Consider the following 72,089-nt stretch of genomic DNA (forward strand, 5'->3'; position numbering starts at 1 on the left):
TTCAATGGTTCACGATATGCCCTTCCAAATGTTTTTGACTGCATTTCTCCAGCTCATGGTTCAACCAGGATATCACTGCCCCACTTTATGTAACTTTAGAATAGCCAGGTTTTGCCTGAGCTATGATGTCATCATAACTTTTGCAGCGCTTGAGGTTGGACTTAAACAACAGGTGATTGGCTGTGGTCACTAATCCATAATGAAAATGGCAGAAGCAGACCAAACAGAAAAATAATTGTAGGCAGAATAGTGCGGAGTATCTGAAATATGGATTTATACCAGCATGAAGCAGCCAATGTGTCTGTTGTGTGAAAGGTTGTTTTTCAAAGCAAGCAATGAAACTGTCTGGGCTCCTTGAACATTTGAAGAGAATACACACGGATAAAGCAAACAACAGCTTGGTTTATTTTCAGCCACTTTACTGAAACTTTCAAAAATGCAAAACACTTCAAAACATGTTTGCCAACACTTCACAACAGTGATGGCTTGCACACTTCATACAAAATTTCATCGTTTATTGCTAATTCTAGACTGCCCCAATAGAATTGGAGAAGAACTGATTCTGCCAGCAGCAAAGGAGGTTCCGAGTACAGTTTTTGATAACTCACCAGATAAAATAATTAAAGCAGTTCCTCTCAGCGGCAACTCTGTTCAAAGACAAACAGATGAAATGTCTGTGAATGTGGAAGACACATTGTGCAACAAACTCAGGACAACAGAATTTGCTCTGCAGTTGGATGAGTCAACTTTGGCAGGCAATGAATCTTTGCATCTTGATTATGTTTGCTTCAGAGAAGATAAAAGCATGCCTCAAGAATTGTTATTTGCAAGATGAGAAACAACAGGGAAGATGCATCAATATTTCAAAGGGAAGGACATTCCACTCACTAACATTCCTGTTTATGCAACAGGTGGGGCAACATCAATGACAGGACACCACTGTGGGGTTATTACTTCCTTGTAAAGAGCTGTACCTAAAATATTCAACATTCACTGTTTAATTCACAGACAACATCTTGTTGCAAAAAAAAACCTAAGTGACTGGCTTCACAAATCATTGAATACTGTTATCATAGTGGCGAATAAAATCAATTCTCATGCTTTCAATTCTTGACTACTTTGAGAGGTTTGCATTGAGAAGGATGAACAGTTTGAATGCTTGCTGTTGCACACAGAAGTCAGATGGCTCTCAAAAGGAAATTGCCCGACATGCTTTTTTCACTTTTTGAAACTGTGAAAAAATTACTTGAATGCTTCATTGACTAATCAACTGAAGCATATTGGGGAAGATATTGCATATTTGTCAGAATTATTCTCAAAGTTTAATGAAATCAATCTTTAGTTGCAAGGAAATGATGTGAATCTTATCAAAATCTAATTAGTCATCTCCACATTTCTGTCCAGAATAACCTTATTCAAGTGCGAGATTGGCGGTGGGACCTTTTCCAATTTCCAAGCCTCGGTAAGGTGGAAGAGAAAGTAGTTTACTGTGCCCACCTGGGTGACTGTATCAAGACATGTTAGAGAGATTTCTCTTGATCCAAATTCAAAATTGGGTGATATATCTACTCCTGAACATTTATAATGAGAAAATAACAGGAAGGTAGAGAAAAAAAAACTGATATCACTACAAAATTTCTTTGAGCTAAAGATGAGGCTCAAAAACTCATATCAAGACTTTTGGCTGCAGAAAGAAATCACTGAATGCTACCCTGCAACAAAGCAAGATGTGCTTTGTTGCCTTTACAGCATCGTATATGGTGGAGTGCAGTTTTAGTGCAATCACACAACTTCTTTCAAAGTAACAAAGATTGCAAATTACTGAACGTGGGAATCCTAGACTCCTACTGACTGACACTCAGTCTGATGTTGAGGAACTGATATCATTGCACCAAGCCCACCCATCTCATTGAAAGGTCAAAAAGCAAGGAAGGAATGAATAATTGGACTACAAATGTATGCTCTAAAATCGCTGATGAAAATTGTAAATAAAGAAATAATTTTATTTGCAGCTTTACATAGATTTGAATAACTTTTTGCAAATATTTGTCACTGCCTTAAATTTGCACTTTCTGTTTTCTTCCCAGTTAATAAACTTTGTAAATAATTCTGACAAAAAATAGAAATGTCATACATAATATTCTTGAATTGATTACTGCATGAAGCACTTGAATTTTCAAAGAATTTTAACACAGTTTCTAAAAGTGTATAGTATCTCAGGCATTCTCCTTTTGAGAGCCATCTGACTTCTGTGGGCCACAGCAAGCAATCAAACTGTTCATCATTCTCAATACAAAGCCCTCAAAGTAATTGAGAATTGAGAGCATAAGTCTGTGCATTATAAATCAAATTTCTTTGTAGTTTTTATGTAATGGCCAGAAAGAGAGAGGGGATACTTAAGATGTGGATGGGGGGGGGGGGGGGTCAAGGTGGTGGTAACCCAGAAAAGCTTGGGAACCACTGCTCTGAAGGCTCAAAGACAGTATCCTTATCTTATTCTTTTCTATAAGGATGCATGTTATCATTCTAATACATATATATATCAGAAATAGGTATTGTTAGTACTATTTACATAATTATATCAAAATATTATCCAGCTCTTTCATTGGCCGATTGACACGTATTTGTTTCCTGTCCTCTACAGCTACTTCACTATGTCAGTCTATTAAGAACGAACAAGTCAGTCAGCTGAATCTATTACAGAAACTGCACATTCATCAACTGCGATTTGGTCCGAGACAAATCAGATTGAAAGCCAGTCAACAGCTGCAGGCCATTTAAGGCTCCTCTGAATGCACACATTATCAAGAGCCCCATTTCATCAATCTGTCTGCTTGCAGGATAGAAGTTAAGTACAGCTTTTGGATGATATTCTTCTATATTAGATGCTTAAATAATGAATCTACAGGTTGCATGCAATGGCAGCGTTTCAGGAATTTGGGCATGGAGTCCATGATATTCTCCCGTTATCAACTCTATGTTTGGAGAACCATGTCCTGCAAATGCTGCGTAGTCCGAGGGTTAATTTAGCAGTACAAGCATCTCCCCCTGCAAATGCAAAGTGAGATTAGCTCTGTAATTTGGATGTAATGATGCAAATACAGTAGTACACTCAAGCCTATTTTACACAGACTGCAGGGGGCCTCTGTAACTGTGAAGCTCCTCGACCAGCGCCTGGACAGATGAGAAAACCTTTAACCCCTTCCTAATGCCACTTAGCACAAGTATGATGCATACTTAAATTTCCAAATTGTCCTGCCAGTGAGTAAAGCTGTAAATCAGCAGAAAACTTTGGAGTATCGACATATACTATTTCTTTCGGAGCTTGATAGATGTACCCCCCGTTTATTCACTGTTCAATATACTCCCATCAACTGAGCACTGAAAAATAAATTAAATTATATTTTGCCACTTTTTGTGGTAATTTTTTGCAAGTTATTCTTTTTTTCAAGCTACTGACATTTTCAACCTGTTGTAGTTTAAAATGATAATAAATTGTTTTAGCTTGCTCCATTTTACAAGTTTGTTTTCTACTGTTCTCATAGTTCTCACATTGAAATAATGCTTGGGACCATGCTCCAGACTCTGTCATTGCAATGGTATAATTGGAAGGGAGACAGGTATAGTTACTATTGAATGCTGACAGCACTTCAAAGCTTGGGAACCTGGTTTGCTCTATGCAGGCAAGCTACAATATGTACACTGCTATCAGTCACATTTCCAAATGATAGTAAATATAAAATACAGGTCGTTCTGCTACAATGCATGTTTCCATAACACATATTAGTTAGAATGTGATGCATGGATTAGGGTACATTATTGCTTTATGCAAACCACATTGGTTATAGTGTGACTATAATCAGGAAAACCCACATAAATCTATGTCTGAAGGCAATTACAGCTTTTACTGCTATAATGTGACTTACGATAACACAAAGTTTCCAAGAGTCATAGAGAGAGCAGCACAGAAACGTGCCCCACAGCCCAAAATGTCAATGCCAACCAAAGAGGCTTCTTGAGTTAAGCCCCATTGCCTGCGTTTGCCCCATATACCTGTAAAGATTTCTTATCCATGTACCTGTCCAAATACCTTTCAAATGTTATAATTGTACCCATTGCTACTGTTTCCTCTGGCAGCTTGTTTCATAAGACTCTCAGTGCAGAATGGCTCCGACTACCATGACACCACATTTAAGGTAACTGCCTCAGTCTGCAACTAGTCTATATCCCTCCGTCCCCTGTTCATATTCCTATCTCATTCTACACTCTTTGTCACTACACATGAGCTTACAGGCAGGGCTGCCAGTGCATCCATATATCTTAAGATTGTAACTATTGGTTATAGCAGAAGATTAAAGATTAATTTTATTTTTCACATGCACTTTGAAGCACAGTGAAATGCTTCATTTTGTGTAAAGTCAAATCATAGAAACATAGAAAACCTACAGCACAATACAGGCCCTTCGGCCCACAAGCTGTGCCGAACACGTCCTTACCTTAGAACTACCGAGGTTTACCTGTAGCCCTGTGTTTTTCTAAGCTCTAGGTATGCATCTAGGAGTTTCTTAAAAGACCCTATTGTTTCTGCCTCCACCACTGCCACTGGCAGCCTATGCCATGCCTTCACCACTCTCTGCGCAAAAAACTTACCGCTGACATCTCCTCTGTACCTGCCTCCAAGCACCTTAAAACTACGCCCTCTCATGCTGGCCATTTCACCCCTGGGAAAAAGTCTCTGACTATCTACAGGATCAAAGCCTCTCATTATCTTGTACACCTCTCATCCTCCGTTGCTCCAAGGAGAAAAGGCCGAGTTCACTCAACCTATTCTCATAAGGCATGCTCCCCAATCCAGGCAACACCCTTGTAAATCTAAACTCTGCACCTTTTCTACAGTTTCCACGTTCTTCCTGCAGTGAGGTGATCAGAACTGAGCACAGTACTCCAAGTGGGGTCTGACCAGGGCCCTATATAGCTGCAACATTACCTCTTGGCTCCTAAACTCAATCCCACAATTGATTAAGGCCAATGAACCGTATGCCTTCTTAACCACAGAGTCAACCTGCGCAGCAGCTTTGAGTGTCTTACAGACTCAGACCCCAAGGTCCCTCTGATCCTCCACACTGCTGAGAAATTTGCCATTAATGCTATATTCTGCCATCATATTTGACCTACCAAAATGAACCACCTCACACTTAACTGGGCTGAACTCCATCTGCCACTTATCAGCCCAGTTTTGTATCCTATCAATGTTCCGGTGTAGCATCTGCCAGCCCTCCACACTATCCACAACACCCCCAACCTTTGTGTCATCAGCAAATCTACTAACCCATCCCTCCACTTCCCCATCCAGGTCATTTATAACAATCACAAAGAGTAGGAGTCCCAGAACAGATCCCTGAGGCATATCACTGGTTACTGGCCTCCATGCAGAATATGATCTGCCTACAACCACTCTTTGGCCTTCTGTGGGCAAGCCTGTTCTGGATCCACAAAGCAACGTTCCCTTGTCTCTCATGCCTCCTTACTTTCTCAATAAGCCTTGCATGGGGTACCTTATCAAATGCCTTGCTGAAATCCATATACACTACATCTACTGCTCTTCCTTCATCAATGTGTTTAGTCACGTCCTCAAAAAATTCAGTCAGGCTCGTAAAGCATGTCCTGCCTTTGACAAAGCCATGCTGTCTATTGCTAATCATATTATGCCTTTCCAAATATTCATAAATCCTGCCTCTCAAGATCTTCTTCATCAACTTAACAACCACTGAAGTAAGACTCACTGGTCTATAATTTCCTGGGCTATCTCTACTCCCTTTCTTGAATAAGCAAACAACATCTGCAACCCTCCAATCCTCCAGAACCTCTCCCATCCTCATTGCTAATGCAAAGATCATTGCCAGAGGCTCAGCAATCTCCTCCCTCGCTTCCCACAGTAGCCTGGGGTACATCCCGTCTGGTCCTGGTGACTTATCCAACTTGATGCTTTCCAAAAGCTCTAACACATCCTCTTCCTTAATAGCTACATGCTCAAGCTTTTCAGTCCACTGCAAGTCATCACCACAGTCACCAAGATCCTTTTCCGTAGTGAATACTGAAGCAAAGTACTCATAAAGTCAGAGGTCCCCAACCTCTGGACCGGGGACCAATACCGGGCTGCGGCCTGGAGGTTGGGGACCACTGCATTAAGTACCTCTGCCATCTCCTCCGGTTCCATACACATTTTTCCACTGTCACACTTGATTGGTCCCATTCTCTCATGTCTTATCCTTTTGCTCTTCACATACTTGTAGAATGCTTTGGGGTTTTCCTTAATCCTGCCCACCAAGGTCTTCTGATGGCTTCTTCTGGCTCTCCTAATTTCATTCTTAAACTCCCTCCTGCTAGCCTCATAATCTTCTAAATCTCTATCACTACCTAGTTTTTTGAACCTTTTGTAAGCTCTTCTTTTCTCTTGACTAGATTTACAACAGCCTTTGTACACCAGGGTTCCTGTACCCTACCGTCCTTTCCTTGTGCAGAACTCCACGCAAAAATCAGCGAGGATTGTGCTGGGGGCAGCCCAAATGTACTGTCACACTTCCAGTACTAACATGGCACACCCACAACTCAAACCCCAAACTCACTAACTACTGTACTGCCCTGTACAGAACCTATACTACCTGACCTTACTACAAAAAAGTCAATACTTGGAACAAAAGGACGTCCTGATGAAGGATCTTGGCCCGAAGCATCAACTGTTTATTCCTGTCCACAGATGTACATCTTTGATCCCCTTCAGCTTGCCGTTTGATTGCATTTGTTACATTAATAGCCAGAAGATACATTTTTATTTAAATGGAAAGATTCTAATCCCCCTACTACACTTCAATGGTTTTCCCAAACTATAACACGTTTAAACTTAGAAAAATTTAGAAGTGGTACCATCGACGTTTTGGTTAAATTTGAAGAAACTTGGAGGCCATTTGTTCAACATTTTCATTGGATGTAAGATGACCTTTTCTGAATCCTTCTCAATAACTTTTTGTCCGTGTAAAGAGGAGCGGAATTAATGACAAATAATGATTTTAACCAATGTAACATGGCAGCCCAGCTTTTGTTTGTTTTGATTTATTTTGTTTTTTTTAGTTCAGGGGGACTTTTTTTTCTGTATAAATTTTTTTTGAATCTTTTTCATGTTCATTTATTAAGAGATTGGGGGGCTTAGATTACACGTTATTCGGAGTCTGTGTCTGTCTACGTTAACTGTTAGTAATGTAATCCCCATCTCTTTGTATCATTATCATTGTTATGTTTATCTGAAATTTAATAAAAAAGGTTGAGAAAGATGTACATCTTTGAAATGTGCAGGAAACCAGGGTACCCAGATGAAACCTACGGGGTCCCGGGGAAACTATACAAACTGCTTACAAATAGCTGCAGGAGTCAATTCCCAATCTTATAGCAGGATGCTGTAAAACATTGCACTAACTGTTACACTACTGTGCTGCCCTGTACATAGCCTGCACGACCTGACCTTACCAAAGAAGTCACCATTTGGAACGAAAGGACGTCTGGTTGAAGGATCTTGGCCTGGAACATCAACTGTTTATTCCTCTCCATAGACGCTACCTGACTTGCTGAGTTCTTCCAGCATTTTGTCTGTGCTACACTGAATTTCCAGCATCTGCAGAACTTCTTGTGTTTTAAATAGGAAAACCTGCAGTATTACAAAGGACTGCTCCACCTGCAAATCTTCAGACAGATTTCACTTCATCCTGACATCACAGTTCTGGAACGAAGGAAAAACTGCAGGGAGAATTTTAAGTCCGACGATTTTAAAAAAAAAAGTATTTTTGTTCTTTGAAGTTACCCTTCAGAAGCTGGCGTACTCTTTTGAGAACGAGGAATTAAAACCAGACTGCATATTTCACAAAATGCAGTTAATGTTACCGGGACTGTCAATTCATACCATTTCAAACGTCAACTGCTGCTTCAGGGATGAGTTTGTTAAAATCAATAAAAATGGATAGTGAATCCCTAGTCCGTTAGTGAAAGGCCTTTGAATGTTCAGTAAATTTACTTAGTCCTTTGTTAAAGACGAAGGTAAATTGAACGACTAAATATGGACAGAGAGGAGACAATGCCGTGTTTTGAGCAGACATTTGGAAATGCTGTCACCAGAGGCTTAGATGGAGAGTGACACACACAAAATGCTGGAGGAACTCAGCAGGTCAAGTAGTATCCAAAGAAATGAATAAAGCCTTGAGATTTCAGTCTGAGACCCTTCTTCAGGACTGGAAAGGAAGGGGGAAGGTTCCAGAACAAAAGGATGGTGGGGGGAGGGGGAGAGGAAGAAGGATGAATGAGAAGGTAAAAGATGAGGCCAGATGGGTGAGAAAGGTAAAGGACTGGAGAGGAAAAAGTCTGATAGGAGAGGGGAGTGGACCATAGGAGAAAGGGAAGAGGGAAGGGAACCAGGGGGAGGTGATAGGTACATGAGGAGAAGTGCCAAGAATCCAGAGTGGGCAATAGAAGAGAGAAGATGGAGGGAAAGTAATTATGAGAAGGAGAAATTTATGCTCACACCGTCAGGTTGGAGGCTACCTAGATGGGATATGAGGTGTTGCTCCTCCACTCTGAGAGTGGCCTCATTGTGGAAAAAGAGGCAGCCATGGACCAACATATCGTAATGGAATTGGTCTGGTAATGGCTTACTGACAATATCATTAGAACATAGAACCATAAGACATAGGAGCACAATTATGCATTTGACCCATCAGGTCTGATCCATCATTTCATCATGACTGATTTATTATCCCCCTCAACCTCATTCTCTTGCCTTCTCCCTGTAACCTTGGATGCTTTTACTAATCAAGAACAGATCAACTTTCACTTTAAATATACTCAATGATTTGGCCTCCACAGCCATCTGTGGCAATGAATTCCACAGATTCATCATCCACTGGCTAAAGAAATTCCTCCTCATCTCTGTTCTAAAAGGGCTAGTGTGATGCTGTCCCCTCTGGTCTTAGACTGAGCTACTTTAGGAAACATTTTCTCCATGTCCACTCTATCAAGGCCTTCCAATATTCTATACATTTCAATGAGAGCCCCGGTCAATCTTCCAAACTCCAGCAAGTACAGGGTCAGAGTCATCAAACAACCCTCATACATTAATCCTTTTATTCCTTGGATCAATCTAATGAACTTCCTCTGGACTCTTTCCAATGTTGGCACATCCTTTCTCAGATAAGGGACTCCCAACTGCTCACAATACTGCAAGTGTAGTCTGACCAGTGCCTTGTAAAGCCTCAGCATTATCTTCTTGCTTTTATATTCTCACCCCCCGTGGTGTTGAGCGGCGGAGCGTAAAGGTGCTCAATTCCCAACATTTGTTAGGCAAATGATTTGAAAAATATGTCCTAAAGATTTTCATGTAAGAGGTTAATTACAAAGGATTAAGTTAGGTGCCAGTGGTCTACATTTTACTAGTAACCATACAGAACAGGCAGAATATCTCAGCATTAGTGTCTGGATGTACAAAGGTTCCTTTGCTAACACAGAGGTACTGAATTTACTGGGTGAGTTCTACCAGTAACTTCCCAATTGTGCTCTACTGTTTAACTTGAGGTAGGGCCATGAACTATGTGATGGAGGAGGTGGATGAAATAGAACAGGTCACACAACCAAAAAGTATTTTCCCAGCTTTGTCAGCTGTTAAGTGTCAAAAACATGAAAGCTGGAGTCATCAACTAAAAGCTTAAAGTAAAATTAATCTGAAACACTTAAAATTAAATAAACTAAATAGTTAAAAGAGTTCATTTTTTTCCCTGTAGCCCAGTAATTCCCATTTAAGCAAATTGACTTGTGGATCCTGTGCCAGCTTCGAACTAGCATAGGATTTGAGAAGTTTCTCCACCATAAATGCATGAGGACTTGAATATGCTTCTGTTCTGCACCCAGGATCTTTTCACTCCGCAGGTATCTGAGCAAGGAACATTGACTTTCTGGATTCAGCAATATCTGAGCAAATAGAGAAGGCAGATGGCCAGCAGTGAGGTCAGCACATCAGCAAATTGAAACAATTTAAACATATAGAAATAATTATTAAAATATGTATTTTGTGTTCCTTATTTCAATTTTCATTGCTAATTTTTCAGATTTTGAGCATAGTTTTCTTATGGTTTTTGAATGAACAGGACATCAGAAATATTCAAAGGTTTCGACAGCCTGCTAAACCAGGTGCCTAAACGGAGTCAACTGTCAGTTCATTTAATCTGTGTTGTTGGCAGACTCTTTCTGCTCAGTTCATTTGCTGGGATTTAGAGGAGGGGGGCACTGACACCACATAAAATCTTCCCACTGAAAATGGAGCCAGCAATTTCCAGGTTTTTTATAGGGGTGCTGAAAAGTGGGATTAATTCTCATAAGCAATATTGAATGTGGATGGCATGCTACTGACCACAAAGCATGGTAAGTGGTACTCTATGTCAGGAAAAGTAACAAAACAATTATTGAAATTTAACAAAGCAGCAACTGACTTGATATTTAATATCTCATTAAAAGGTCATCTTTATTATATCCTGCACCATGATAAAATTTGTTTTACAGTAAAATAGTAATTTCAAAAAGAACATGTAATTACAACAGAACTTTACCTTTAAAGTCTATATTATGAATTTCAATATTGCTGCTCAGTGATAAAAGGGAAATGGCAAGTCCTTGATTCAGTGGCAAGAATTACCTGTTATTTGCCTGGTTACAAACTAGATTCCAGCAGATTTCAATTGACCACCAGGGTTTCTCTGAAGGCTCAAATCATCTCCAGTAATGTTAAATTGATGATTTGCAAAGAAGTTAATAATTTTAAAACTTCTTGATTTGATTACAAGCTGGTATTTGGTGGAACATAATTCTAAAAATAGAAACAAATGTCAGACACTATCTCCACAGGAAAGAAAACTTGGTCTACAATTTCTGGTGATTTTGCTTCTTGTACAGCAAAGAAAATTGTCCACAAAGTATTTGAAATTAGAGAAATTATGATGTTGGAGCAGATTATTCAGCTGGTTAAAATCTGTTGAATGCTTATGGCTTTATCATTATTTTCTGGTAATTTAAAGTTTCTGATCAATTGGTAAATATCTGAGAATATGTGATCCCTGAAATGTAAATTTCATAGTTAAAATTCCTCACATTGATTGTTACAATTGATAAGTTAGGCAGAAATTCATACAGATTTGTAATTCTCACTTCAGTATACAGAAGATTTCTTTATTTACAGTGTCTGCTTTTCCAGGTGAGGCCTTCTCAAGTCATCTGTCTTAATGCGGATTATTTGAAAGATGCCACCCTAGCGACACATTCAGAGATTTGCATTCTTTTTAAGCCACTGTTTAATTAGCTGGTTTGCAATAGTTTGCTGCGGAGGAATACTTATAGAGTGATCCTGTTTGGTCATAATTTCAATTATCTGTAAAATATCAATCAAAAGACAGGATTAGTTATTCACCCTGAATATTACAAAGCTTTATTATCAGTTAATAAAGCTATTTAACAGTCAAAATGTTTAACAATCTTCTGTTTGACTGTTGTGTTTTAATGCATTTCATAATACTATAAGTAAGATTTGTCTACACAATTTAATTTTGGGTATTGTTTTTAAATCAACAAGGCTGTGATATTTATATAAAATAGTTCTACTTTATGTTTAAATGAAGAAAATTTAAAAAAATGTCTCAATTGGTAAAATCCATTTTTTGTGCTTAGCTAATTAGAATCCAAGCACGAAAATGATTCTGACTTTGTATTTAACATCAATTCTGTGCAAGACTGCTGGATTTGAGAAAGTAAACAGATCAGAGATAGCGATTGTGTTTTACATAATGAGTGAGCTGGTTCCAGCACATTCAAAACTCAGCTAAGTTACTCTATCTGGTTACGAGGTAGTTGGGAGCTTTATTTTTACGCATGTTTATCCACTTCCCTCAGGATATTTAATAGAGTCCTACGGGAAGTATCTGTGATAGTGTGACACGATTTGATGATCCATTCTCACTCTAGCTGATACTTTATTATTTCACTGAGAAGCAAAAAGCAGCATCAGATCAACTGTTCTGAGCCCAATTCCAAGCAGTCCAACCTACCTGCTGCCGACTGAACCATCGTGCATCTACAATTTCGGCCTTGTCCACAATAATTTCCGTTGATAGAGCATTAGCCAGGCAACCAATCATGAGTGATGATGGCAGTGGCCAGGGCTGACTGGAAACGTACTGAACACGTCCAACATTGACTGTGGTCTCTTCGGCTACTTCTCTTCGAACAGCATCCTCTATTGTCTCTCCTTTTGAAACAACATAGCAATTAAAAAACTTTGTATAGTGATATTTCCAACTTCTCTTTTTGTTATTACCCAGATGTAAAAAGTGCAAAAGATCCACCAGATGTAGACTTCAACTGAGAGTTCTGAAAGTCAAAGCTTTTCTTCATTATACCTGGAGATAGCTGAGTGAACCGTACATGGTCTAGTGGTTCTCCCAATTAGGGTGATTTTCAAAGAGCACAAAAAGCAAAGCTGTTTTGGTAGCTAAACTCAAACCATTTTCTCTAATGGATTCTGAAATAAATACTGATGAACACTACTCTAAACGGTGACTGAAAGACAGGAGCATAATTAGGCCATTCGGCCCTTTGAGTCTGCTCTGCTATTTCATTGGGGCTGATTTATTATCCCTCTCAACCCTATTCTCCCGCCTTCTCTTGTAACATTTGACACTCTTGCTAATCAAGAACTCATTAACCTCGGTTTTAAAAATACACAATGGCTTAGTCTCTACAGCCATCTGTGGCACTGGTTATAGTTGTGGTAATGGTTGAAAAATTCAAAACTCCTTTCTGTAAGGCCTTGCAGTTAGGGGATCATGCTTTTGATGATTAGGATTGAAGTCACGTGCTGGATATGAAGGCTGGTACAATGGAGGGATCTCAAGGGGATGAAAAATAAGCAAGGGGCTTATTTGCTAAGGATCTCTGACCCTTACACACAAAGACCAGATTGTCTTGTAGGCCATTCAAAAGTAATGCTTGTACAGAGAATAAGAGAAGTTAAGCATCCCCGATACAGAAATATTAAAGGCACAAGCAAGTCTCATGGACAACTTTCCACAGTAAGATGAGACAGTGAGAAAATGGTGGCTGTCATACTTTTCTCCAAGAGAATAAAAGAAGTTTAAAAAATCAGAATGCTGAGAAAATAGCCACATGTAATGAAATTTCTCAACAAGTATCTTGTGGTCTAATCAGTGATAACTTTAATTTTGCAGCTTTGCCACATTAGTAAACCAAAAATTGGTGTCTTCCCCAACACAGGTTTGTCAAGGGGGTGGGGGTAGAAATAGTGGCGACACAGCTTTATCAAACCTTCCTTTCTGCAATCTCTTCCTAAATCTTTTAAAGTTTTGGTTTTCAGTGTGTGATCGCTGCCTTTCTTCATCATTCATAGGAACTTGTTTCACTGAAAGCATTCTCATCCACTATCCATCTGTTTGTCTTTGTTCTTCTAATAGTCTCCTGTTCTGATGCCATGGATTTAATTATATTTCAGCACCTTCCTCCCCCCCACCCCCCCATATGTGTGCACTGGAAAGGACCGGGAGTGTTTTTTTTGTACTTTATTAGAAACGTAGTCTTTAAAGAAGTCTTTTTTTTAAGAAAAAAAAACGCCAGGTTGGTGCTTTATTCATTATAGAAAAGAGCTTGCCTTCTAAATGCTTCAACATGTGTAATAGCTCTTTTGTGGAAAAAAATACTCTATCACACCTGTTTTTGTGGAGGAAAATTAAAGTTAAAGGTTCCATCACTTTTGGACCTTCATGAGAAGAAGTTTTTTTTGCTCTTTTTCTGTTATATCTTTTGAGACAAAATCTTGAGCTGAACTGCATTCTCAGTACTAAGGAGATAGATATAAAGCTCCTCTTCCATATTATCACTAAACCATCCTACATCTCCCTCAAACCACATCTACATTCTTGGTGAATTTCACATGCTCTGCAGATTATCAAATTAATTTTCCTGGCAGCATAATTTTACAGCCCTATTTTGGTGATTGTAGAACACTAGGGGTAAACTGTTTATAGTCTGTGTTCACATTCTGAATAAAAATCTTGATGTGGAATTGAACTCCCTAATTGTGCAGTTTGTGTTTTTTTTAAAATGTTAACATTGCAAATTACTGGTCTGGAATATGAAACACAGCTGGATCTTACCGTGTGAAAATTCCTCTGAGCATAATTTCACTCTTCACTTTTCTAGTGGGAAGGACACTTTGCATTTCATCAATCCATGGAGAAATCATTCCAGGTGTAAATGCTTATTAATGATAATATTTAGTTCAGTTCATGTAAAAAATATTTTGCACGTGTCTCTTTTTAAAGCATACATACCAAAAGGGTGAAGAATACAATGACCTAAACATTTTAATCACATTTCTTTGAAAAACTACCAGAAAACATGATCAGGGAGTCACGTATACCTCTTGCTCTCTGTAATTTTCTTGCTGGTTTCTCCTAAGTGAACTGATCTACTAACACACCGAGGCAGGCAAACATGGACAGTGGCAGCCAGTGTGTGCAACACTTGTCTGGCTGACGTTTGAAGATTTGTACATTCATGGTCCGCTGGCGATGTAGGCTACCGGAGCAGGAGGGGACACTGAGGGTGGGGGCATAGTGAACAGCAAGGAAGGCTAACAAAGCTCGCACAGGCTCCACACTAGCTGGAAAAATGGGCTGAAAAATGGGAGATGTAATTTAATGCAGCCAAGTGTGAGGTGAATTTGGTGAGGCCTAACTTGAAGTATCGTATGCTGTTCTGACCACTTACCAAAAAGAAAGATAATCGATAAGATTGAAAGAGTTACTGGGAAATTTTACAAGATGTTGCCAGGACTTGAAGACCTGAATTATAGGGAAAGGTTGAATAGGTTAGGATTTTATCTGCTGGTGAACGAGGGGAGATTTGACAGAGGTATACAAAATTATGAGGGGTATAGATAAGATAAATGCAAGCAGGCTTTTTCCACTGAGGTTGGCTGAGACTAGAACTAGAGGTTATAGGTTAAGGGTGAAAGGTGAATTATTTAAGGGGAATCTGGGGGGGAAGTCCTTCACTCAAAGGGTGGTGCGTGTGTGGTAGAGGCAGCCAGGGCAAGTGGTGGATGTAGATTCAATTTCAACATTGAAGAGAAATTTGGATAAACACATGGCTGGGAGAGGGAGGGGTATGGAGGGTCAAGGTGCAGGTCAATGGGTCTAAAAAGAATAACAGTTTGGCACAGACTAGACGAAGGGCTTGTTTGAATGACTCTGAGACCTACCTAAGAACTATAATTGGAGTATGCGCCAGATTTTATCATTGACACTCAAAATAAACTTCAGGTAGGTTTACCTTAATTAAAACTTACCACTTGAGAGGCAGTTTAAAGATTAGCTTTACTTGTCATTTGTACAAAGGTTCAGTTTATTGTCAAAGTATGCATTATTTCTGTGTGTACCACGACTATCTGGAGAAGACAAATACCAGAGTTGTATTGTAAATGCATACTTTGACAATAAAAAAGTATTGAAACATACAATGAGATGTGCCATTTGTGTCAATGGCCAACACCGTCCAAGTATGTGCTGGGGGCAGCCCACAAGTGTCGTCATGCTTCCAGCACCAATGTAGCATGTCCACAACTTACTAACCTGAACCTGACGTCTTTGGACTTTGGGAGGAAATTGGAGCACCCAGAGGAAACCCCTGCAGTCACAGGAAGAACATGCAAACTCCTTTCAGGCAGCAGCAGAAACTGAACACCGATCTCACAGCTGGCTCTGTAAAGTGTTGTGCTAAGCACGACGCTACGATAGCCGTCCAACGCACCTCATTGTGACTCTTACTCTGACTCTGGTGTGATTCTCCCAACTGTGTACCTGACCACCTTCCCAAATCTACTGCTGACCCGACATACAAACATCCTGTTGGTTTCCGCCAAAACCTCCCTCCTGTCACATGGCCTCAACTTAATCTGTCTCCCATCTCATGGTCCAGACAGAAGCTATTTTAGAACATTAAGCATGCAAGGATTGTCCTACACAACACCTTGGGCTTCACGCAACCTCTACAAAGAGACTCACCAGTGCCTGGCATATAGCTGACAAGGCAACCAAGTTCCAAGTGTTGACTGTGCTTCAGACTGCTGGCTGTCAAAGGCTTTTTAACAGTTTCTAAATGTCACAAATATCTGAGGACATTTGATACATATTCAATTTGATTTAAGTTATTGAAATAGTGAAGACACAAATTTAAAAATATATGTGTACTTGAAAGCATATCAGACACTAAGAAGTCAACAAAAAGATTAAAATAATATAACATAATTGAGCACCACACCAACACTGGAAGAGCTCAGCAGGACAGGCAGCATCAATGGAAGAAAATAAGAAACGAACAGGTGATGCTTTGGGTTTAGACCCTTCTCCTGATTTGTCCATTTCCCATTTTCTGGCTTCTTTCCCCTTCCTTTTCAGCCCTGATGCCTCGACCCACAACTTCAACTCTTTATCCATTCCCATAGACGCTGCCTGACCCATTGAGTTCCTCCAGCATTTTGGTGTGTTGCTCTATATTCCAACATTTGCAGTCTTTTGTATCAACACGATGAGGGTGGAGGAGCAACACCTTATATTCCATCAGGATGGCCTCCAATCTGATGGCATGAATTAGAGTCCTGACGAAGGGTCTCGGCCCGAAACGTCGACAGCGCTTCTCCCTATAGATGCTGCCTGGCCTGCTGCGTTGCACCAGCATTTTGTGTGAGTTGCATGAATATCAATATCTCCTTCCAGTATTTTTCCTTTCCCTTCCTCTTCTTCTATTCCCAACACTGGTCTCTTACCTCATTTCACCTGTCTATCACCTCCCCCTCCTTCCCTTTCTCCTGTGGTCCCCTCTCCTCTCCTATCAGAATCCTTCTACTCCAGTCCTTTACCTTTCCCACCCACCGGGCTTCACATCACCTTCCAGCTAGTCCTCCTTCCCCTCCCACCACCTTTTTATTCTGGCATCTTCCCCCTACTTTCCAGTCCTGAAGAAGGCCTAAAACCTCAACTGTTTATTCATTTCCGAGGACGCTGCCTGTCCTGCTAAGTTCCTTCAGCACTTGTGTGTGCATTGCTCAGCATCTGCAGAATTCCTTGTGAACATAATGAAGTGCTTCCCGTTTTCTCCCCCACAGCATCAGCAATCCACCCATGGGTGACTGTTGGTATACCAGCCTCACTGGTCATAGTGTTGTGCCGGAAGCGAAGACCCTTTCTTCAGCCTGTTACTTTTCTGCTTCTGACTGCGTCTTCCCCTCTGCCGTCAGATTTCCAAACAGCCCACGAACACTACCTCACTATTCCACTTTTGCACTACTTATTTATTTTAGATTTTTATGTTTTGCTCTGTACTGCTGCCACAGAACAAGACATTTCATAATATTTCAATGTTAATAAACCTGATTTTGGTTCTGCATGCTAAATCCAGTGGTGGAGTTCCAAAAAGATTTGCCAACATCTGATTTACAATGCGTCTTGAGGTTCAGAGTGTTTCACACTTTATGAAGAAGTCCAAGATATCCTGAGATGTGAATGGCTTAAATATGCTTTTCTCTTCAAACCCAGTGGTTACCAATTGGCACGAATATGCTATCCTCTTATTGACCATTTGAATTACAACTGCAGGTGCTAAACTAACGGACCCACTTGCTCGTACTCTATTATCTCTCTTAATCTGGTTGCTTCTGAGAAGCCGGTCATAAAGGAGTACAGCTAAACCACTTTAAGACCCAGTGGTCAAATGCATCACTTGCTCGAGCTTGTAAAATCATATTGGTTTAATAAAGATGTCTCAAAATAAAGCAGTAAAATCGATTTTGTCATGACATGAAACCTTCTCTCACCTGGTTCAATAAATCCTGCCAGACAGGAAAACATTCCTGGAGGGTATCGTCTCTGTCTTCCCAGAAGGCAATTATTACCATCAGGATGAATGACCAGCATTATTACCACTGGATCTACAGGACATAAAAATACTCTTCTGATATTATAAAATGTCTGCACACCTTGAAAGAAAATAATACTTTTAAAAAATGTCCATATTGAAGCTGTACATTAAAAACACTAGTAAACAGGTGTACCGGTCAGCCATTATTTCATTACTTGAAATGAGTAAACATTTAGTCCAAGTAATTGAAATGCATGCAGGAAGGGAGCAGTTATTCTATTAGGGGTATTCTATAGGCCCCCTGGTAGCAGCAGAGATACCAAGGAACAGATTGGGAGGTAGATTTTGGAAAGGTGCAAAAATAACAGGGTTGTTCTCATGGGTGACTTTAACTTCCCTAATATTGATTGGCACCTGATTAGTTCCAATGGCTTAGACGGGGAAGAGTTTGTTAAGTGTGTCCAGGATGGATTCCTGTCACAGTACGTTGACAGGCCGACTAGGGGGAATGCCATACTAGATCTAGTATTAGCTAATGAACCGGGTCAGGTCACAGACCTCTCAGTGGGTGAGCATCTGGGGGACAGTGACCACCGCTCCCTGGCTTTTAACATTATCATGGAAAAGGACAGAATCAGAGAGGACAGGAAATTTTTTAATTTGGGAAGGGCAAATTATGAGGTTATAAGGCTAGAACTTAGAGGTGTGAGTTGGGATGATGTTTTTACAGGGAAATGTACTATGGACACGTGGTCGATGTTTAGGGATCTCTTGCAGGGTGTTAGGAATAAATTTGTCCTGGTGAGGAAGATAAAGAATGGTAGGGTGAAGGAACCATGGGTGACAAGTGAGGTGGAGAATCTAGTCAGGTGGAAGAAGGCAGCATAGGTGAGGTTTACGAACCAAGGATCAGATGAGTCTATTAAGGAATATAGGGTAGCAAGAAAGGAGCTTAAGAAGGGGCTGAGGAGAGCAAGAAGGGGGCATAAGAAGGCCTTGGTAAGTAGGGTAAAGGAAAGCCCCAAGGCATTCTTCAATTATGTGAAGAACAAAAGGTTGACAGGAGTGAAGATAGGACCGATTAGAGATAAAGGTGGGAAGATGTGCCTGGAGGGTGTGGAAGTGAGCGAGGTCCTCAATGAATACTTCTCTTCGGTATTCACCACTGAGAGGGAACTTGATGACGGTGAGGATAACAAGAGTGAGGTTGATGTTCTGGGGCATGTTGATATTAAGGGAGAGGAGGTGTTGGAGTTGTTAAAATACATTAGGACGGATAAGTCCCCGGGGCCTGACGGAATATTCCCCAGGCTGCTCCACGAGGCGAGGGAAGAGATTGCTGAGCCTCTGGCTAGGATCTTCATGTCCTCGTTGTACACGGGAATGGTACTGGTGGATTGGAGGGAGGTGAATGTTGTCCCCTTGTTCAAAAAAGGTAGTAGGGATAGTCCGGGTAATTATAGACCAGTGAGCCTTACGTCTGTGGTGGGAAAGCTGTTGGAAAAGATTCTTAAAGATTGGACCTATGGGCACTTAGAGAATCATGGTCTGATCAGGGACAGTCAGCATGGCTTTGTGAAGGGGGCAGATCGTGTCTAACAACCCTGATAGAGTTCTTTGAGGAGGTGACCAGACATATAGATAAGGGTAGTACAGTGGATGCGATCTACATGGATTTTAGTAAGGCATTTGACAAGGTTCCATGCAGTCAGAAAGTCAGAAGGCATGGGATCCAGGGAAGTTTGGCCAGGTGGATTCAGAATTGGCTTGCCTGCAGAAAGCAGAGGGTCGTGGTGGAGGGAGTACATTCAGATTGGAGGGTTGTGACTAGTGGTGTCCCACAAGGATCGGTTCTGGGACCTCTACTTTTTGTGATTTTTGTTAACGACCTGGAAGTGGGGATAGAAGCGTGGTTTGGCAAGTTTGCAGACGACACAAAGGTTGGTGGTGGTGTAGATAGTGTTGAGGATTGTCGAAGATTGCAGAGAGACATTGATAGGATGCAGAAGTGGTCTGAGAAGTGGCAGATGGAGTTCAACCCGGAGAAGTGGGAGGTTGTATACTTCGGAAGGACAAACTCCAAGGCAGAGTACAAAGTAAATGGCAGGATACTTGGGAGTGTGGAGGAGCAGAGGGATCTGGGGGTACATGTCCACAGATCCCTTAAAGTTGCCTCACAGGTAGATAGGGTAGTTAAGAAAGCTTATGGGGTGTTAGCTTTCATATCGAGGGATAGAGTTTAAGAGTCGTGGGGTAATGATGCAGCTCTATAAAACTCTGGTTAGGCCACACTTGGAGTACTGTGTCCAGTTCTGGTCACCTCACTATAGGAAGGATGCGGAAGCATTGGAAAGGGTACAGAGGAGATTTACCAGGATGCTGCCTGGTTTAGAGAGTATGCATTATGACCAGAGATTAAGGGAGCTAGGGCTTTACTCTCCGGAGAGGAGGAGGATGAGAGGAGACATGATAGAGGTATACAAGATATTAAGAGGAATAGATAGAGTGGATAGCCAGCACCTCTTCCCCAGGGCACCACTGCTCAGTACAAGAGGACATGGCTTTAAGGTAAAGGGTAGAACGTTCAAGGGGGATATTAGAGAAAGGTTTTTCACTCAGAGAGTGGTTGGTGTGTGGAATGCACTGCCTGAGTCAGTGGTGGAGGCAGATACACTAGTGAAATCTAAGAGACTACTAGACAGGTATACGGAGGAATTTAAGGTGGGGAGGGGTTATATGTGAGGCAGGGTTTGAGGGTTGACACAACATTGTGGGCCGAAGGGCCTGTAATGTGCTGTATTGTTCCATGTTCTATGTTCTATGCACTGGTATCTGCATACCAAACTTAGGCGACATCCACACTAGACCGAATAATTTTGAAAACACCGGTTACGCGTAAAAACGATAGGCATCCACACTATGAGTTTTTAAAAATATCTCTATCCACATTGAAATGGAGATTTTGGCAAATCTCCTCCTCCTGCGCATGTGCAGGACACATCTACCAAAAACAAGCCACATGTTTGGTGTTGAATCTTGCCGTAAAAGTGTGCATTTATGTAGTTACAGACTAGAAAAACTTAAAACGACAGATAGTTGTTGGCTCTCGCACAGGAGAACTTAAAACTAAAAAAAACCAAATACTGGCGCGTACGTCGGCAACCGACAGGGAGTCCACGGACAGATTGACCTGGCTGACGACGAACATTGAAAAACTGACCAACTCTGTTGCATTAATAAATGTATGAAACATGTCTGCATCAGTGTTATCTTGTACAATGTTACATTAGGCTGATACACATCTATTGTCAGAGAAGTACTTGCATAAATAGGTAAACCACCTTTATATGAGCAAGGACAGAAAACAGGGCAAAGTGAGTGTACTTATTTATTCAGTAAGTTATGGGTCAAAATATTTGGTGAGTATATTTCTAACTCTTCTGGCTTCAGTCTCGTTGCCGCCTGTTCTGAAGTTGTTAGGTTGCTTTCAAGAAAACAATGAAATAGCGCGCTGCCGTCTGATAGCGTTTTCAGAAGTCTCCGGTTACCCCGTCCACACTGATCTGCCCGAGCAGCGTTTAAAAAAATATCCACCTTGGAAAGCGTTTTTGAAAAGCTCCGGTTTCAGGAGACGAAAACACCGTTTTAGTGTGGACAGAGGGTAAAAACGAAGAGAAAAAGCTTTGGTTACGGATTTATCCAGCGTAGGGTGGATGTAGCCTTACACCAACATTCATATACATATACATTCATATACAGGGATAGTGTCTTTTGAATGTGCTTTTAAAACAAAGGTGCCACATGCCATGAATAATTCAAATGGTCTGCAAACTTTCTCAACTGTTATCTGAGACTGTTTGGAATCTGGAAGAACCTCATTTTTTTGGTCCTTACTCAAATTGCCCTTTAGCCAGAGGTGGGGTTGTGGAGGATGATACTAAGATGCCATTTTATTTTACTTTGATATTGATTTATTTAGAGACTCACCATGGTAATAGGCCCTCCTGGCTCATCAAGCCTGTGCCACCCAATTACACCCATATGGCCAATTAATCTACCTACCCATACGTCTTCGGACTGTGGGAGAAAACCTGAGCACCTCACCGTCACCCTAAGAATGCATAAACTGCTTACAGACAGCTCCAGGAAATGAATCCGGGTCTCCTGTGCCTTGACAGTGTTCCGCTCTCCGCTACGTTTCCACGACCCCCCCAGTTGTCTGCCATATTCTTTAGTTAACATAGATAATGTACAGATGTTTAATTTATCCTTTTCTGGCCCAATATTTTTTCTGTTAAACAAAACAGTTTTATTTTTGGTTTTGGTATCTTGCTACGTGCAAACTATTTGGCAAGCCTGTCTATGTGACAGACACTTCAGTGATTACTAATAGACGTCAAATAGTCTAATCCTCTCCTGATTTTGACAGATAAAACTGAGCGCCAGAATATACAAATATGTGCATCTATATATTCCTATTTACTGCTTTAGATGTGCTAAGCACATGCTGTGTATAATGCTAAAACTGAACTTCCAGAATTTTTAAAAATACGAGATTAAAATAAGTATCTTATTAGTTATAAATGTCTTAAGTAAATTTAAAATTACTTCCTGCTTCCTTTTGTATAGTATTTCCATTTTCCACATTAGACCTCATCGGCAGCCAATGTGTACATTCCACATCCTTCTGTAATCTCAGCACCTGGATAGAGGCGTAGGTCTCTATCATGAGCATATCAGGAGCATGCAGTTCTTACCTCTCTGTACCAGATAGAGATGCCAGTCAGAACATGCCAGCAAATCATAAAGTTTTCCAGGCATTTTTTGTTAAATGGACAATATAACATATGGACAGACGCAAACAGACGTTTACAGCAAAGGATTTGATATAAACCTTTGATTAAAGCTTTTTGGAGAAAGAAAATATCTACCACTATCTTTAAGTAAGCATGGCGATGCTCTGTTGTGTTTAAAATAGAACAATGAACCTAAAAATAACATTCTAATTGTCTTACATTGTGACAGTTCTGTCATGAATTTAATTGCAAATTAAATCCTCATGAGTTGAGAAATATTGCACAGGATTGGAATCACAGCACGAAAGAAAATCGGTATTTTCGCTGTGAAGCTATGGCATTCTAAAACTCCAGAATATTGTTTCAATCTTCCTGTATCCTGACTTCCTAAACTAAATTTAAAAAAGAGAAACAATGGGAGTTGCCAGAATTCTATAAATTTATATTGTTCTGCTCTTATTCACTGTGATATGCTGTGTAACTATTCTTTAAGAAGAGGAGATATAATTTGGACACAGATTATTTGCTTTCTTGGAGTATTGCTCTCAGTTTGGAAGCATCTCAAAATATTATTTAAAGCCCCTCACTCTCCTCGTTCATGATTATCAGTGAAGAGAATAAACATCATTGCTCCCACTTAATTTCCGTGCATCAAAAACATATTCTTTGCTCCTCGGAGACTTCCTGACAGTTCTGGATTGTGCAACTGATTGTTCATTGAATGCTGACTGCTTTGCCACCAGTCTTCCAACAATGATGCAAGTGATGTTCTTGGCTCTCGTTCACTCTCTGAAGCTTTGCCAACATTGGGTTCAATGGGTACGAGAGAGAGAAAAACAATCTCCAGGCCTTAGCAAACGCAAACTTTCCAAGTGATCTCTCAAAATTAACCAAGTAGTTCTTTTGCTAAGTTTTAGAACAAGCAATAACATTTAAACAAATATTCAGAACAACGTTCTTATTCTTCATACCTTTTCCTTACCTACTCGTGGATAAGAGGTGTTATGAATTCCTTGTAGACTTGGACAGTTTTCCTTTAAGCATACCCTCTTGTACCCAGCATCTGTAACTTTTGTATCGCTCCCACAAGTAGGGCAGAACCTGTATCTCTTGTGCCAGTCAAGGACAGACCTGGCCTGTGCAACCACACCTGAATGCAAAGCAAAGCAGCTGATTTAAACCAAAATACATTTTGCACTCAACACTAAATGCTGCAGATGCTGGAAATCTGAAAGAAACTGAAAATGCCGAGATAAAAAGACTCAGCAGGTCAGGCAGCTTCCGGGGAGAGAAAAACCCGGCTGATGTTATTGACGTTTCTTCATTCATATCCCAAAGATTTTACTGGATAGATGAAGGGAACAGAAAACAGGAACTGGAGATAGAAAAGAAGTTATAGTTGAAGGAAGGGCAAATGCTTAAGTCAATAAAATGGTAAATCATCTCCCTGCTGTCTACCATTACATTTTGGAGCCACTGAGGCATTTTCTGCATTGTTGGATTTTCTCAGCATTCCCTTCTCTCTGCTGTACACGTCGCTTGCCCCTCTATCGTTGCTTCCTGCAGCAACATTCTCTTGGTTTAATCATGCCCTTGAACCAATCACTAACTTTTCTTCTCTGTTTCCCTTCCTTTGTCCATTTTCTCAGACCATGGACCCTAACCTGTTATCGGTAACATCTTTCAGTTCAGATAAATTCAAAAACTATTAACCCCAAGGCTTCTCCACACATACTGCCCTCAGTCACGAGGCTACTGAACCAACATGGGCATCTTCACTCATCTCAACATAGGCTGTGGAATCAGTTCAGTGTTGAGACTGTAGAACATAGAAATACAAAAGAATCAATGAAAAGCTACACACAAGCAAAGGTGGACAAACAACCAATGTGCAAACAAAGACAAAATGTGCAAATACAAAAAATAATAAATAAATAGCATTGAGAACGTATCTACTTCTTTGATCTACAGTGAATGCCTGCAAGAAAATTTATTTCAGGGTAGTATATGGTGACATATATGTACTTTGACAATAAGTTTATTTTGAATTGTGAACTTTGAACATAAACGTACCTAGAGAATAATTTTACTTTGAACTTTGAGTAACCCGACAAGGACTAAGCTAAAGGCATTGTAAATGAAGAAATCAGAAACGGTGGCAAAAGTACGGTCTTCATTGAGAATGGATCAGCATCTTTGACAGAGTTGGAAATGGCATTTACACCAACTGCTTAAAAAGAAATAAAAATGGAGATGGAATGAGGATAAGAGTGTAAGGACTTGTGAAAACAGAGTTTATGCAGCAAATTCTGCTTGGCTTTGATAAAGTTGCTTTTGAACTTTTGAAACATTATCAGTTTTTATAAGCTTTTATTGGACACTGGATTATAGTATAATTTTTATATGAACACTGAAGCCTCACATTTATTAAAATTTATAAAGATAAAGTAAGTCTGAATATTTATGGTGAAATTTTTTAGTTTTTATTCAGAGATACAGTGTGGAACAGGCCCAATGAGCCATACGAGCCAGCAACCCACCTATCTAACCCTAGTCTAATCACAGGACAGCTTACAATGACCAATTAACCTACTTGCTTGTACATCTTTGGACTGTGAGAGGAAACTGCAGCACCCAATGAGAACCCATGCTGAAACAGGGAGAATGTACAAACTCATTATCGATGGCACTGGAATTGAACTCTGAGCTCCTGTGCTCTGAGCTGGAATAGCGACACACTAACCCCTACACTACCCTGGCACCCGAGTCCTCACCAGTTGTGTGAAGTAGGGTTATAGCAAATTGGCTGCCCATTCAGTGTGTCAATTTTCTTTTGACATTATGCCTCCTTGTGCCCACCGTATCCACCATTGTACCATAGGATACCCCAGAAATGCTATTTCAAATCCACACAATGGAGCAACAACACTATTTGTTTTTAATTTTATAAGTTACTCCACTATTGATCTTACTGCGAACAAATCTTGGCGCACTTTTAAGTAGGCCAAGGGCCTCAAAATCTGAGGGCCTTTGGCCTATTTCACCTATAAACCTGAAACTGAATACATGAAAGACCAAAGGACTGAACCATGTGCAGATTCCTGTTAAAGAGACCATTGAGAATCAAAACTGGATGAGATTGAACTTAGGCCATAAAATAATGTTCAAAGGAAGGCCTTCAGAATTTATATGTTCTAGGCACAGTATCGTTAATAGTTTACAAGGATGACGGATCAAATGAGCCCCATAAAACGTCTATGTTAATGCACAACTTCAAACTATAAATGTAAACTGTTTCCATCCGTGTCCATCATCCCTCTTATTGAGCCAATCTTAAATCCATTACAGGCATGTGTAACGGAGCTGAACTGGGTTTCATTAGCAAAAAGAGAAAATATGGACCAGGTTTTTAAAATGTTGAAAGGGGCAATGCAGACTGAACAATCATATTATTTGGACTATGAATGTGGAACTGGAGCACATGAGGATAAAACGTACAAGTTTTTAAAAAGGTCCAGATGAGAAGAGCCTACAAGGAGTCTCGTGGTGGAGAGAACTGACGTAGTCAGCCTCTGATTCGGTTAGCTGTCTTGGATTTAAGTATTTCACAGCATATGGGAGAATGTCTGGGGCTTGTATCTGTATGAGTCTGATCATCAGCAGTTCCACAGAACAGCTGGCCAAAACCTCCCATAGAACTTTTAAAAAAGTTATTTTGGCTACTACTTTAATGTTATATTATGTTCCAAAAGTAACTTTTTCCACAGTTTTGCTTATTTCTATCTCTGAAATCTCTTTCATTCCTCGAAGGTACAATGTGCTGTAATGCAAACTAGGTTGAAGCTGGAGTACCAATTACTGGTTCTGGTAGTCCTGCAATGGGAAGGTGTGACTGCACAAGGGAGGGTGCTGAAGAGATTCATTAGAATGTTCAAAGTGAAATGCATATGACAACGACCAAGCACATTCAAACACTAACTTACAGCAGGAAAACAGACAATTTAGAGTTGACTGATGTTCACTGGCATCATAAAAACACAAGAAATTCCGCAGATGTTTGAATTCCAAAGCAACACCCACAAAATGCTGGAGGAACTCAGCAGGTCAGCAAGTGTCTATGGAATTGACTAAACAGTTGCCATTTTGTGCCGAGACACTTCTTCGGAACAGAAGAATTTTGTGCGTGTTTACTGGGATGGAATGTTTCAGTAATGTGGAAAGACCAGATGGGCTGGGTTTATATCCCTTGGAGGAAGCTGGGGTGGGGGGGGGGAGGAGGTGACTGGATATAAGAATACAAAATTATTGATAATAGGAAACATTTTCTCATAACGGAAGGATAAGGGGTTGAACAATTGGAGGATCCATGGAAGATTCTTTTTCACCTAACAGATGGTTGGAATCTGAAATGCACTGCCTGAGGGAACGATGGAGGCAAACACTCTTGTATGACATTTAATAAATACCAAGATGATCATTTGTATCAGCACAGCACTGAAAGTTACAGTCTAAGTGCTGGTTCAAGTTCAATTGCCGTTCAACCATTCATGAATAGCCATAAATACAGCCAAAGGAAACAAGCATTCCTCTGGGGCCAAGGTGCAAAAGATAGTACAAAAAGTCACACACAGCACAAATCGCACATGCAAGATAGCAGTAAACATACAAACACACAAAAAAATTAGATTGGTAGAGATAGGTTCTTGAAGTTCTGTTTGGACACAGTTGACCAAAGGACCCAATTCTGTGCTACAGGGCTCTTTGATGTCGAAATTTATTTGGAGGGCAATGTAGGAGGGAATGGTTAGAATGATCTCAGAGTAGGTTAAAAGATTGGCATAACATTGTGGTGCAAAGGATCTGTGCTATGCTGTAATGTTTTATATTCTGTATTATTAGTATGATTGCTCAGTGCTACACAAGCCTGACGATCTAGAATTCCTTCTATGAACCTCTCGGTCTCATTATGTTACCTTCCTCCTTGTAGACTTTGCTTAAAGCCCACCCCTTTGACCAGGCTTTTAGTTTTCTACCCTACTATTTCACTTGAGGCTCACTGTAAGTGCAAGCTGGTGCACTTTGCAAATCAAATACAATGCAAATTGAAATTCAGGGAAATATCCTGCAGTGGAATACAATCAGGCTTTTCCCACTGAGGCCAGGGGAGAAAAAAAAACCAGAGGACATGGGTTAAGGGTGATGGGGGAAAAGTTTAAAGGGAACATTGGGGGGGGGGCTTCTTCACACAGAGAGTGGTGGGAGTGTGGAATGAGCTGCCAGATGAAGTTGTAAATGTGGGCTGACTTTTAACATTAAAGAAAAACTTGGACAGGTACATGGATGAGAGGTGTATGGAGGGATATGGGCCAGGTGCAGGTCAATGGGACTAGCCAAGAAGGGCCATAAGGCCTGTTTCTGTGCAGTAATGTTCTATGGTCGTACACCCAGAGGGCAACTAAGTACTAAATGCCTTCATACTCACCGGCCTCCTCCTGGTTTAAGTTCAGCAGATGTGGCAAAACTGGTTGGAGAAAGCAACAATCTGGGAATTTAATCTGAAAGTTATTGGCAGATTCATAATCTGAGTTCAACGCAAACCAGGCAAGAAGTCCGTCATTATCTGCTAAGACTTTGCCCTCCAAGCATTTCATTTGCGACCCTCGATTTCTGTTCTGCTGCTCTACTCCGAGAAAAACACAAGTGACTTCTGGTTTGGCCAAGACCTGCTCAACATCTTCATAGTTCAGCCTGCAGAGTTGAATGTCAGGCTTTCTGGACTCGTTATAGTTTGGTGAAATAACCAATGGATTTAAGTTGGAAAATAAGATGTAGACAGTGGCTGGGTGAATCTGTTTGGCTTTTAGCCAATCGGAATCACTTCTTTTTTCACTGAGTTTATTCAGCAGCGTTCTGCCGAAATAGTTTTCATTCTCTTCCTGCAGTCCATCTCTTCCGGCGGCAAGTATAGGATTTGCCAATAAATCAGCAATACTTCTGTAGCCCCAGAATTTAGCAATGTCCTGCGCAGTCTGTCCTGATTTATTTGAAAGATATTGATTGCAGCTGGGGGGGAGAAAAGCGCAAAATTAGATTCTGATAATGTCTAACAGTCAAGTCATCTAAAGTAAAATGCATTTACTTATTTTGCGATATAGTGTGGAACAAGCCCTTCCGGTCTAACAAGCCAAACCACCCAGCAACCCACCTATTTAACTCTAGCACAGGGGTCAATTTACAATGACCAATTACCTAATCTTCTAACCCATATGTCTTTGCACTGAGGCATGAAACTAGAGCACCTGGAGGAAACTCAAGCAGTCACAGAGAGAACGTGCCGTATAAACTCCTTACAGAGGGCGGCGACCTCCGTTGCCCCAAGCTGTAATAGCATAGCGCTAACCACTACGCTACTGTGGCTCTCTTTTATTTAGAGATACAGCACGGGAAGACCGCGCTGTCTGATTACACCCATGTGACCAGGTGAACCAATAATCTGCACACCTTTGGATCATGGGAGGAAACCAGAACACCCAGAGGAAACCCACATGATCACGGAGAGAATGCATAAACTCCTTATTTTTTTTATCAATAGATTACTTTGTGACTGACAAAAGGAGAAATATTGTTACTGAGAAAGGCTTAAATATTTTAAGCTAGGTTCCATGAAAGTCAGAAATAACAGGATAAATAAATCAATTAATCTAACAATGATAGCTATTTAATCATGAAGTGATTCTGGATTCCCCAGTGGCTAAATGAACAGCATCTCAACAACACCCAAAAAATAGCTCCCAGCTTTCATTCTTGTATTAATTTGCCTCTGCTACAACAGCACCAGAAGTGTTCAAACTGGCGTCAACACACAAGGACTTATCAGCAGTGAATTGCCTAAAATTTCCAGAGTTTAATACCTGTCATGTAGATGGTTCAATCCATGGACTTGGCTAAAGGCAACTCAATATCACTGAAGTCTTGACTGAGTAGATGTACAATGAATGTTTTCTCTGAGCTAGAGTTAACACTGAAGTCAATTTTACAAAATAAGAGGGGCAGTTATTGGGACTGAGAAAAAATGTCTTCATAAGTCTCCAGTGAATTTTTGGAATTTTTAATCCAACTGGGCTGTGGAGGATCCTTTGCTGAGGACATGTCCCATTGCCACCATCAGGGAGGAGGTACAGGAGCCTGAAGACACACACTCAATGATTCAGGAACAGCCTCTTCCCCTCTGTCATCAGATTTCTCAATGGTCATTGAACCCATGAACACTACCTCACTATTTATTTTCACGCACAATAGTAAGAAGGGTGTGTGTGTGTACGTGCACACTTTTTACTGTAATTTACAGTTTCTATTATGTATTACAATGTACTGCTGCCACTTGAAGCAACAATCTTTAAAGAGATATGCCAGTGATATCCCAAATCTGATTCTGATATATATATAGTACAGAATAACAGATTTTTGCATATTTAGGGAATCAAAGGATTGGTACATAAATCAGCACTAAGGTAAAACATTAACCTGACTCTTATTGGTGGAACAGCAGAAGTGGCTGAATGGCCTTTTTCTGCATCCATTCTAATGCATGATATCATTGCCAATATCAAGTAAACCTCCAACAGATTCACTCTTGAATAACTGCATCCTGGCCAGCTGTTAGATGGCTTTTGTCACTTTTGGAACATACCCCACGTCAGATCAAGAGAAGGAAGAGAAGGGATATACACTTAACGGCCACTTTATTAGCTACGAGAGTGGAACCTGATGTGGTCTTTTACTGCTGTAGCCCATCCACTAGTTTGATACGTAGTGCGTTCAGAGAGTCCTGGGGAGGTGGGGGCGCGGTGGGTGAATACTTTTCATTGGCACTGTAACTGGATTACACTCATTCGCAATCTTACCCCTTTTCAAGTAGCAGGTGGGCTACCTCAGTGTGTCCATTCCTGCTGGCATACATCAAAGCAGTCCAGCCCTTCTCATCCACTTCATCAACAAGAGACACAGAGCAAGTTAGCAGAGTGGCTAATTTTGCTGCATCTCCTTTAGCAGCAATCTCGTGGAACCGAGCAACCATTTCTTTCTTTACAGTGTTTCCAGAACTCGCCATCTTCGCGTTATCTGATCTGGAAACAATGCGAAAATTAGATTCAATGTGGATAATGGTGCACATGAGGAATTAATGTAAGAGATATTGGATTATAAATACTGAACTTACCAACCTGTATACTTAGATCAAGATTCAAAGTATATTTATTATCAAAGATTGCGATTGGCTTGCTCACAGGCAGCCACAAAGCAAGAAATCCAAAGAACCCAATTAAAAAAAGAGCATTCCACAGCGCAGAAAAAGAAGGGAAAATAAAAACATGCCTAAATCATGCAAACAACAGCATTCCAAAACCAGACTGAATCCTTAGATCTGCTCCCCGGAGCAGCCAGCATAGGCCCAAGCCTCGATCTCAGTTCACTATATTAATGGGGCAAAAACACAGCCGCCAGAGCAACTCACAGCCTCGGTGCATCAGAGAGAGGAATGAACATCAGGAGAATGAGTGAAATCAGCCTGACCCTCGCCTGTGGTCCCAACATTCGGGCTTTCCAGACTATCAGGACTGGCGTTGAACTTGTCCAAGCATCAGGCAGTGCCTTGCTCTAGACTCTGGATCTCGGTGCAGTGACACGCTTGGGTTGCCCAGCCCGAAGCCGTACTCGATCCCACCAACTCGGCTCAGCACTTGGAGCATTCCAACCTCAAACTTGGGTTAGGTGGAAGGGCACCAAACCCCTTCCGCATTGTCCCCTCTCTAAATCACTCACTTCAAGTCCAACAGCGATAGCAACTCTGCCTGTGACCTAGCCTTGAAGACGTAGCACTTCGGCTTTGCGATTCACACGCACGGCTCATCCTTCTAAACAGCTTTGTTTTCCGCTTGCTTCTTCATAGCTTGCTGTGAGAGTTCATCACAATTTACTTCAGAAAAAGCTGTAATGTTTTTAGTCGAATTTCTTGCCTTTTAAACCACCAGTGAGCTGTTCCACAAATTTGGCAGTGTCACCTTAAACCGGAAGCTTCAAGACAAACTTATTTTCTGAGGTTCATAGATTCAAAGTAGATTTATTATCAAAGTATTTATGCAGTATACGACTCTGAGATTTGTCCTCCCACAGACAGCCATGAAGCAAAGAAAGCCCTGGAGTATGTTCGAAGAGAAATATCTAACCCTCCCCCACCACCAAGCGCAAATGGCAAAAACAAAGTGGAAAAAACAGAAGGTAAAACAGCAACCCACAAAGTCATTGAAAAAGTCCAGGGGTACTCAGTTCAGTTCAATCTAGTGCTGTGTCATTTGTTATTTGCAAGCCACCCCGATCAAAATCGCAAAAAAGTTATGAGAAACAGAGAGAGGAAGATGCTTGAGGGCTGAATTCTCATTAGAAATACTCACCTTTGGTTTCACTGGCAGTTCACTCTCCTAGAACTCACCCACCCTTTCTTCTTTGAGCGTTCAAGAATTTCAGATGGTGTCGAGAGGACGTGCAGGAGTGAGATCTATCAGCTAGTTGAGTGGTGTTATAGCAACAATCTTGCACTCAGCATCAGGAAGACCAGAGAACGGATTGTGGACTTCAGAAAGAGTAAGATGAAGGAGCAGACATCAGTCCTTATAGGGGGATCAGAAATGAAGAGTGAGTTATTTCAGGCTTCTGGATGTCGATGTCTGTGAGGATCTAACCTGGACCCAACATATTGCTGCAGCTACAAAGAAGCATGGCAATGGCTATCTTTCATTAGGAGATTGAGAAGATTTGGTATATCTCCAAAACACTCAAAAATTTCTACAGCTGTACTGTGGAGAGCATTCTAACTGGCTGCATCACTGTCTGGTATGCTGTCTATAGCACTGGATCGAAGTAAGCTGCTTCGAGTTGTAAAGTTAGTCAGTTCCATCATGAGCACTAGACTCCATAGAATCCAGGACATCTTCAAAGATCGATGCCTCAAAAAGACGGCATCCATCATTAAGGATCCCTATCACTCAGGTCATGCTTTGTTCTCATAGTTACCATCAGGAAGGAGGTACAGAAACATGAAGGGACAGATTCATTGATTCAGGAACAGCTTCTTCCACACTGCCATCTCATTTCTGAATGGACATTGCCTCACTACTTTTTTATTTCTATTTTTGAAATACTTATTTAACTATTTAATATATACTGTACATACTCACTGTAATTCAGTTTTTTCTCTATTATTATACATTGCATTGTACTGCTGCCACAAAGACAACAAATTCCACGACATGCCAGTGATATTAAACCTGATTCTAATTCAATTAATATCCTGTACAATTCCAGCTTTTGTTTCAGTAACTGTCCTCAATGGGTGCTCTCCACATGGGACAGTTTAAACATTTTTTTAATTAAAAAATATAAAATGATTTTTACAATTTATATCTGCAACTTGTCAATGTCTACATCAAAGGCTTTATTAAAATACTTACAGGGCTCAATAAAAACATTTAAATATTTAAAGTTAAATATCTTATACCCTTACAGCAAGGCAATTTTGTCCTCATAATTCTTTGACTCTGCCGTACTGAAAATATTGATCGCAATTTAGGCTGCTCCACTATGTAGATCCCAAACAGTGTGATTCATTGCTGAATGGCTCCATCCTGCTTGCAAGTGCACCCCTGGTAAATGCTGCTCTGGGTTATTCCACTCTCAGCTAGGGCTCTGGCATGCTACACTTTTCCAGTGTAGAGGAGGCTATTGCACACACTGAATCCTCTCATTCTGCCTCATTTTATCTTGCGCAGTGCACTCCAAACACTTGTATCCTCTAAATCTTCCTTACTTCAACCCTAAATGCCAGACACCTTTCTTGAGACTTTGCTGCCCAGTTCTAAGTTTGCACACCTGGGGAAAAACCTCCAAAACAAGGGGTTCCCAACCATTTTTTATGCCATGGACCAATACCATCAAACAGCAGGTCTGCAGACCCAGGTTGGGAAACCCTGCCCTAGAACATCAACGCATTCAAGACCCTCCAGAATGTTTTCTCAATGAGCAATATTGTTCTGGCCTTGAAAGGCACAGTCCATTTTGTATGAATATCACTTCTTGTACATAAGCTGTTTTTTTAAAAATATAATTTCCTGCACGGATTAATTTGGATTTCAAGTTGAAGCAAACGGTGGAAAGTCATCCATCTCCATCCTCTCTTTATTTGCTATTGGAACAGCAATATTTTTTCACAAGCAAGATCTCATTAAAAACCCTGAAGGAACTTCAGTCTTGGTTATCTTTTGAGAAGGTCTTTTAACTCACTGCTTTGCTTTGAACACACGCACTGCTGGGTGAAAAGATAACTCATCTTCAAAGGCTTTGCCCACAGATTGGAGATGCATCTGAATGCCAAACACGACAATGTCAGCCTCCGACACAAGCAACATCGATTGCCAAGGCATGGAAGTGAGGTCAGAATGCAAAATGACTCTAATTTTATGCTCTCAGCTTCTGGTAACATGATTCAAAGAGAGATCGGCAACACAAGCGTGGGAAATCAGAATCCTATCATGGTCAACTAAACTGAAGCCGCATACCATCTTGGACAATGACTCCCATCTACTCCATAATGTACTGGTTAGGCACAGGAGTACATTCAGCCAGAGACTCATTCCACCAAAATGCAACCCTGAGCGTCATAGGAAGTCATTCCTGCCTGTGGCCATCAAACTTTACAACTCCTCCCTCGGAGTGTCAGACACCCTGAGCCAATAGGCTGGTCCTGGACTTATTTCCACTTGGCATGATTAACATTATTATTTAATTATTGATGGTTTTATATTGCTATATTTCTTCACTATTCTTGGTTGGTGCGGCTGTAACAAAACCCAATTTCCCTCGGGATCAATAAAATATGTCTGTCTGTCTGAAGTAGAAAATTCCATCATGAACCCTGATAAACAATGCCCTGTCCATAAGAAACCCCACTCCTTAATGAAAGGCAGAAGATTTGGAGGAAAACCGCATGCAGACCGAAGGCTAAAGGAGCACTCAATGTGTTTCAAATGCCATGCTTCAACAGCACTCCAAGCAAAAGACTGAATCTACCATACACTCAGTTGAGTTCAACAGTGATCAGCACTTTGTTCAGGGCCGACAGCTTGGGCTCCTACTGGTTCCAGCACACCCACGGCAGAGGGGAGTAAGCTGAGCATCCACCAGACAGAACTAATTCCTCATGCACAGGGCTATCCAGGAAATGCTTCCGAGGCAAATCCTGCTCTAAAACATGTCTAACCAATATCTACCCAAAAGTACATTCTCAGCAAAAAAAAAATAAAAGCATATGTGATATTGGCTGGTAAGAGCAGTATGTTTTTGGCAAAATCAACATTCTTTGACACAATCAGTATTCAAAGTTCTGGTTTCCCCTGTACATGCTAAAGACAAGTTCTGGAACATCAGAAGTTGTTGGAAGAAAAGCCAAGTGGATTTGTTGCAGAGTTAATATGGGGGGGAGATCTTCTTACCCCAGCTAATTCTCATTGAGTGCAACCACATTCCTAATCACAGTGATGAGATCCCAACTCCTGAAGCTGCACACCGTCATTCACATCTTAAAGGCATAGCAGACAAGATCCCCCCACTGGATTCTTCTGCTGAGATTTTTTTTTTCGCTTGGCAGATACACCATCCGTGTACATAAGGTACATGAACAGCACAACGGTCAGCAAAGCGCACCCTATGCCCAATGGCTGGCTCCTAGTGGGTGAAGTCAGACTCGATGGTGCCCATCTGCCCACTTAAGGCTGATGTCCTGGAGAATGGATGTCCCCCTCATCTGAGACCCCGTCAGAGTAGAATCTGTATGAAAGAGAATATCATAGGTAAGCAAACCAAACACCCTGACATGTTTATCTCTGCTCTGGGAAAGCATCAATGAAAGCCTTTACTGATGCTGCACACCCGAAGGTAACAGATACTGCTGGATATATTGAAGTTAGATTCACCCCGGGCAAGGCAACACTTGCTCCCATACCAGATTTCATGATATCAAGGCTTGCACTACGTGTTGCTGGTTCCTTAAGGTTGTTATTGCTGGGGGGAGGGGTGGTAGTGGGGACAATCTCCCACTGCCTATTAAATGCCCTCAATGGTGTGTTTCTCAAATAGCCTCTGACAACCAAGACCAGCTCCTGGCCTTCACATGTGGCTTAGCTACTAAGCCCAGAGGAACCATTTCTATTGACAGGAGAAGGGCCAAAGACAGGATATTGGCGCCTTAAAACTAGTCGCTCTGTGGTTGGTAGCTCAACTAAAAGGTAAACTTTGATATCAAATCTCGGCTGCCTTGCAGCTATACCCACTCATGGGGAAGGCTCCAGGAGTAAACCCCGAGGGAAAAATCCAGAACTGCAGTCCTACATTGAGTTCAATGCTGACTGGCAACTCCTGCGATGCTGCTGGTACCAAACTGATTCGGTCTCTGCCATTCCTTTGGGTTCGTCAGATGTGTGGAGAAGGGGAGCTTGCTCTCCATATTGTACTTTCCAGGTTTGTATATCTAGATAAGATGCAATATCCATGGTCAACCCTGACCAACAGAGGCCCTCACTCACTAAGTGCTGTTGTTCCAGTAATTGAGATGGCAGATATGTAACCAAAGAGCTGGACGTAGAACTAGATGATATCAAAGTCTTTACCAACCAGCAAGGTTGTGCTCAGTTAAATATTTAATGAAACCAGGAGATTCTATGTTTATGTGCATCATAGGATCTGACGAATCAGACCATCAACCCAGAAGAGCCAATGGAACTATGTCAAACTGGTTAACCATGCCACAAGAGGGCTTCAAGTAGATGGGCTCACTCTCTCCTCATGGTTAACTGGCCCAGCTTTTCTTGCTGATCTCCACCAGCAATATCATCGAGGCCGGTATTTTTGATGTGAGAATAGTTAATGACTGTTTCAAGACCACCCTGTAAGACTATCCTTCCTTTACCAAAGACTTAGTGAAATGATCTTTTGACTTTAGTTTCAATAGTGAAGCTTGACATCCTATGGATGCCAGGCAGGGAGTGTTCTGACCTCCAGAGGCACAGTTTATTTTGTATGAACATCGCTTCCCGTATGCAAACTATTTTTATATCATTTCCTGTGCAGGGTAATTTGGATTTCAACTTGAAACACGTGGAGGAAAGACATCCATCTCCATCCTCTCTTTATCTGCACTTTAAACAGCAAAATCTTTTCATGAATAAGATCTCATTAAAAACCCTGAAGGAAGCTTCTGCTTCAGGTGATTTTTGGAAGGTGTTTAAGTCACTGCATAGCTTTGTACATATACACTACGAAGGCAGCAGACATATAATTTCTCGTCGATCTAAAGACCAGAGAATACAAACTCAATTTTTTTCTCATTCCAGGAAAAAAAATCCAGTGAACTATCAAGCACAAATCCAGTGACTGAAAGGAAGTCACAATTTACCTCTGTATCGACCATAGCCAGAATATTGTGTCCACTCTTGGATATCGTACTTTCAGAAAGGTGTGAGGATGTTATAAAGTATACAGAAAGGATTTACCAGAATTATTTCAGAGATGAGGGACTTCGGTTACATGAGTGGCTGAAGATGCTCAGGTTGTTCTCCATGGAGCAGATGAGACCGAACAGGGTAACACAGAGACTAATCATTTTATTTGGACATTCTATGAGGTGGAGGATGATGCAAGTTTTTAAAATCCTAAAGGAAACTGCTTGAGATGCTTTTATGCACTTTTTGAAACTGATAAAATTCTATGAAGACTCAAATGCTCCATTCAGTAATCAGCATAAGAATATTAGGCATGACATTGGTTATTTGTCATAATTATTCACAAAGTTAGTCTTCAATTGCAAGGAAATGACATGAATTTTAACAAAGGCAAATCATTGGTCTCCACATTTCTGTCCAAGTAAACCCTATTTAACTGCAACATAGACTATTGCTACCTTTTCAAATTTGAGTCTCTTTGAGTTGAAAGAGAAAAAAAAGAGTATCAGATGATCTTCGTGCACACTGTGCCCACCTGGGTGAGCTACATAAGGACATGTCAGAGAAATTTCAGGATCTTCTCTTGATCCAAATTCCAGATTGGGTAATAAATCTACTAACGAACATTTATAGTGAGGAATTTACAGGAAGAATGGAAGAACAACTGATCTCACTACAAGCTGATATCAAGCTGTTATGGGAAAAAGGTCAAGATGTTCTTTATTGCCTTTCCAGCATACGTAGAGCGTGCAGTTTCAGTGAAGTCGCCTAACTTTTTTCAAAGCCGCAAAGCAGACTGCAAATTACTAAACGTGGCTATCTGAGACTCCTTCTGACTGACATGTAGCCTAAATCATTGCACCAAGTCCATCCATCTCATTAAAAGGTGAAAAAGCAATGAAGGAGGGAACAGTTGGGAGTATTAGCATGCTCTAAAGCTGTTGATTAAAATTGTTTTTATTGTAATTAGATAAATAACTTTATTTGTATCTTTCAGCAAATTTGAACAACTTTTGCAATTATTTATATATTTTCTTTCACCGTGCATCGTAAATCAGAATCCTTTCTAGTTTTTATGTAATGCCCGGAAAGAGTTGGGGATGTGTTCTGGGATCCAAGTGGCGCTAACTCAAAAAAGTTTGGGAGGGAACCGCTGTTCTAGATGCACCGCCAGGGCTCCTTGTGAAAGCAGCACCCTTGGGTGGCGGCACATGAATGCCAACAGTCTGAAAGGCTTTAAGGAATGTAACAGATCACAATTTAAAGCATTTACTACGAATGCAAGAATAAAAAGCCATGCATAGTTTATTCTTGTAAATAGTTTGTTTCATCAGGAATAACATTTTGATATAAAGACATGGCATTTTAAAGTAAGCTAATACTTAATAGAGATGGGGGAAGCCAAGCCTGTACTGCCCCTTCCACTGATCTGGTAAAAACTCAATGGCCCAAACCACACTCACAAATTTCTACAGATATACCGTGGAGAGCATTCTAGCTGGCTGCATCACTGTCTGGTATGGAGGGGGGGGGGGTGGTCTACTGCACAGGATCGAAATAAGCTGCAGAGAGTTGTAAAATTAGTCAGTTCCTCATGGTCACTATCCTCTGTCGTATCCAGGACATCTTCAAAGATCAATACTTCAAAAGTTGGCATCTGTCATTAAGGATCCCCATCATCCTGGGCATGCCCTTTTCTCACTGCTACCATCAGGTAGGAGGTACAGGAACCTGAAGGCACACACTCAGTGATTCAGGAACAGCTTCTTTCCCTCTGTCATCCATTTTCTGAATGGACATTGAATCCATGGACACCACCTCATTACTTCCAAATACAAAATATTTTGTACTACTTATTTAATTATATATATACACACACACACTGTAAATTCAATTTTTTTCTCTATTATGTACTGCAACATACTGCCATGAAGACACCAAATTTTACAACATATGCCAGTGATGTTAAACCTGAGTCTGATCAATGCTGCTTTCTTTCTGTGATTTAACAGCGTTAAGAATTTAAAAAACTGCCTGTGTCCCCTCTACTGCCCACCCTACCTTTTTCATTGTGGTATCATACTGACATGTTCCAAATGCTCAGTTTAGAAAAGAACCTTCACCTGCTTATACGAATTGTTAATCTGAAACACCTTGTCAGCGACCAGGGATTTTTGGCCAGAATCCTGTGTTCTTTGCTCCGCAGATGCTGCCTGAACTGTCAACTGTTTTCAGCATTTTCGATTTATGTTTCAGACTTCCAACAACTCTACTATTTCCCCTTTTAGCAAATCACTCACTGCCTTGAAGTTGCCTCTGCTTCCTCCTGCAAGAGTCAGGTGGAAAGGCCAAGGATGGTTTATTTTATGCAGAAACAATCAATGCTGCCTGCTGAGAGGCTGAACAGAGGTGAAACATAGCGTGCAATAAAGCAATTTAAACCAACATATCCGATTCCTTACTTGACTGAGTGGAATAAAAACTTGAAATCCTGCCCAGACATTTACATTCAAAAGCAAACCCATATCTGCTTTATACAGGCAAAGCCATGGGACGCCCGGCATGAGATTACTAACGTTAGTTACCATCTCAACAAGTTGGTTAGCAACCCTGAGAACTACAGGGTCAAGCGTATACAAAGACCTGTCAATACTTATGCTGAAATGGGTGCTGGTTGGGTAAACGGAATGCAATTCCTGCCGTCTATCGACGGAAATCAGGCATAATTCTTACCGTCTGCATTCGCACCACCTACGCCTCCCGGCCTGCGGCGGATACAGGCCGATTTAAGGTGGTTATTGACCACCCCCTTTCTAAACCGAAGCCAGCTGGCAGTCGGCTGTCCGACCGAGGTTCAAGGACTCGGCTGCAGGGAGGAAGGGACTCGGTTTGCGTCTGAATCGGGCGGCCGGTCCGCAACCCAACATTTCAGGGCACCATTACCTACTGAAGGCGGATATAATCCTGGCATCTAAAATATACTGATTTACGCCTCCTGCTTCGTTAGTCGCAGCAATTGTGACTCCTACCATTGTACTTCCTCGTTGGCTCAACTGAGAGTCACGGCACCTCCCACCGGCGCCGTGGGGCCACTCCGATCTGGATCGGATTAATTTTTATTTATCGCACGTACATCCCATAAGACATCGTTAGCGCCAACAACCAACACGCCCAAGAACGAGCTGGGAGCAACCTGCATAGGTCGCCACTCACGCCCGGCAGAACAATACCAACGGCAGTGACACGGAACGAAATAGCAACAGCACAACTAGGCCAGTCCATCCCGCCCGCTTGGGTCGTGGTGTCATTGCCTAATACCCCTTTCCATATCTTAACTCACTTCTCATTCATATTTGTTTAGAAGTTACATAGGATTAGCCTACAGACTGCAATTTCTAGATAGCTGAAACACCACTTTCTGCATTTTTTCCCCTGTTGCCTCATTATGGGAAGGACATGGTGATGCACCATCAATAACTCACACTGAGACGTAAGGCGAGATATCGGCTTTTATTGACTGGAAGAAGGAACCAGGAGTGAGTGTCCATCATACTATATCCTGGAGACTGAGGCCGAGCGTCAGGCCTCAGATCGCCTTTATACCAGGGTGTGTGGGAGGAGCCACAGGAGCAGTCAGCGGGGGGGACGTGTCCAGAAATGTATATGTAGTTCACCACACATGGAAGCTTTACAGAGCAGATCATGAGGTGAGGTTGAGAGAGCTAGTGCTTTTTTCCTTTGGAGCAGATGATGAGAGGAGTCTAAGATGATAAGAGGTCTAGCCAGCACATTTTCCTACGGTGGTAACAATTAATTTCAGAGGGCAACATTTTAACATGATTGGAGGAAAGTATAGGAGGATGTCAGAAGCTTTTCTCTACACAGAGAGGTAAATGCATGGAATACTCTACTGTGATTGGTGGTAGAAGCAGATCGATTAGAGCCTCTGTGATAGACACTTGGATGAAAGAAATGTGGTTGGCTGTATAAGAGGGAAGCATTAGGTTTATCTTGGAATAGGTTAAAAGTTCTGTGTTCTACGTTCTGCAGTGTCCTACGCTCATGGGACTGCACACTAGTGCGGAAAAATGACAGACTCTCTCTGTCACGGTAAGTGCTACCAACGGCTTGACCCCAGGAGCAGGGGAACGACAGACTCCCCATGAAGAGACAGAAACAAGAGATTAGACATGGGAATACCAACAAAACATTGGGGGCACGACCGAACGGCACTGCAAGCTAAGTTATTCTCCCAAACACACAGTAGGACTCCGCTTGCAAAGCACAAAGAGAGTTCCCTTGAAACAACAGAATGCGGGAAACTCGCCAGTCACAATTAACTTGACAAGATTAAACCGAAAGCAGCAGGGCTAGGCAGCTCTGACTATTAGTGAACGCAGGGGCTCAAGAAACCCAGAAGCTCAAAGCTCTATGGCAAGCCACGGAGGCCCTCAGGGCTCAGAGCAGATATGGAACAGTCTGTCTGCGAAGCATTCAAACAAAAACCTGTTGTGTCTCGGTATATGTGACAATAATAAAACTATTACCAGTTTTTCTAGAGAAAGGACTGTCAGAGCCAGAGCCCTGATGAGGAAGAGTGCAGGAACTAGGTCCCCTGCAAACTGACAGACCACAGGAAGGCTCCTCTTAAATTTTCCAAATGTTACAAAGTAGCCTGGATTATTGTGTCCAACTCACTGAGCAGCTATACAAATGAATATCCCAAATGAGGTGCCAGTCTTTGAGATCCAAGTGTATTTAATGTCATTTCCAGTACGAAAATGTAAAGGAGAACAAAATAGTTGTTACTCTAGATCCAATGCAGCAGAAAAAAATCATAATAAGGTAATGAGCACAATAATAATAAAAACACAATAAATATAAATACACAAGATGGGTTATATACATAGACTGATTGTATGCCATAACGTGAAGATAGGCACAGGAGTGTTTGTACATAAGATGACTCTGACAAATGATAAAGTAGTGGTGGTGGGGGGTGTGGAGGGGTAGGTTTGTTGCTGGAGGTGTTGATCGGCCTTCCTGTTTAGGGAAGTAACTATTTTTGAGCCTGGTGGTACTGGTGTAGATGCTAAGTGGTTACCTCCCTAACTGGCAGGGAAGAAACAGTCCATAAGCAGGATGGGCGGGTCCTTCATGATGTTACTGGTCCATTCCTGGCATTTTTCTGTATATATGTCCTTGATGGAGGGTAGGCCGGTGCTGGTTATGTGTTGGGTAATTTTAACCACACATTGTAAAGCCTTCCTTTCTGCCGCAGAGCATTTTCCATACCATGCAGTGATGCAGCTGGTCAGGAAGCTCTCCACTGGGCATCGGTAGAATGACGTGTGTATGGCTGTGCATGGCCAGCTCTCCTCAGCCTCCTCAGAAAACAGAGGCATTGGTGAGCTTCCCTGCTTGTGTAAAATGTGTTCCTGGTCCATGAGAGGTTGTGCAAGATGTTCACTCCCAGGAGGAGTTTGAAACTGTTCACAGTTTCCACTGCTGTGCCACCGTTGTAATGAGTGGTGTGATCTAACTTGCAGCAATGGCTGCAGATTTGCAGTTGCGGGTATTAGCCAGTGCTTGGGTTGGCCACAAGTGGGGACCATAAGAAAACGCATTCTGATTGATTCTGCTTCATGACATAAAAGCAAAGTATTGAAAGTGCTTGAAATATAAAATAAAAACAGAAAAAAAGCTTGCTAGAAATATTTGGTCAATTCCCACGTGTCAATTGTTTTTGGCATTTTATATTTATCTGTAAATTCATTTGAAGGCAGCAGTAGTAAAATGCCTTGGGAATCGATATAAACCTAGGCAAGCATGATAACATTATTACCACTCATACCATTTTTCCTTGGTCTCAACACTGCCATAAAATTAAGTTTATACTGGTAAGATGATCGCAGCATTAGAGAGCAGTAAAAATCTCATTGTGCAAGTATATTGAATTTCCCTGTTGTTATTGCCTTCATACAGTACACTAACTTCTCAAAGGCCTGATGTTGTAAATGAGCAAAAACTTGTTTTAATTATATTGGAACGCTTAAGCATGCTCCAGCATATTGAGGCTCAAGACTTACAAGGAAGGTGTACAAGATGATAAGAGGCATCGATTGAGTGCACAGCCAGAAACTTTTTTTCCCAAGGTAGAAATGGCAAAAACGAGGGATAATGTCAAAGATATGTGCTTTTTTTTTACATAGAGGCACAAGAAACTGTGCAGATATAGGCAATCCCAAGCAACACACACAGAGCTCTGGAGGAACTGGGCAGGTCAGGCAGGATCTATGAAAAGGAAAGGAAGTGATGCCGTATTAGGGCTGAGACCCTTCATCAGGAAATTTTACTCAGACGGGTTGGCGTGTGGAATGCGTTGCAGGGAGTGGTCTTGGAGGCAGATATATTAGGGACATTGAAGAGACTTTTAGATAGGTACATGGATGAAAGCACAATAGACTGCTCTGTGGGAGGGAAGGGATAGATTGATCTTGGAGTAGGTTAAAGGGTTGGCACAACATTGTGGGCTGAAGGGCCTGTCCTGTGCTGTACTCTTCTATCTTCTAAGTAAAATGTACAAAAGAAATATCATGAGCCGGTTCCAACATCTGATTAGGAATGTCCCCTCAAAGTTGCTTGTCAGTCTCTCTTTATTTTGCTCCCATGTGTACCCAAGTTGTCCACATCCTGCTTTCATTACTTACAGGGAACAAAACCAGGAATACTGTGGCTGTGACTCTATTTCAGCTATCATACCTGTGGTAATTCTGCATGGCTTCAAAGTGGTTTCGTACTTCTGAAGTGATTTGTTTGGTGGAAATTAAGACCAAAGTTGGTTTGAATTGCAGGATTGTGGGTAGAATGGTGATATTTTCAGTCTCAGACTGCTGTCAGCCTGGAATTATTTCACCTCTTTCACTGTTTTCATCCCATCAAGATATGGAGCAGAATTCTTTTTTTTAACATCTGACATGTTAATGACTCGAGACACATAGGCAGGTAGCAGTTTGCTAAAAAAAATCAATTAGCTTGGAGGTTAGATGTGACAAGGAACAAACTTGTTTTATAGTCATCACCAACGGCAATGAAAACTGCACAGGTCAACATCAGGAATTTCTCATGAGAAAACACTGGACTAGAGGGCAAACTAGTCAGAGACTAGCAGACATTTGTTGAGACGAGAAGGGAGGCGAACCAGCTTTGGAGTGAATCATATATTGTTCAGCACTAGTTCTAACTCTGTTCCTTTCCCCTTAGGAATTGATGCCATTATTGTCAACCAGCAGTTGTAGGTGACAAACAGTAAGCCATTGATGTTGCACATTAACAGCCTACTGCCTACCAACTGCTCATCGGAAGTCTGAATACTCATAGATGATAGTTATTTTTCAAGACCATCAGGAGATCGTTAACTTCTCTCTTGCAGCACATTGCATCTTAAATTTCAAATCCAGTTTGCCTTGAACAGAACTGGCAACATAAGTTATTAAGCGATTTCATGACCAGGATTTTAATCTTGCAGTCTTTCTTCACTCTGATCTTTTGTCAATTTTGCCAGCCCTGGGACATTTTCGTCTTCCATTACCTCCTAGACATTTCACTTATTTTCTGTTCAAGTTATTGTCGATTTACAGATAAATAAACTCAATGACCCAACTTAAAATCTATTATTATTAATAAATTAAAATCAGGAATATATTATAAATATAGTTTCTTCTTATTATTTATAATATATTTTATGTATTGCACTGTATTGCTACAGTAAAACAACAAATTTTTACATCATATATCAATGATAATAAACTTGACTTCAAACTCCACTGTGGCAACCTCCCCCCACTTTTTTATTCTGGCATCTTCCCCCTTCCTTTCTAGTCCCGAAGAAGGATCTCGGTCCAAAACATTGACTATTTATTCCTCTCCATAGATGCTGCCTGACCTGCTGAGTTCTTATAGCATTTTGTGTGCATTGCTGTGGAATTTAAGTGCAGTTAATAATCTGGGATCTAAAAAAAACAGCTAGCCTCATTAATAAGTGCACTATAAAAGCACTGAATTGTAGAAAAATCCATTTGGTTCACTAATGTTCTTCAGGGAAGGATATCTGCCAACATTACTTGGCCCAGGCCTACCTTTAGATCAAGGGTCATCCCAGGTGATTGTCTCTTAAGTGGCTTTTGATGTAGTTTATCAAGACCATAATTGTACCATTACATTCAAACAGAGCTGGAACAAAAGAGAATGGATCACCTTGTATTGACCTAGCACTGAATCCAGATCCAGCAAAGCTGCTCCACTCCCAGGTGACTATGCAAAGTCCTGCTCTCATCTGAGAACTGGTGTCCAAGGTGGGAAAGCTACACTGATTGAGCAGTAGCTTGACCAGACGTACTCATAGAATCTGTGTCAGACTTCTGTCATAATCCCTGGTTTGTCTTGCCTCACCAGCATGGCATTGGGAGCATTTAAAGGGTAGTAGGATCTTGTCCCCGTTACCACCCCTGGCTATAATGACCTTAAGCCTCTGACAACCAAGTGCAGCTCCTGGCCTTAACACGTGGCTCAGCTACTAAGCCCAGTGGAACCATTTTTACTGCCAGAAAAAGAGGCAAAGGCGGATTACTGGCTTCAGGCAGATGGGGCTCGTAGTCATATTTGGCAGCTCACCTAGGGGAAGAAAAACTGATCCCAACCCGCTGCTGCCTTGTGGCTGTATCCATTCATAGGGAAGGCTTCAGGAGTAAACCCTGAGGGGAAAGTCTGGAGCTTGAGTCCCTAAGGCAGTCCTACATTAAGTCCAACATTGACTGGCAACTCCTGTAATGCTTCTGGTACCAAACTGTATCAGTCTCTGCTGTTTCTTTGGTGCATGGAGAGGGGGAGCTTGCTACATGGGTAACAACTTGCTCTCCATATTGTAAGGCTTGTTTGTGTATTAGACAGCTAGGATGCAATATGCATTGTCAATTCTAAACAATGGAGGCCCTCACTTTCTCACCAAAAGGGCAGAATCACATCAACCATGGGCCATGAAACCACCTCCTGATTACCACTCAACAGTTCTCCTTTCATCGATGAATCAGTGGTCCTCAATACCGGACAACAGGAGAAACACTAGGAATAGCTTGGACATGGAATAGACATTGTGTGGAAGACTTCAAAATCCAATATCCAACACAAAGGAAGGCTTGGTAGCAGCACCACAGACTTAATCAGAGGGCACAGCTACAAGATTTGGGTCTTTGCAGAAAGTGAGTGAATCACCTTGTGAAATGAATCTCATATCGGTTCACTCATTTATGCCAATGATTTTAGCTATTTCATCAATAACCTTCCTACTATCATAAGGTCAGTTGTTTGTTGATGATTATATAATTTTCCAATCCATTTGCCACTCCTTAGGAATTGAAATAGTTCCTGCCTGTGTGCAGCAAGATCCAGGCATAGGCTGGTAGATACAAAGGAACTTTCATGTGTTACGTATTCAGGTAACAATAAATATATGAGTTCGGCAAGGGTTTCTTATAACAAACAACACGTTTATTAAACACAGAAAACAAACCCCCCAAAAGTAAACAAACACTACCGTAACTGGAAACAGCTGCTGAGCAGCAGCCCAAACAGTTCTTAAAGTGATATTGCAAAAACAGTTCTTTAAAGTGGTATTGCCAAAAGTTCGATATGCTCACAGTCCATTTAAAAGGAGAGACTTTATAGGACGATTTAGGTTCTCTTTCACGTCGCTTGGCTTCGATCCCCGACGTCGAACTTCCCACGAAGAATTCACGAAACAGAACGGCTTAAAGGCACTGACCTTTCCTTCTCCACTACCTTCAATCCTTTCTGGTAAACCCAGGGATTAACATGAAGATAGTCAACAAAATCCTTCCAAATAAGGATCAAACAAAGGTCAGCCCCGATTCACCGTAGAAAGCGATTCTCCTCAATCTTTAACTTCCAACTTCCAATCTTCACTCTCCACTAATTTTGAACTAACAGAATCATAAAGAACCTGCTGGCAATGACCTTTTAAACTTTAGCATTAAATAAAAACTTCATCCTTCAGCTAAACTGCATCATCACTTAAAACACGCAGTGGCATGAAGTCAACCTGGCAAATCCAGCCACAAACTGCCCCTCCTCACAGGGTGGGGTCTACCTTTTATAACCTGTAAAAAAAACCCGTCACATGATCTCTACTGGCGGAAAAATGACATCACCACCATCACAAGACCATCACCTCAAGTCCAGTACAGCTTCAACCCCAGTCACATGACAAGGGCTCCACTGTCATGTGTCACGAGTACGTAACACCTCCCTCCAAAAAAAACATTTTTGGTCTGACAAGAACAAAAATTTTTAACAATTGCTTACAAGAAAAACAAAGGTATAAATTTTATAACATATACAATACACAACACCATCATATAACAGCTTATAACTCACAATACAGTAGGAGTGTTACAATTGAAAAAAAAACCACTCCATAAAAAAAGTACAGTGTACATTCAACATCGAGATAGACAATCAGCAACCACATTATCTTTACCTTTAATATGAGTCATCACAATATTGTACTCTTGTAACATCAAACTCCAATTTAATAATCTTCTGTTTTTGTTTTTCATCTTACTCAAGAAAACTAACGGATTATGATCAGTGTAAACAATAAGTGGTTTTTGAGTTGTACTAACATATACCTCAAAATATTCCAAAGCTAAAACAAGAGATAACAATTCTTTCTCTATTGTCAAATAGTTTCTTTGATGCTTATTAAATTTCTTAGAAAAGTAAGCTACTGGATGATCAACCTCATCACCCTCATTCCTTTGCATTAATACTGCTCCTGCAGCCTCATCACTAGCATCCACAGCCAATGAAAAAGGTTTTCGAAAGTCAGGTGTCTTAAGCACAGGTTGCTGACATATCATTGTTTTCAATTTTTCAAATGCTTCTTGACAAGGCACCGTCCATACAAACTTCTCATTCTTCCGCAGAAGGTTAATTAATGGAAGGGCAACATTAGCAAAATTCTTACAAAATTTCCGATAATATCCTACCATTCCCAAAAACCTTCTGAGAGTCTTTTTCCCCGTTGGAGTGGGAATCTCTAAAATTGCCTGAACTTTTGCCTGAACAGGAGCTACCTTACCTTGACCCACAACATAACCAAGGTAAGTCACAGTGGCATGTCCAAATTCACTCTTAGCTAAATTAATAGTTAAGTTAGCTTTTGAAAGCCTTTCAAACAATTTCTCCATCGCAATAATGTGTGCTTCCCAAGTATCATTTCCTGTCACTAAATCATCAATATAAGCATCAGTATCTTTCAATCCCTGAATCACAAAGTTAATCATCCTCTGGAAAGTACCTGGGGCATTCTTCATCCCAAATGGAAGAACATTATACTCATATAACCCAGATGGAGTTACAAATGCAGAAATCTCTCTACCTCTGTCCGTTAATGGAACACACCAATACCCTTTCAATAAATCAATCTTTGTAAGGAACTTTGCTTTTCCAACTTTATCTACACAATCATCTACTCTAGGAATTGGATATGCATCTATTTTCGTTACAGCATTCACCTTCCTATAATCCGTACAAAACCTAATACTACCATCTGGCTTTGGCACCATAACACATGGCGAACTCCAATTCGAGTTAGAATGTCTAATGATATTATTCTCTAACATATATTCAATTTCTTTCTCAGCAAGTTCACATTTTTCCATGTTCATCCTATATGGATGTTTTTTAATAGGTTTGGCATCCCCAACATCTACATCATGTGAAGCTATAGTAGTCCTTCTCGGAACATCTGGAAACAACTCCCTATATTTAAAAATCAACTCCTTCATCTGTTGTCTCTGCTCTAACTGTAAATGTGCTAATTTTTCATCAATATTTTCCAGAATGGTTGAATTTAGTAACCTAACAGAAACAATGTTGGATTTAGAATGAAAGTCAGATGAATCATCTATCATGTTCCAAGTTAAATCAAACTCATTCTCACTAACCACAACAGTCACAGTATCAGATTGTTTCTCAAAATATGGTTTCAACATATTTATATGGCAAAGTTGTGTTGACCTTCTACGATCTGGAGTTTTTACCACGTAATCCACATCATTGATTTTAGACACAATTTCATAAGGACCATGAAATCTAGCTTGTAAAGGATTTGTCTGCACTGGGAAAAGAACCAACACCTTATCTCCAGGCTTAAACATCCTCATCCTAGCTTCTTTATCATACCAAGTCTTCATTTTCTCCTGAGCCAACTTTAAATTTTCCTTAGCTAAGCTACAAGCTTTATGTAACCTGTCCTTAAATTTCAAAACATAGTCCAACAAATTAGTGTGTACTTCCTTATTAATCCACTGTTCCTTCAACAAAGCTAAAGGTCCTCTAACTCTATGCCCAAACACAAGTTCAAATGGACTAAAACCTTAAGATTCCTGTACCGCTTCCCTTACTGCAAATAAAAGTAAGTTTATACCCTCATTCCAGTCACTTTCATTTTCCACACAAAATGTCCTAATCATATTCTTGAGGGTAGAATGAAACCTCTCTAAGGCACCCTGCGATTCTGGATGGTATGCAGACGAAGTGATTTGCTTAGCTCCCAATTTATAAACTATCTGTTGAAACAATCCAGACATAAAATTACTGCCTTGATCAGTTTGTATCTCCTTAGGTAATCCAAAATAAGTAAAAAAATTTATAAGGGCCTTTGTCACAGTCTTAGCTTTTATATTCCTAAGTGGTACTGCCTCTGGAAACCTAGACGAAGTACACATGATAGTCAACAAATACTGATAACCAGTTTTTGTCTTTGGTAATGGACCAACACAATCTACAATAACTTTAGAAAATGGTTCACCAAATGCTGGGATAGGTTGTAATGGAGCTACTGGTGTAACCTGATTTGGTTTACCCACAATTTGACAAGTATGGCACGTTTTACAAAACATCGCCACATCTTTTCTTAGACCAGGCCAGTAAAAATGTTTTAAAATCTTGTCCACAGTTTTCCTTACCCCTTGATGTCCACCTAAAGGCACACTATGAGCTAAAGTCAAAATCTCATTTCGATAAACTTTTGGAACAACTACCTGGTAAACAACATTCCATTCCTCACTCGCAGGAATTGTAGGCGATCTCCACTTCCTCATCAACACTCCTTTTTCCAAGTAATATCCTACTGGCACCTTATCAATTTCACTATCTAGTAAAGCCTGCTCTTTTAATTTTATAATCTCAGAGTCTCTATTCTGCTCTGCTATCATCTCCTTCCTAGACAAGGATAAATCTTTATAGTCAGACTTACTCCCAGAATCTTGTTCAAACAACGAAGATAAGAAAGTCTCTGACATATCCTCAAAACTCGAATCCTGAGTTGAACAGTCCTGAGTAACAACCTCATTCTGCGCATCAATCTTTTTAGCCATAGCTCTAGTCACAACACAGGAAGAATCTGTGTTAGAATTCAACTCTGGTTCCTCTGACTCCATTGTCAAATGCACTTCAGGAAAAACTTGTCCACCTGCCAAGTCATTACCTAACAATAAAGAAATACCCTTCACAGGTAAGCTATGCTGTAATCCTACTTTAACAAATCCTGTAACTAACCCTGACTTTAAATTTACTTTATGTAAATGTATAGGCATAAAATCACTTCCAACACCTCTTATGTAATTTACCTCACCAGTATCAGACTCTTCATCAAACTTCAACACACTGTCTAACATCAGTGATTGAGAAGCACCAGTATCCCTAAGGATTTTTATTGGCACCAGAGTAGAACCTTCCTTCAAGGATACAAACCCTTCAGTTATAAAATGATCATATCCCTTTCTAACTTGGTCAGATTCTAACAAAGCCTCATTTGTTTTTATCAAACCCTGTAACTTTACAGGTGCTTCAGTATGTTGCACACAAGCATCTGGAACTGCTTCCTTCTCTTTCCTTTTCAATTTGAAACAGTTAGCTATTACATGGCCAGGCTTCTTACAATAGTTACAAGTAAGACCAAACTGTCTTTCCTTCACAGGCTTTCCTTTCTCATCAACTTTCTCATTAACCTCCGATTTAATTTCAGATTTACCTGGAGTCTCCGTGTTATTTTTCCTCTTAAAATTTCTGCCCTGAGGAAATTTATTCTTATGGATCAAAACATACTCATCAGCTAATCTAGCACAGTCCTGCATTTTATCAGTATCCTTCTCATTTAAGTAGGTCCTTACTTCAACAGGAATGCTTCTTTTAAATTCCTCCATTAAAATCAGCTCTCTCAATGTATCATAGTCCCCATTTACATTTTTAGAAGAAACCCATCCCTCAAAACACATAGCTTTATCATAGGCAAATTCCACATAAGTTTTTCCCACAGACTTTTTCAAACTTCTGAATTTTTCCCTATATGCTTCTGGTACTAACTCATATGCGTTTAAGATATGCCTCTTTACAATATCATAATCAAGTGCTTGCGCAGCTGTTAAAGCTGTGTAAACTTGTTGTGCTTTGCCTTTAATTACACTCTGTAACAACACTGACCATTTATCTTTCGGCCACTCTGACATCCGAGCAATAGTTTCAAAATGTTGAAAATACCTTTCCACTTCTGTTTCACTAAATGGAGGGACCAATTTAATTTCTTGACTAGCAACAAACGTTTTTTTAGAACCAGAAGACTGATTTCCAGACCTTAATTCCTCTATTGCATATGCAAATTCTCTCTTCTTTTGTTCCGCCTCCAATTTACACCTCTCCAAATCAGCTTTACTTTGTTCCAATTTCATTTGTTCGATTTGCAACTGCATCTCCAGATTACTTATTGGAAACGACTCTAAAATCGATTCATCAAAAACACCCGAAACCACATAGTGTGACGTGATTTTTCTCTGTATTACAGCCTTTGATGTATTCTGCAAAATACCTTTAAGTTGCAATCTACTAGCTATCTCAAACGCCTCAGTTTTTTTCGCCTTCGCCAACACCTCCGCAGCTGGCGAAGCCAGAAACTCATCAATATTCATTGCTGCCGAATACCATAACAAGCCAAACAAAAGAACCGAGTAATCCCCGTTTCCAAAACACCGATTTAAAAGTTAGCAAGCACTTAAACTCAAATGATTCAATCCAGACGCAGCCCCCATAATTAATGTTACGTATTCAGGCAACAATAAATATATGAGTTCGGCAAGGGTTTCTTATAACAAACAACACGTTTATTAAACACAGAAAACAAACCCCCCAAAAGTAAACAAACACTACCGTAACCGGAAACAGCTGCTGAGCGGCAGCCCAAACAGTTCTTAAAGTGATATTGCAAAAACAGTTCTTTAAAGTGGTATTGCCAAAAACAGTTCTTAAAAGTGGTGTTGCCAAAAGTTTGATATGCTCACAGTCCATTTAAAAGGAGAGACTTTATAGGACGATTTAGGTTCTCTTCCACGTCGCTTGCTTCGATCCCTGACGTCGAACTTCCCACGAAGAATTCACGAAACAGAACGGCTTAAAGGCACTGACCTTTCCTTCTCCACTACCTTCAATCCTTTCTAGTTAAACCTAGGGATTAACACGAAGATAGTCAACGAAATCCTTCCAAATAAGGATCAAACAAAGGTCGCCCCCGTTTCACCGTAGAAAGCGATTCTCCTCGATCTTTAACTTCCAACTTCCAATCTTCACTCTCCACTAATTTTGAACTAACAGAATCATAAAGAACCTGCTGGCAATGACCTTTTAAACTTTAGCATTAAATAAAAACTTCATCCTTCAGCTAAACTGCGTCATCACTTAAAACACGCAGTTGCATGAAGTCAACCTGGCAAATCCAGCCACGAACTGCCCCTCCTCACAGGGTGGGGTCTACCTTTTATAACCTGTAAAAAAAACCCGTCACATGATCTCTAATGGCGGAAAAATGACGTCACCACCATCACAAGACCATCACCTCAAGTCCAGTACAGCTTCAACCCCAGTCACATGACAAGGGCTCCACTGTCATGTGTCACGAGTACGTAACACATGCCACATAAAGTGCTCAAGCAATGACCTTCTTCTGCCAGGCAGAGACTAACCTCTTACCTGTGACTCCAATGGCACTAACATCATTGAGACTGCTACCGTCAAAATCCTGTGGGTCACCACTGAATTGAAATGAAACTGGACCATTCACATGAAAGTCATAGATTCAACTGCAGGTTAAAAACCAGTGAAGATGATTGGAAACAAAGTGAGTGAACTAAACCTTTCCACTGACAGATCACGTCTTAGGATGATGATGGAACATTCACCACATCCCAAATGAGTGCAGTGCCAATAAGTTTGACTTCAATACTATTCAGGTTGAAACAGACAATTTCTCTATTGTACCATCTATCATCCTAAAGTTTCACTCCCTTCGTCATCTGCACTTGGTAGCAAGTGGTTTTTGGTTTTTACTTTAGATTTTGTGGGAGAAAATGGTGATTTTAAAATTGAAGTGTTGATGTAAGATCTGCACACTGCTGGAGTGGTCTTGGTGAATAACTTGCCAACAGCATCTTCCAAATCTGAAACCCCTACGATAAAGAACAGTAGGAAAATGGGAATGTCACCGTTTGCAGGTTTCCTTCCAAGTCACGCAGCATCTTGGAATATATTGTTTATTTCTTTAATATTGCTTGGTCTAATTTCTGGATTGCCTTGACCTAAAGTGGGAGCATCTTCACTGGAAGGATTACTGTGGTTCTCAATCGTAGGTGAGAATGAGTTTTAAATTCTGGGCTTGTCAGTGATACCCTAATCCTGAAAATGCCTAAATAAACACCCGTTTTCTCCACTGAATGTACTGTAAAATAACCACTTATTTACCATAAAGTTCCTTCATTGGTTTCTTACTGTTAAGTGTTTCTGTGCTACACATCAAGGACAGCATCAAAAGGCACAAATCCAAATTACAGGTCGAAGCAACTTTCCGCTTTCTCTTAACAACTCTATTAATCAAAAAAATCCATACTCCAATTCCCCGAGACGTTAAATTTTCAATCATGAAAGTTAGTAAAAGTAAGGCCATCTCACGAATCCCATGGCCACTTCAATATCTGTAACGCTGATTTTAACATCCTTAGCTATTGTTTCATTAAATATATTCTGGAGTTAGAGGATCAGACCGTGGAACATTAAGCTTTCATTCCCTGACCCACTGCTTGTTGTGCTTTCTGTATCTTGCAATCATGAACTCTCCCTCTCCCCTTTTGTAGCTAAAATACCTTTGAGCTAGATCTTATTTTCAGAACCACCGACATTCAATCTTTTTAACTGCAGTAGGTATCTTTGCAAGCACAGTGAAATGGCAAGATCTGTAGTTACAGATGTATTTGGAAGGATGTATCTATTAATGGCGAATCTGAATTGAATTGAGTTGAATTAACTTTACTGCTTACATCCTTCAAATACATGTGGAGTAAAAATCTTTACATTGCGTCTCCATTCAAATGGGCAATGTGCAATTTATAGTAATTTATAATAAATAGTATGACAACAGGATGGTCGATATAACAGAACTACAGCTGTATCACCATGAATTAATCAGTCTGATGGCCTGATGGAAGAAGCTGTCCCGGAGCCTGTTGGTCCTGGCTTTTATGTTGCGGTACTGTTTCCCGGATGATAACAGCTGGAGCAGTTTGTGGTTGGGGTCACTTGGGTCCCCAATGATCCTTCGGGCCCTTTTTACACACCTGTCTTTGTAAATGTCCTGAAGAGTGGGAAGTTCACATCTACAGATGTGCCGGGCTGTCCGCACCACTCTCTGCAGAATCCTGCGATTGAGGGAGGTACAATTCCCATACCAGGCAGTGATTCAGCCAGTCAGGATGCTCTCAGTTGTGCCCCTGCAGAAATCTGACATTCAGAATTCTAAAAAAATTATCAAATTGAAATACATCATTAGAAAAATAAATGATTCTCATTTAAGCAGGACTGAATAAAAGAAGCATATAAAATATATCTCTCCCTCCTCACTTTAAACCTCTTCACTTTAATTTTGGATTCCACTATCCTGGGAAAAAGACCATGTTTATCCATCTTATCTATTCCCTCAGGCTCAGTCTTCTTTAATTCCCCAGGGAAAAGAGCCCCACACGTTCCAGTTTCCCCTTTAACTCAAACCTTTTGTTCCAGCAACATCCCTGCGGATCTTTCCTGTACTCTTTCTTGCTTATTGACAGCCTTCCAAAGGTTTGGTGGCTCGAGCTGCATACAATATTCCGGGTGCAGTCTGTCCACCATCCAGTACAGGTGTACAAGCTCCAGTACTCAGCGCCATGTCATTGTCTATCTGTGTCACTGCTTTCATGAAATTATGAATCAGAATCTGAATCAGCTTTATTGAAACTGTCATATGCTCTGAAGGTTGCTGTAGTGAGGCAGCAGGACAGTGCAATCCATAAAAATTTACCATGTTACAATAAGAAATATAGAAAAAGGTGGTGGCATCCGTTAGTCTCGCGAGACCATGGATCTGCGCCTGGAAAGACTACTGGAGTGTCCTATCCAGGGCGCAGGCCTGGGCAAGGTTGTATGGAAGACCGGCAGTTGTCCATGCAGCAAGTCTCCCCTCCCCACGATGCCGATGTTGTCCAAGGGAAGGGCAAGGGCCGATACAGCTTGGCACCAGTGTCGTCGCAGGAGTTGCCAGAGCGAGGTTGAAGGCAACGTCGGACTGCCTTAGGGACTCCAGCTCCAGATTTGGCCTCAGGGTTTACTCCCGAAGCCTTTCCCACGAGTAGGTATGTTCACAAGGCAGCGGAGGTTTAAAAATCAGAGTTCTCCCCCTCTTAGATGGACTGCCTTCCCAGGCTGATGAGCTCCATCTACCTGAGATAGAAAAAAGTAAGAAGTGCAAAAAGAGAGCAAGATAGTGAGGTTGTGTTCATGGGTTCATAGACCATTCGGAAAAATCTGATGGCAGAGGGGAAGAAGTGGTTCCTGACAGTTTGAGTGTTGGTCTTCAGGCTCCTGTACCTCATCCCTGATGGTAGTAATGAGAAGAGGGCATATCCTGGATGGTGAGGGTCCTCACTGATAGATGTCGCCTTCTTGAGGCATCGCCTTTTGAAGATGTCCTTGGTGATGAGGAGGCTAGTGTCCATGATGGAGCTGGTTGAGTTCATTCTGTATAGTAGCCCTAGGCCTCTCTTTTTTTTACTACACTCCCCAGGGCATTTTAATTTCCTTTCTATGTCCTGACCTGGTTTAACTTCCCAAAAATAGGAAAGTGAAGACTTCAGAGAGAAAAAAATAAACATTACAGATGTTCCTTGACACCCTGGGAAGTTCACAGTTTATCTCTCAGGGTTAGGAAAAATATGGACTGGTAGATGGAAAGGGGAAAAGCCGAGCCATGTGAAAAGTCTGGAAAATTATCACTCATCTTCTTTAGCTAGATTGACACTGGACTTTGATGTCTTCAATTACAGAAACTAAAGCTATGAGTGATTCTCAAATATCACTATTACTGAGCATACAGCTATGGGAGCAGGAAAAGAGGCTGTGTGTCCAATTGTAATTGACCATGTCATCAGTGACAATTTAATACAAACACAATAGACCATTAGCTCTGTGCCCAGAGGGAAGGCCAGCCAGGTTTGATTTATCTTGAAAGGACAGAAGGATATTGAATTAGGTTTGATAACTTTATAATGTGAACGGAGACAATCTGTGGCTTCATTTTAAGAGAAAAAAATTACAGATAATATTGCAATTTTGTCTTCAGTAATGTTTGTGTGGGAGGTAGATGATTGAAGATGCTATGCCCAATGAATGCTCAATCTTATTTAAAATAGCAGTAATTCTTAAAACATAGTCATTCTTTAATATATGTGCATTAATTTCATGTAAAACACTCTTTCTACTAATTAATGCCATTATTTGTTTATTTTGTAAGATGGGAACCAGTGTGCCAGAACAGATAGTGGAGAGGTTGTTGAGACAGATGTTGTTAAGACCTTAGACAAATTCAGGAAGCAAAAAGTTGAGCATGGTGCAACTAATGTTCTGTGTTGTGTACTTTTCAATGCAAGAAGTATTGTAGCAAAGGTGGATGAGCTCAGGGCATGGATCAACACATGAAACCAGGAGATTGTAGCCATTTGTGAAACTTGGGTGCAGAAGGGGCAGGACGTGAAGCTCAAAATTCCGGGGTTCCGTTGTTTTAGAAGTGATAGATTGGGAGGTATTAAAGGGGAAGGGGTTTTACTCAGGGAAAATGTCACGGCAGTACTCAATCAGGATAGACTGGAGAACTTGTCTAGTGAGACCTTATGGGTGGAACTGAGGAATAAGAAAGGTGTGTGTGTAGGCCTCTGTTAGTCTTGATAGACCATGGATTTGCACCTCGGAAAGTTTCCAGGGCGTAAGCCTGGGCAAGGTTTTTTTGTGGATGACCGGCAATTGCCCAAGCTGCAAGTCTCTCCTCTCCACGCCACTGATGTTGTCCAAGGGAAGGGCATTAGGACCCATACCGGCGTTGTCGCAGAGTAATGTGTGGTTAAGTGCCTTGCTCAGGGACACACACACAGCCTCAGCCAAGACTCGATCCAGCGACCTTCAGATCACTAAACGAATACCTTAACCACTTGGCCATGTGCCAATTAAGAAAGGTATGATCATGTTAATGGGGCTAGATTATAGACCACCACACTATCTGTAGCTTTTAGAGGAACAAATTTGTAGAGGGATCACAGACTGTTGCAAGAAGCATAAGGTTGTTATAGTAGGTGATTTTAACTTTCCACCTATTAACTGGGATTCTCATATTGTAAAATGACTAGGTAAGATTGAGTTTGTCAGATGCATTCAGGAATATTTCCTTAATCAGTACATAGAAGTCACAATGAAAAGTATGGAATATTTGATCTGTTATTAGGGAATGAGACTGGGCAGGTTACAAACATTTTTGTAGCAGAACTCTCTGCATCTAGTGATCATGATGTCATTAGTTTCAAGATAATTATGGAAAAGGTAAGTCTGGGTCTTGGGTTGAGATCCTAAATTGGAGAAAGGCCAATTTAGATGATATCAGAGAGGATCAGGCAAGTGTGGTTTGGGACAGACTGTTTTCTGGCAAAGGTATAATTGGTAAGTGTGAGGCCTTCAAAAGTGAAGTTTTGAGAGGACAACGCTTCTGTGTGCCTGTCAGAAAATAGGCAAGGATAATAGATTTAGGGAACCTTGGTTCTTGAGAGATACTGAAGCCTTGGTTAAGAAAAATAAAGGAGGTGCATTGGAGGTATATGCATGAAGGAACAAGTAAGATATTTGAGGAGTATAAGAACACTTAAGAAAAAAATCATGGAGGGCTAAAAGAAGCCATGAGGTTGTCCTAGCAGACAAGGTGAAGGAGAATCCTAAGGGCTTCTACAGATATGTTGGGATCAAAAGGATTGCAAAGGACAAACTTGGTCCGCTGGAAGATTAGAATAGTAATCTATGTGTGGTGCCAAAAGAGATAGGGGAGATCTTAAGTGGAATTTTTGCATCTGTATTTACTTGGGAGATGGACACAGGGAGTCTATACAAGTGAGGCAAAGCATCAGCGAGGTCATGGACCCTAATCAGATTACAGAGGAGAAGGTGTTTGATGTCTTGAGGCAAATTAGTGTGGATTAATGTCCAGAGCTTGACAAGGTGTACCTTCAGACCTTGTGGGTGGCCAGTGCAGAAATTTCAGGGCCCCTAGCAGAGATATTTAACTCATCCTTCATGACAGGTGAGGTGTCAAAGAATTGGAGGGTAACTAATATTGTTCTGCTGTTTAAAAAAGCTTCTAAGAATAAATCAGGAAATTAAGGCCAGTGAGCCTGACATCAGTCGTGGGAAAGTTATTGGAAAATATTCTAAGAGACTGGAGAAATTAATATTTGGACAGACAGGGATTGATTTGGGATAGTCAGCAGGGCTTCGTGGGTGGTAGGTCGTGACTAACCAATCTTATCGACTTTTTGAGGACATTATTAGGACAATTGATGCAAAAGCAGTGGATGTTATCTACATGGATTTCAGCAAAGCATTTGACAAGGTCCCCCAGGGGAGGTTGGTCAAGAAGGTTCAGTCACTTGGCATTCAAGATGAGGTAATAAATTGGATTCGACATTGGCTTTGTCTGAAAAGCTAGAGAACGATAGTATTTGGTTGTCTCTTAGGCTGAAGGCCTGTGATTAGTAGAGTTACGCAGGGATCTGTTACGCAGGGATCTGTTGTTGTTAGTCATCTATATCGATGATGTAGATGATAATGTGGTTAACTGGATCAGCAAATTTTTGGATAACACCAAGACTGAGGGTGTGGTGGACAGCGAGGAAAACTACCAAAGCTCGCAGTGGGTTCTCACCAGCTCGAGAAATGCACTGAAAATTGGGAGATGGCATTTAATGCAGATGAGTGTGAGGTCTTGCACTTTGGGAGAACCAACCTGAACAGGTCTCACATTGTGAGCCGTCAGGCACTGAGAACTGCGTTAGAATGATGGGATCTATGAATACAGGTCCATAACATATTGAAAGTGGCGTCACAGGTAGATAGGATTGTAAAGAATGCTTGTGGCATGTTGGCCTTCATAGAACAAAGTACTGAGTACAAGAGATGAGATGTTATGTTGAAGTTGTATAAGACATTGGTGAGGCCTAACATGGAGTATTGTGTGCAGTTTTGGTCACCTACCTACAGGAAAGATGTAAATAAGTTTGAAAGAGTGCAGAGAAAACATACAAGAATATTGTTGAGGTTAGAGGAGCTGAGTTAGAAGGAAAGATTGAATAGGTTAGAACTTCATTCCTTGAATGTGGAAGATTGAGGGGAGATTTGATAGAGGTATAAAATATTATGAGGGGTATGGATAAGGTAAACACAAGCAGACTTTTTCCACTGAGGTTGGGTGAGATTACGACTAGGGATCATCGGTTAAGGGTGAAAGGGGAAATATTTAAGGGGAACATAAGAGGAAACTTCACTCAGAGGGTGGTGAAGCCCAATTTCCCCCGGGATCAATAAAGTATGTCTGTCTGTCTGCTGAGAGTGTAGACTGAGCTGCCAGTGCAAGTGCTGGATGCAATTTAAATTCCAATATTTAAGAGAAGTTTGAATAGGTACATTAATGGGAGTGGTATGGAAGGCCATGGTTGATGAGAGTAGGCAGTTTAAATGGTTTAACATGGATAAGAAGGGCTGAAAGGCCTCTTTCTGTGCTAATCACAAACAAGAGAAAATCTGCAGATGCTGGAAATCCGGGCACCACACACAAAATGGTGGAAGAACTCAGCAGGCCAGGCAGCATCTGTGGAAAAGAATAAACAGTCGACATTTTGGGCCGAGACCCTTCATCAGGACTAGAGAAAAAGGATGAGAAATTATAGTAAGAAGGTGAGGGGGGTGGTGGTGGAAGAAAGAAATACAGGTAGTTGGTGAGAAGCGAAACTGGGAGGTGGGAGAGGTGAAGTAAAGATCTGGGAAATTGAATGGTGAAAGAGATAAAGGGCTGGAGAAGGGGGAATTCCACCCACCAGCCTCTGAATTCTCCAGCACATAATTCTCCATAACTTCTGCCATCTCTAATGGGATCCCACCACCAAACACATCTTGCCCCTCACCCCCGCCCCTTTCTGCTTTCCACAGGGATCGCTCCCCACGCGACTCCCTCGTCCATTTGTCCCTCCCCACTGATCTCACTCCTGACACTTACCCTTGCAGGCGGAGCAAGTGCTACACCTGCCCCTACACCTCCTCCCTCACTAACATTCAGGGCCCCAAACAGTCCTTCCAGGTGAGATGACATTTACCTGTGAGTCTTTTGGGGTCATATACTGTGTATGGTGCTGCTGGTGTGGCCTCCTGTATATCGGTGAGACCCACTGGCGATTGGGAAACCACTTCACCGAGCACCTACGCTCCATCTGCCAGAAAAAGCGGGATCTCCCAGAGGCCACTAATTTTAATTTCACTTCCCGTTCCCGTTCCAATATGTCCATCCACGTCCTCCTCCACTGTTCTGATGAGGTCACCCTCAGGTTGGAGAAACTACACCTCATATTCTGACTGGTGATGCACCATCAATAACTCTGAGACGTGAGTTAAGGTAGGCTTTTATTGGCTGGAAGAAAACGCAAGCAGCAAGTGACCATCACACAACATCCTGGAGACTGAGGGAGGAGCAGTGCCTCATACCGCCTTTATACCGGGGTCTGTGGGAGGAGGCAAAGGAGCAGTCAGCGAGGGGCGGCGTGTCCAGACAGGTATATGTAGTTCACCACAACTGGCATGAACATCGAATTCTCGAACTTCCAGTAATGAAACCCCTCCTGCCCTTCACAATTCCCCATCCCCTTTCCCCTCTCTCAGCTTATCTCCTTACCTGCCCAGCACCTCCCTCTGGTGCTCCTCCCCTTCCCTTTCTGTCCTCTCCTATCAGATTCCCTCTTCTCCAGCTTTATTTCTTTTACCAATCAACTTCCCAGCTCTTTACTTCACCGCTCTCCCTCTCAAGCTTCACCTAACACCTACGGCCTTGTATTTCTTCCTCCCCTCCCCCCACCCTCTAACTCCGACTTCTCATCTTTTTGCTCCAGTCCTGATGAAGGGCTCCGGCCTCTTTTCCGTAGATCAGGGGTGTCAAACTCATTTTAGATCACGGGCCGGATTGGGCAAAACGCAGCTTCATGCAGGCCGGATCAGTCGGGCGCGTGCGAACGCAGCTTTCATTGCCTCCGTTTTTTCAGCCTGTTCTCACGTGTCTCAGTCTCTGCTATAACTACAAAGTGTTTCACTTCACAAATTCCGTTTCTTATGAAGAAGACTGCTGAGCAAGCATTATTTTTATGATTGGTATTAACTTACAATCATAGGCTTCATATCGCCGGGCCATTAATAATTAAAATAATAGATCTATCTAAAATGATCTCGCGGGCCGGATATAATTGTACGCCGGGCCGGATATGGCCTGCGGGCCTTGAGTTTGACACCTATGCCGTAGATGCTGCCTGGCCTGCTGAGTTCCTGCAGTGTCTTGTGTGTGTTGCTGTTTTTGTGCCCTAGTTTTCTATGACTCTAATGACAAGGTTTGGAATGTACAGGATGTCTGGAGTGGTGTAGAACTTCTGGTGAAGGGACTTGTCATGTCCATTCTGGAGCAGCTCACTCAACGTTGGTCCCCACTGGACACTCACTCTCCAGATAGATACTTGGATGAGACAGTGGCCACACCCCAGTACATCGCTTTGACGGGCGGGCTGGCTGCGAGCCTCATCCCCCGGTGAAATAGGGACACGCCTGTCCTAGCATGCAAAGTCGCTTCTATCGGACTGGGTGGCTGAAATGTTCTGTGAGATCCCACAGACAGGAAGGTGGTTCGGTAATGCTCTGTGGAGAGCGAAAGGCATGACAAGACAGACAAAGTCATGCTCATCATCTACAACTAAGAAATACCCCAGTTATGACGACTCTTCGTACCACTGGACCTGGACTTCTGATGTCAAGAGAATGAAACTCCCCCGGTGCAATGGCTTTTCCACTTTAAACAACTCACCTGCACATTTCTGTCATCGTTGGATATGACAGGCAACCTCCAATGGCAAGTTTTAATACTCCTGAAACTTGTCAGATTTTTTTTTTGCTCCAACAAGTATCACCTACTGACATGTGAACAGAATTTACCTCAAATTTCAAAGTTCAAAGTGAACTTATTATCAAGGTACGTACTGCATATGTTACCAAATACTACCCTGAGATTCATTTTCTTGCACGCATTCACAGTAGAACAATGAATTGCAATAGAATCAGTGAAACACTACACACAAAGACTGACAAGCATATGTTTGCACCTATAAAATATGTTTGTAATATCCTTCTCCACCTGTTATATCCTGTTTGTAATATCCTCCTTACACCACTGGAGATTATTTAAGAAAATAAGGACCTAAGAAATACGAGCAGGAGTAGGCTGTCTGGCCCGTTGAGCCTGCGCCACCATTCAATAAGATCATGGCTGGTCTGGCCATGGACTCATCTCCACCTACCCACCTTTTCCCCATAACCCATAATTCCCCTACCATGCAAAATTCTATCCAACCTTGTCTTAAATATATTTACTGAGGTAGCCTCCACTGCTTCATTGGGCACAGAATTCTTTATTTCTTGTGTTCTACATAGCATCTTGCCGTATTCCAAATTTGTTGCAGGCCTCGTTTATTTTCTTTTTGCTCCCTTGTCTGGTTTATCTTCCGTCATCCATGTTACAAACTTTAGGAGCTCAACTCTTGAATATTATCCAATTTACCTAAGCAATTTTATATCCACTTTTGAAAGGTTTCCAATCAGCCCACCAAGGTGATGTCTTGCCCTAGACCTTCATAATAACTGTTGTCTCTCTTTCTGACCAGTCTAGGCAGTTGGTAGTGGATTATCCACTGCATTTTCCCCTGCTAACCGAAAAGATGCATGGAGTTCTCTTTCCTGTTCTATTGTCTTGCATTCTATATTAATGACAGCCTATTCAAATGTGTTCACTTTATGGCCAATGACTCCCTCAAACATTTATCAAATTCTATCAGACCACACAACGTTATGCTCACAATTTATGTATTTATTTAGCTCAATTGAACAATTGTTTTATTGTTATGATCTTTCTGATTTAAATTAAGCAATAAATATCTTGTTTGTTACTCCCTCTCAAAGCCACCATTATCAATTATTTCCAGCTCTCTCGTAATTTTAGCTAGCTGTTTGGAGTTCTGCCAAGCTTTGCACTAAAGCTGTGCTGGAAATAGTAGACTCTACTAAAATTCCACCTAAATCTGTTTATTTTTTTGTCAAGTATAACCGAGAGTGTCCATGTCTGTTGTTCAATGGCTACATTATGCATCCCTGTTCAGCCATCTTGTTTTCAGTGGCATGGGAGGTCATGCAGTGGCGCGCAAGTGATGCCCAGTGAAACAGAAGGGACCAGTCCCATCAGACCCAGAAAACTGAAGCAATGCTGGTGTTGCTGGGATGGGAGCGGACAAGTGGGAAAGCAGTAACTCCAATGAAATCTGAAAAACCAGCAGGAGATTGAGTAACTGTGTTATGTCATGGGCCAGATCAAACTGGAGCCGGGGCATGACCCAACATGCAGTGCTGATTCAAAACTAGATTAATTAGTAATACGTATAACAAAACACATAGTGAAAGGTAACAACGGCTTTAATAACCAACATTGTCTGCAGATGAGCTGACTGCCATGCTTTCAGAGCCAACGTAGCCTGCTGTCAATGTTCAGCAGGTGAACGCACAGCCAGTATACAAGACAGACAACACTACAACCCGTTCCTAAACCCCACCCTCCACACCCTGAACTCCCGACCTGTCAAACTCAGGACTTCAACCCTAAGACAGGCCACCTTTAGGCTTCCAACCTCCAGAAACTCGGCCCCGGACTTGCCAACCTCAGACCTCCAACATCTGGATCTGCTGACTGATCTTTGACCTCAGGACCTGTCAACCGACCTCTGTCCTGCGACTTGCCGACAGCAGGGGTCACTGGCCCCTGTCTTCTGGGCCCATTTACCTTGGTTCTTAACCTCGTGTACCGCAGATCTTCATCCTCCGTAGCTGCCAGTACAACCTCCATCCTTGGGGAATGCTAAATTCTGAGCCACGGTCAACACAAAGAAAACAAATGATTCAGCACAGAGTATTGGATGTAAAACATTGCATTGTTACACTGTCAAGTGAGTTTTGTTGCTATGAACATCAGGGATTTTAAAAAATGAAAAAAGTCTTCATAACCTTTGATATACGGCAAGCTTGGATTTTATATTTGGATTTAAAGATATACCATCGAAGCAGGGGTAACATGCTGCAAGGTTTCACTGCTACTGTAATGGTTTCTCTGTAGCAGCAGTTTGGGTTATGACTAGAGATAATGGGGGCATTGGAATTTGCACCATCCAATGAGAGGCATGTTTCTTGTGGGTCTGAGAGAAGGGATTTTGCGGTCTCTTGTCGGCAAGAGATGAGGAGAGAAGACGCGAGTGGAGAGAGTTGGTATGCCACCGGACGGACTGGACTTGGAGCGAGGGTCTGAAAGTCAGTGACACTCGGAGGAGATCAACGGGGGATCAAATGGACAGAACTGTGAGCTCCAACGTGCGCATTAGAGTGGTTAATCATGTTTCTGTTGATGAAAATATATCTTTCGAAGTTTTATCTGACTGTTGAGTGAAGTATTTATGTCTTATTCTGTTCATCCTTCTTTCTCAGGTGGAGTTAATATAAATGGGTTCAAGTGTCATGGTGTTTTCCAAATTTCCTCGTTTCAGTCCTTATTTTCCTTTGTAAGTTTTCCAGATCGGTTTCAGACCAAGATATTATGTGATGTATGTGTTATACATGTCAATATGTATTATTTTGTTTTTCTCGGTTCAAGCTTAGAAAACCAGAGTTACTGGCACACTCATTTCCCAATTGCTCAGAACTTTCCAACTATCCTAATGGTGTTTAGTATTGCGCTTTTCTGGAGATCTACTGACATACTGCTGTGTGAGGATGGTGATGGACGAGGAGGATGGGGGAGATGGAGGAGGTGAGGCATGTGGACAGAGGAGAGAAGGTGGTGAGGGAGTTACTGGCTCTCAGACAGCAAATTGGGAAGTTCCATTCTCTCTGTCCCAAACACAGCAACCAAGGTAGCACAAGGGGAGGGGTCTGAGGTTTCCCATTCTCGATCAGTTCACCAGTTCCTCCTGTTCCCGAGCTGTGGTGCGAGTTTCTGCTCCTCTGAATGGAGCCTTTCACGCATCGCTGTTCGATCCACATCTCGTCTCCGATTGACACTGATCCTGACATTCACTGCCTTTCTATGTATCTCTCCCTCTTTCTTTCTTTAACTCACTCTCTTTTTTTACTCTTACTCGCTGCTTCGGTCTCTCTCTCTCTCCCTCCCTCTCTCCCTCTCTCTCTCTCTCTCTCTCTCTCTCTCTCTCTCTCTCTCTCTCTCTCTCTCTCTCTCTCTCTCTCTCTCTCTCTCTCTCTCTCTCTATCTCTCTCTCTCTCTCTCTCTCTCTCTCTCTCTCTCTCTCTCTCATTCCCTCATTCACTTGAGAGGGATATTGCCCTCCACCATACTTCTCACACTCAACGTCACCATTGAGGTGATGGGGGGAATGAGAGGGAGACAGCAGAGAGAGAGCGACAGGAGAGAAAGAGCAAGCTCGGGGATAGACAGTCTGGAGAGGGACTGAGGCAGACAGATGGGGGTGAGGAGAGAGTGGAGAAAGAAAGGAGGAAGACTGGAGGAAGAAAACCCTGCCTAATTACCATCAGCATAAATATTTCACCGATTCTATTATGGTTATTATTTTCTATTTTTTTTGTGTATGCCTGCAAAAAATTACATGTTCGGCACAGCTTTGTGGGCTGAAGGGTCTGTATTGTGCTGTAGGTTTTCTATGTTTCTAAGCTTCTATTAGACTTCATTAAAATGGGCCTTTTTCTTTTTATTTTCTCTACTAACCCTGTAGTCAGATTAAGGTTTATAAAGTTCAATCGTTTAGTTGCATATGGTGTACTGTCTGGTATTTTGCGGTGCGGATTTGTAACCGGGCGACATCACACAGCATCCACATAAATGAGATTTCTCAGTTTGACTGGGCCAGAGGCCGTCTTCCCCTAGACAAATGCATGCTGGCCGAACCTAAGGGTTACAAAGGCTTTTCAGTGAGCCTGCACCATCCAATTAGACCAATGCGATCAATTAACCTATTGAACCATACATCGCTGGAACTTTGGAGGAAACCATAGCACCTGGAGAAATACATGCAGTCATGGTAAGAGCATACGAACTCCTCACTGGTAGTATCACAACCATGGATTCGGCAGTGCAGTAGATATGACAATTGTGCTGGTGAATTTGCACGAGTCAGCCAATTATTATTTAACCCTGATAGTATATAACTCCATACTTATTGTCCTAGTGCTTTTCGAGACTTGGACAGAGCACAGCAATGCTTCGCTGCCTGTTTGCTTTTGGTCTTTTCCCTGAGAAATTGGACTTTTGAGTCAACTGACTCTGAAGACTAGGGGTATTCATTGAATGTTTAGATTTTCTTTTCAGCTGCAGCGTAGGCTTCGTTTCCCATTTGAGAGTTTTAGTTAACGGCCCTGTTTGGCCGAGCGTTTATTGTTTATGTTCCCTTTAATAAAGTTCGCAATAAAGTCTGTGATCTATCGACCTGCTTCGGTGTCTCTCACTCCGCACTTGGGCCACATCCGAATCTGGTAATGGGTAATGCCAGTAGGGGGCTCAGTTAATAACAATTTTTGTCTCCATGTTGGGACTGAGTATTGGAGACTTCTTCAAATACTCCGACATAAAGATCGAAGTGATCTCGAAAACAGATGCACTACTAAAACTGCTCCTTTGAGGTATTAAGCATTTTCTTGTCTGCTCTTCCAGGTGAACCGAAAAAGTTCATGGGACTCTTTAATAAAGAACAAATAAGTTATGCCTGACGAATAATTCTCACAATTTGTATAAACCGATTAAAGATTAGCTTTATTTGTCATGGAATCTAAACATAAATACTGAAGCATTCTGTGAAATGTCTCATTCCCTGTGAAATCGAATCAGCGAGGGTTGTACTGCGTTTAACCTACACGTACTGCCATGCTTCTGGCATCAGCATCACATGCCAACTACTTACTAACCCTAACCCATACATCTTTTGAATGTAGGAAGAAACCAGAACACCCAGAGAAAACCTCACATGGGAAGAACATACCCTATAAACTCCCTACTTACAGTGGTGGCAGTCGAACCCCAATCTGTGATTGCTGGCATTGTAAAGAAATTGTGCTAACTGCTAAGCAACGTGTTTCCCCATTATCTAGTCATTGGAACATCCCTGCCAATGTGAAAGTTGGCTGCTTCTTTGCAAAATCACAACTTCATTGCTTACAAAATGTCAGCGATATGGAACTTAATGCCCATTATGCTGCTAGCTTTTAGGGCAGTTATGAAGGTCCTCCATCTCCAGTGTTGTTCAGGGCTTCCTTCATCATGTCAGTAGCTTCCTCTTGGTTTTCTCTACTGTCAGTCATGCTAGTTCTGGATGGAAACTCAGGAATACCACCACACTCAGATGTGGAAGGATTCTTCATTGCTGTTTCCATAATAACTTTGTCTTATGGTCAGGTTTGTTAGCCGCTAGCTGAACCCCCAAAACCTGGAAGACTGGTGGACCACTCATAGTCTGGCCTCTACCCTTTGACCTATTTGGCATGGGTGACCCTACCGAGAGCCAAAGCAGAAGGGCCTGATTCCAACCAGCATAGCTCTCTAGATCATTGAGGGACGTAAGCTTCCAAACCACGACATGGCTGTGGTCCTCTTGGAGGAAGGAGACGGAAGGTGTTACAAAAATGTATCCCTTTCTTTTTATCCTTAGCACCATCCATTTAACAAACTCAGACTGAGTATAACCACAGTCCTTGCTCATTTGCAGTACACAATTAGCTATTGGCTATTCAGCAGAAGGCTGCAAACATTGACAGCAATCAATTAGCATGTCCGGCAGAAAAAAAAACTCTTCCCTAAGTTCATTGCTGGATCATTTAACAATATCTAGGAATTGACACAACACATACATGTGATGGCTATCACTGACCCAGCAGTCGCAAACATAGATGCACAAACTCACAAGAAGACACACAATTTGATTTTCAATATTTCAACCTGACTTTCATCATTCATTAAAAATCAGTAATGTTTCTGATTATAATGGAATGCTTTTCAAGCAGACTAAACTCAATGATATTCATAATTCACTCAAAATTCTGCATTGGGGAAGAATTCTAAACAGCAAGCCATTACAATTATCTGTCCCTTTGGAAATAGCGGGCACCATTCAATCAGCATAATAACCTCATCCATTCCGCTTTCTGTAACAACTTTCTCTGGCCAAATCAATGTTTGGGATTTTGTTGCCAGAGATTATCATCATGACAGTGCACAAATATTACTTCATCTGTTGTTGAAACTCTCATTCATTCCTTGTTATATCAAGGCCTAACTATAAAAATGCACTATTTACCACCTATCCCCTGAAATCATGGTCATCTGAAACTCTGTTCCCAGATCCTCTCACTTGCAACCAGTCCATACCTGCTTGCCTCAATTAGCTTCTAATATTAAAGAATGCTTCAGTTTCAATGATTTCATTCTTGCTTTTACTCTCTCTATGACTTTTTCCCTCCTTATTTCTGAAGTACTCTTCAGTCATATTTTCTTAGTAACTCCATTGTACACTGAATGGTTACTTTTATAGGTACACCTGTACACCTGCATGTTAAAGCAAATACCTAATCAGCCAAACACATGGCAGCAACCCAATGCATTAAAGCATGCAGACATGGTCAAGAGATTCAGTTCTTGTTCAGACTAAACATTAGAATGGGAAGAAATGTAGTCAAAGTGACTTTGAGTGTGGAATAACTGTTGGTGGCTTGAGTATCTCAGAAACTGCTGATCTCCCGGGATGTTCATGCACACCAGTCTCTAGAATTTACAGAAAATGTTGTGAGAAACAAAAGGAACATCCGGCTCTGTGGGTGAAAACGCCTCGTTAATGAATGAGGTCAGAGGAGAGTGTCCAGACTGGTTCAAGCTGACAGTAGCTCAACTAACCATGCTTTACCACAGCGGTGTGCAGAAGAGCATCTCCGAACGCACAGTGATCTAAACATGAAGTGGATGGGCTACAGCAGCGGAAGACCACGAACGTATAGAAATGCACATAGTGGCCACTTAATTAGGTAGCTCCCGTACCTAATAAAGTGGCCACTGATTGCACATTCCTAAATAAATTGGGAATTATAATTTAAACTATTACAAAAGGTGCTTCATTCATGAAACCACTTACAAAGCCACTGGGCATGCTTACAGCTGTTTTCTTCTGGAATTTTCTGTTCCCAACCTCCTATAACTCTCTGTTGCAACATAGGAAGCAGTTAATTACACATAGCCACTAGCAGTGTAAAAACTATTACAGTCTATAGCCTGATATATATATAAAAAAAACACATAATACTATCTCAAGATACGCGTCCTCTTGCATTTCTGACCTCATGAATGTTCTCAATTTTAATAACACCATCTTTTATGGCAAAACCCTCAGTACTTTTAAGCCTTAAAATTTTCTCCTTAAACTTCCTGACCTCTGTTAACATACTCATTGAAACCTATAACTTTGATATCTCTTAACAAATTTTGGTCAGCTACTTTGCTGTCTCTTAATGGTGTTTAGTCAAATCTAGTATTATAAAGTTATATTTTATTAAAGTCAGATATATTTTATAAGTTCAATTTTTTTGTCATTTTAGTTTCAATCCTCACAACTATGAGTCTCTGTCTTCCATCAACCTAAGGAATTTATCTCCAAGCTCGGCAGAATCATTCCAATATTCCAGGACAATATGCATTTTCGTTTATTAGCTTTTATCTTGGTGCTTTCTTACATAATGGTCTTGTATTTTCAGTAAACAGATTTAAAATATGAGCAAAGGTTTTCTTGCTGATACACATTTTAAGTTGTTGTCTACCACCTTTCATTATACTTTTGAGTTACTGGCAGTAAAATTTAGAATCAGGATCAGGTTTATTATCACTGAAATATGTTGTGAAATTCGTTGTTTCGTGGCAGTGGTACATTGCAATCATAGAAAATATGTAAACTATAATAAGAAATATATTTCAAAGGAGTAATTAAGTAGTGCTGAAAGGGAGGAAGATAATGGTGAAGTAGTGCTCATGGCTATATTGTCCATTCAGAAATCTCTGGGCGGAGGGGAAGAAGCTGTTTCTAAAACATTGAGTGCACGTCTTCAGGCTCCTGTACCTCCACCCTGATGGCAGCACTGAGAAGAGGGCATGCCCTAGGTGGTGGAATCTGAAATACTGCCTTTATTCACACCAATTAATAAGTTTTACTTTTCATTCCAGTTCAGTTTACTCTATTACATTAAGGATTAATGAGCTCCTAACAAATCCTGTCTTTTCGGAAACACCGTGTTACATCACAGGCAGTGTTCACAATTTAGAGAGTGGATTCCTACTAGAGAAATTCTCCTGTTGTGCACTGGAACCCAAACAGTAATCGAAACCTCAGTCTTTGCTCATTCCTGACACTATCTGTAAGGAGTTTCTATGTTCTTCCTTTGACTGCATGGGTTCCTTCCACATTCCAAACATGCACAGGTTCGTCCATTAATTGGTCAGTGGGTGTAATCGGGTGGCATCGGCTCATTGAACTGGAAGGGTCTGTTATCTCTAAATAAAAATAACTCATCTCATATACAGTTATACTTGCAGGTAGTTTTATTACTCATCTCTGTACTCTCTCAAGTTCATTTTTTTTGTAGCCCGGTGATCAAATCTGAATATGTATTCTATGTGGGTGGAATGATTGTTTGTGGTAAAGCAATGAAACTGCTGTGATTTCACTGAAGTAGTTGTCAATGAAGATATCCCTATGATGCCTGTACCTCATGATGTGATCTGATGTTTAAGGTGTGTTGTAAATAGACAATTTTGTTACAAGGTATATATTTCTACTAATAAAACTAATAACTCCAGTTCATATAAAATCACTTTACATATCATGATATCAAATTATAGCTCTGAATTGACTCGTGCTTTGGATAAATCTGG

At 41.2% G+C, this 72,089-nt stretch overlaps 1 protein-coding gene across 9 annotated transcripts; it reads right to left on the reverse strand.

Moving 5' to 3' along the window:
• Positions 1-10,206: 10,206 nt before the first annotated feature.
• On the reverse strand, positions 10,207-40,889 carry nudt12 (nudix (nucleoside diphosphate linked moiety X)-type motif 12). Of its 9 annotated transcripts, XM_059969482.1 has the most exons (8): positions 40,088-40,291; positions 35,562-35,684; positions 30,713-30,934; positions 28,291-28,871; positions 23,791-23,958; positions 17,969-18,082; positions 12,129-12,328; positions 10,207-11,455 (listed from the first exon to the last, which is right to left on the reverse strand). In XM_059969482.1, the coding sequence occupies exons 3-8, from the start codon at positions 30,916-30,918 to the stop codon at positions 11,348-11,350; spliced, it is 1,377 nt and encodes a 458-aa protein (XP_059825465.1). In that variant the 5' UTR covers positions 30,919-30,934; positions 35,562-35,684; positions 40,088-40,291; the 3' UTR covers positions 10,207-11,347. The 9 variants fall into 9 exon arrangements, with proteins under 9 accessions (XP_059825465.1, XP_059825469.1, XP_059825470.1 ...); XM_059969486.1 differs by lacking the exons at positions 35,562-35,684; positions 40,088-40,291 and adding an exon at positions 40,837-40,889; XM_059969487.1 differs by lacking the exons at positions 35,562-35,684; positions 40,088-40,291 and adding an exon at positions 40,302-40,320.
• Between the last annotated feature and the right edge of the window lie 31,200 nt (positions 40,890-72,089).

This window comes from Hypanus sabinus, chromosome 5 (assembly GCF_030144855.1).
Source record: "Hypanus sabinus isolate sHypSab1 chromosome 5, sHypSab1.hap1, whole genome shotgun sequence".
Classification (NCBI taxonomy): Eukaryota; Metazoa; Chordata; class Chondrichthyes; order Myliobatiformes; family Dasyatidae; genus Hypanus; species Hypanus sabinus.

Excerpts from the sequence above, each read along its gene's own strand:
- nudt12 (XM_059969479.1), bottom strand. The coding sequence starts at position 40,386 with ATGGTAGGAGTCACAATTGCTGCGACTAACGAAGCAGGAGGCGTAAAT. Across the intron at positions 30,935-40,297 it reads ATTATATCCGCCTTCAGTAG|ATCAGATAACGCGAAGATGG; the intron begins GTAATGGTGCCC and ends CATTGTTTCCAG. Across the intron at positions 23,959-28,290 it reads CTTAAACCAGGAGGAGGCCG|GTGTGGTTGCACAGGCCAGG; the intron begins GTGAGTATGAAG and ends CTTTGCATTCAG.